At 41.6% G+C, this 72,089-nt stretch overlaps 1 protein-coding gene and 5 non-coding genes across 6 annotated transcripts; 2 read left to right on the top strand and 4 right to left on the bottom strand.

Moving 5' to 3' along the window:
• Positions 1-121: 121 nt before the first annotated feature.
• On the bottom strand, positions 122-228 carry LOC112085984. Its single transcript, XR_002899233.1, has one exon. It is a non-coding gene; the product is annotated as a small nucleolar RNA R71 (small nucleolar RNA).
• A 13,741-nt stretch (positions 229-13,969) lies between these two features.
• LOC112085979 lies at positions 13,970-14,076 on the top strand. Its single transcript, XR_002899228.1, has one exon. It is a non-coding gene; the product is annotated as a small nucleolar RNA R71 (small nucleolar RNA).
• Positions 14,077-24,495: 10,419 nt separating this feature from the next.
• On the bottom strand, positions 24,496-24,602 carry LOC112085976. Its single transcript, XR_002899225.1, has one exon. It is a non-coding gene; the product is annotated as a small nucleolar RNA R71 (small nucleolar RNA).
• Positions 24,603-39,052: 14,450 nt separating this feature from the next.
• Positions 39,053-39,532, top strand: LOC112085967. The gene has a single exon (XM_024154804.1). It carries the CDS (start codon positions 39,053-39,055, stop codon positions 39,530-39,532), a length of 480 nt encoding a protein of 159 aa, XP_024010572.1.
• A 7,793-nt stretch (positions 39,533-47,325) lies between these two features.
• On the bottom strand, positions 47,326-47,432 carry LOC112085973. The gene has a single exon (XR_002899222.1). It is a non-coding gene; the product is annotated as a small nucleolar RNA R71 (small nucleolar RNA).
• A 2,931-nt stretch (positions 47,433-50,363) lies between these two features.
• On the bottom strand, positions 50,364-50,468 carry LOC112085980. The gene has a single exon (XR_002899229.1). It is a non-coding gene; the product is annotated as a small nucleolar RNA R71 (small nucleolar RNA).
• Positions 50,469-72,089: the final 21,621 nt, after the last annotated feature.

Genomic DNA, 72,089 nt, shown 5'->3' with positions numbered 1-72,089 from the left:
CATTCAGCTTAGGAGATAATGCACGTCAGTGGTAAAAGAATCTACCTAGAGGCTCCATTCAACTTGGGAGCAGTGCAAGCTTGCATTCTTGTCTAAGTTCTTCTCTACCTCAAGAACTGCCAAGCTGAGGAACCAGATATCAAGCTTTACCCAGCACAACAGTGAAAGCTTTGGGAAAGCTTGGGAGAGGTTAAGGAGTTACACCAACCAGTGTCCACATCATGGGTTTTCAGAGGCTTCACTCCTGAGTACACTGTATAGAGGAGCACTCCCAAAGATCAGAAACCATTTAGACACAGCATCAAATATGAATTTTCTGGGTCGAGAGATCAATGCTGCACTGGAACTTGTGAAGAATCTAGTCATGAGTAATGATACTTATGGGGAAAACTCTGACAGGACAAACAGAAGTGAGGGTTCCAATAAAGAGCAGAGGATGGAAAAAGACATTAGAAAGCTTCAGAGCAAGCTTTAGAAAGTGTTAGTGGCAACTCAGAAGCCACTACACTTTGTGGGAGAATTGATGATCAATCCCCAAGCTTTGAAAATGTCAATGAAGAAGGCCTCACTCAGGACGAGATAAACTACATTGGAAATCAGAATAGGTATCAAAGGTTCAACAACTTCAACACAAACCAAAACCTCTCCTATAGAAATCCTAATGTAGCTAACCCTCAAGTATCCTCCTCCTTAGGGTCAGCAGAGTTTTGTTCCCAAAAACAAATATCAAGAGAATTTTCAACCTAAACAACAGTTTGTTCAGCAATAACAAGGCTATGGACAGCAACAGTAACCGATCCAGGGTAGCTACTTCACTAGCCAGCCTCCACAACAGAAATATCCACCAGGGTTCAGTCAGCAGCCATTGGATCAGCATAAGTTGGATCAGCAGCCGCCGGTTCAGAATCAGCAACAAATGGGGCCTGAGTTGTGTGAAGTGTTATAGCAGAGTCTGCAGGGTCAGCATAGGGTTGAGAGTGGTTTTTCAGACTTGGGTTCAAACTATGTTGCAATGCAACAAGAATTCATGGAGTTAAGGCAGAATCAAGCCTCTATCTCAGGAAACCAAGGCACTCTACCTTGTAAACCTGAGCCTAACCCAAAGGAGTATTGCAATGCTATAACTCTTAGAAGTGCAAAGGAGTTTCCAGAGAGAGAACCTAGACAAGTGCTCATTGAGGACAATGAGCAAGTTGGTGGGGAGGCAGCTCAAAAGAGTGAGCAAGAAGAGGATATTTTCAAGAGTGACAAAAGCAAAGAGGTGGAACAAGATATGGTGCCTGAAAAACCCTATGTTCCACCACCATCATACCAACCTAAACTTCTATTCCCTGGAAAGGTTTAAGAAGCAACTCTTAGACAAAGCTTGAGCAGTTTTTCAAAAGCAGCTTAATGAGACCCCATTCACCATGCCTCTCATAGAAGCTTTTCTCATGATGCCAAATCTTTTAAATTTTTTAAAAGATGGCATCCTCAACAAGACAAAGGAGCTAACATGGATGGTTGTGTTGAGTCATGAATGTAGTGCAATCATACAAAGGATGGCAATCCCTGCCATCCTAGAAAGCTATCAGATTCAGGGAGCTTCACACTTCCTTGTGCATCTGGTCTTTTGATGTTTGCTGGTTGTTTATATGACTTAGGAGCATCAGTCAGCTTGATGCTATTTTCAATAGCAAAGAAATTGGGGTACAGAGTGTTCAAGCCAGCAAGAATCTCTTTGGTCTTAGCTGATAGGTCTGTTAGACTACCAGTTGGAATGCTTGAAGATCTACCAGTCAAGATAGATGTCTTTGAAGTTCCAACAGAATTTTTGGTCTAGGAAATGGATGAGTAACCCATTGATCCTCATATCTTAGGCAGACCATTCCTTGCCACTGCTGGTGCAATCATAGATGTAAGGGATGGCATGATTGAACTTCAGTTTGATGTGAGAGAGATGACGAAGAAACCCACCATAGAAGGACAATTCTTCTACATGGAAACTCTGGATGAGCTAGCTGATGAGCTCTTAGAGGAGTTGAACATTGAAGATCACCTTCAAATAGCCTTGACTAAAGAACATGGTGATCATGGTTACTTGGCTGAAGATAGTGAAGCCTACATGATGGCTTTGGATCAACACAAAGAAGTGGGCTCAATATCAGGGTTCATTGAGCTGGGATCAAGTGGTTCAGATGTTCAGGAAATCAATGGGTCAAGCACAAACCAATGGTCAGTTCAAGAGTGCAAAGCCGTAGGGATAGAGGATGAGCAAGTCAAGAAGCTTATTGAGGAGATGAACACCAAACAAGGGCCAGCCAAGGAAGATTCATACAATGCGGATTGGGATGAGTCTAAGGCACCTCTATTGGAACACAAACCTCTTCCTAAGGGGCTCAGGTATGCATTATCAGGTCTCAATGAGTCTTACCCTGTCATCATAATTGATAGGTTGCTAGATGATCAAGAGCATGCATTATTCAATGAACTAAGATAGCATAGGAGAGCCATTGGTTATTCATTGGATGACATAAAAGGTATCTCACCCAACCTATGCACTCATAGGATTCATCTTGAAGAAGAATCTATTTCATCCATTGAACACCAAAGGAGGCTGAATCCTAACTTAAAAGAAGTAGTGAAAAGGAAATTCTAAAACTCCAAGAGGCTTGGATCATCTATCCTATCTCAGATTCTAGATGGGTTTCACCAGTACATGTGATGTCCAAGAAGGGTGGAATGACAGTGATCAAAAATGAAAGGGATGAGCTGATGGCAACCAGAACCATCACAGGCCATAGGATGTGTATAGATACAGAAAGTTGAATGCAGCCTCTAGGAAAGACCACTTTCCTCTTCCTTTTATTGACCAAATGTTAGAAAGGCTAGCTAATCATCCCTTTTTCTGTTTTCTATATGGTTACTCTGGGTTCTTTCAGATTCCAATAGACCAAAGAGACCAGGAGAAAACCACATTTACCTATCCATATGGGACCTTTGCCTATAGGCACATGCCATTTGGGCTGTGCAATGCTCATGCTACATTCCAATGCTGTATGATGTCCATATTTTCGGATCTGATTGAGGTGTTCATGGATGACTTCTCAGTCTATGGACAGTCTTTCTCCTCTTGTTTGTCTAACTTGTCTCAGGTTCTAAGGAGATGTTAGGAGCACAGCTTGGTTCTCTAATGGGAGAAGTGCCATTTCATGGTACAAGAAAAAATAGTGTTGGGGCACAAGATTTCTGAGGCAGGGATAGAAGTGGACAGGGCTAAAGTGGAAGTGATGGTGAACTTGCAAGCTTCAAGCTCTGTTAAGGGGATCATAAGCTTTCTGGGTCATGCAGGCTTTTATAGAAGGTTAATTAAAGACTTCTCCAAGATAGCAAGGCCATTGACAAGGTTGCTATGCAAGGATGTGGAGTTTGTCTTTGATACTGAATGTGAGGAGGCCTTTAAGAAGATCAAAGAAGTCTTGATCAGTGCACCAATTGTACAAGCCCCAGATTGGTCTTTACCCTTTGAAGTAATGACTGATGCCTTTGATTATGCTGTTGGAGCGGTTTTGGATCAGAAGAAAGACAAGAAGCTCCATGTGATATACTATGCACGTAGGACTCTAGACTCAGCTCAAGAAAAGTATGCCAGAACAGAGAAAGAGATGCTTGCTATAGTATTCGCTTTTGACAAGTTTAGGAGCTATCTGGTTGGTTCTAAAGTGGTGTTCTACACAAACCATGCTGCACTTAGAAATCTGATGACAAAGAAGGATGCAAAACCTAGGTTGTTGATATGGGTACTTCTTTTGCAAGAGTTTGATATTGAGGTTCAGGATAATAAAGGAATAGAGAATGTCGCAGCTGATCACCTCTCAAGACTAAGAGTAGATTCTGAGATCCCTCTTAATGACTCTCTACCTGAAGAACAACTTATGGTGCTCAAGGGTTACATGAAGATTGAGGAGGTTGATACCATTAGAGAAAACATGTTGCCATGGTTCGCTGATATAGTGAACTTCTTGTCATGTGGGGTTGATCCACCAGAGCTGAGTGGATATCAAAAGAAGAAGTTCTTTAGAGACATCAAGAAGTATTTTTGGGATGAGTCATTTCTCTATGTGCTCAACAAGGATCATCTAGACAGAAGATGTTTAGCTGAGGAAGAGGTCCAGCCAGTTCTACAAGAGTGTCACGGTTCAGCCTATGGTGGACACTTGGGAGCTTTTAAAATGGTGGCCAAGGTATTGCAATCAGGGTTTTGGTGGCCAACCATGTTCCAAGACGCCCAAGGTGTGGTTTCAAGTTGTGATTCATATCAAAGGCAGGGAAACATATCAAAAAGGAGTGAGATTCCTCAAAACCCAATCTTGGAGGTTGAGATCTTTGACTGCTGGAACATTTTAATGAGGCCATTCATCAGCTCTTATGGAAACAAATACATCTTGGTGGCTGCTGATTATGTCTCCAAGTGGGTGGAGGAAAATTCTTGACCAACCAAGGATTCAAAGGTGTTGTGCAAGCTCTTTAAGAGTGTTATCTTCCCCAGGTTTGGTGTCCCAAGAGTTGTGATCAGTGATGGTGGAACTTACTTTGTGAAAATACTCTAGAGGGTCTGCTAAGAAAGCATGAGATTAAGCACAAGGTGGCAAGTCCATATCACCCCCAAACCAGTGGACAAGTGGAGACTTCCAACAAAAAGAAAAAGGAAATCTTAGAATGGACAGTGTGTGCATCTAGAAAGGACTGGTCTAAGAAGCTTGATAATGCACTTTGGCTTACAGGACAACTTTTAAAACCTCCATTGGGACCTCACCTTTCAATCTGTTGTAAGGGAAAAGCTGCCATCTACCTGTGGAGCTGGAGTACAAGGCACTTTGGACTGTCAAGCTACTCAACATTGACTTCAAAACAGCTCAAGAGAAGAGGCTCTTACAAATCCATGAGCTGGAGGAGATCAGGCTGAATGCTTATGAAAGCTCAAAGATCTACAAAGAGAAGACCAAGACTTTGCATGACCAGAAGATCATGAAGAGAGAGTTCAAGGAAGGAGACCTTGTTCTCTTATTAAACTCAAGGTTAAAGTTGTTCCCAGGAAAGTTAAGGTCAAGGTGGTCTGGTCCTTTCAAGGTTTTGGAAGTAAGAAGCTATGGAGCTGTGGTGCTTGAGGGAAAGAATGGAAATAGCTTTGTGGTAAATGAACAAAGGCTTAAGCACTATTTGTCATGTGAAATCAAAGAGAGAGCTACCACAGTTGCTCTTGATGATCCCCCAACCCAGTAATGGGTATGAAAAGTCAAACTTAGTGACATTAAACAAAGTGCTCTTGGGAGATACCCAAAGCTTATCCTTGTACATACTTCTTTTAATCTTTTCTCTTCTTTATTTTATGTTTCAGGATGTTTTGATAGGTTTTGTGAAGTGTTCTCAGGTCCCAGGTGACTTTTGGAAGCTGTGGTTCAAGAACAAAGTGGAATGGAGTTTGTGAGAAGGCTGAGAAAGGACCTAAGGCATGAAAACTTGAGAGACGCCTAGTGTGCTACTTGGGTGTGCGATATGGTCAGGCCACGTACCAACTCGCACATGAACTCGGAGAAAAAAACTTGGTTGTGCGGGTTATTCATCTATCAGCAAAGGGATTTGAGCAAGAAAAATTCAAATTGCTGAGAGGTGCAATTTGGGTGTGTGGGACAGACCAAGAGGATCCCAGGCCACACAAAGACTCGAGAACAGACCTGCTTGGGCTTGCGAGATGGACCGAGGAAAGACCAACTCGCACAAACACACGCAAAAAGAACCGAGTTGGTCATGCGGTCAGTTCAAAAAAAGCTAGGTCGCACGATACGAAAGGATGCCAGGACGTTCAAGGAGTTGAGATGTGCGACTCAGGTGTGCGACATGGTCAAGACAAGATCCCAAGTCGCACAGATACTCGCAGAACAGACCGAGTTGGTCATGCGAGTTAGCTCGGGGGTCAGGCCAAGATGCACAACAGGAAGAAGCCGAGGGTTTCAAGGAATGGTTGTGTGCAACTTGAGTGTGCGTGATGGGAAGAACAAGGTCCCAAGTCGCACAAAAGCTCTCAGAACGGACCGTGTTGGGCGTGCGGGATGGCCAAGTCGTGTCTAAGTCGCACAAAGGAGTCTGGTCAACAAAAAAGGAGAAATTCAAGCCTTGACTGGTCAAACTGGATCTATTGATCAAAGGAAAAAAGCATGCACCTAGTCCCCACACTCCTTCTTCCTCAAGAGAAAACGAGTTTGCCTTCTAAACCCCATTCTCTCCATTGTTTCTTGCATATCTCTCTCATTTCATCACCAAGATCACTGATTCAAAGTGCCCTGAACTCGTTTTTGTGTTGGTAATCTCATTCTGTAAGCATTTCAAGCTCATTGCATCATAATCCCAAGGTATTCACTCTGTTAAAACTCATCTCTTTTGATGTCCTTAAATGGTGATTTTTTAGCTTCAATGTGTGGAATTGATTTTATTAGGTTGTTAGTTACCGTAAGATTATTTTCATAAATACTAGGGTGCTAGATTATCATGGAAAACAGAGTTATTGCTTGGTGATTTATTGTTCTTAATTTTTGAAAATTGTTGCAAATAGATTTCCAATACAAGTAAAATCAAAGCAATCCAATGGTTGGATCATAAGTTATTTCCAATTTACTGAAGACATGTTCTGCAGTCTCGCGAAAGAAGCAAGAGAAGGAATGAAGTTTGGAGATCATATACCAACCACCGCGGTCCAGGAGCTCGTGACCGCGGTGAACAACATACTAGCCACGCCTGAGAGCCTTCATCCACAGTGGACCATCATTCACAGGCCTGGAGAGACTTGTTTCTGCGACAAGCCCATTTTCGGCCCAATAGCCTGTTTTCAAGCACAACTCATTCTCTCTGCAAAAGAAGCCCTGAGGACGACCAGAAACAATTGGAGACCTATAAATAGGTATTTTAGAAGACCTAATTTCGTGTGTGCTCCTTTTCCCTTGATAGGGAGGCACCCAACTTTTGTTTCTTAGGTTTAGATTAGGGAGATAGGGATTCTTCTCTTGAACCTTTGCTCTTTCTTTTCATCTATCTATTAAGTTTATGCAATCTCTTTTACTTTACTGTTTTTCTATTTCAAAACCAATAATGATGTTGTCAAGCTCAGCCATGTCTGAGTAGTCTCCTTGCTGGGTGAAGAGGGCCATCAAAAGGGACCCCATGACCGATGACATCTAGGTTTTTTAGGTTAACGGATTTCGATTTTAAATGATTTTCTCATTCATCCAAATCTCAATGCGGTAACACTGGAGTAGCTAACCAGTGTCCGATCCTAGGTTAAATCCGAGCCACGAGAGTGTTGTATCTGGGTTGCCTGAACTGGATCTTTTGGACGTCACCGTCGTATGAGACGAAAGCTACCTACGGAGGATACGTAAGCCAAGATGGATTCCGAGCTAAAATGGATGATCTTATTCTGACATGAGAACGAGAGTTAATTGCCAAGGATAAGTGATTAGATGATTAGGGTGACGAGAGTTGGCTTATCTTACAAGTGTCTATCCTAGTTTCAGAATCATAGAAAATCTTTACCTAAATTCCTTGTGTCGTAGATCATGAACCCTATACATGAACCCTATTGCCCAGCACGTTTTTCATCTTTGTTTTGATCTATTTTTATTTCCTGTTTAGCTTAGCAAAATCGTGACACCAAAACCCCACAAAAAACCCCATTGGTCTTTGATTTCGATTACTAATCCAGTTTGAAGTTTCTTCAGAAAAGACAACTCTCCCTGTGGATCGACACCCTAAGTACTACAACGCACGGCTGTGCACTTGCAGACACTAGGGTTTATAAATTTAAAATGATTTTGCGACAGCAACCCTAGCTCGCATCACTTGGGCGTCTGTGAACAAGTCTTTCATCTCTTGGATTGACTCTTTGCTGTCACAAAAGACGTGGCCTACCATGTAGTCTCTACACGCTTTGGAAAACGAAATTTCCTCTGGCAGGTTCTGAACTACTTGGTTGAACTCTTCAATTGCTTCTTTGCTGATCTTGTTTGTGTAATCATTGGCTTCTAGGGGATCTTTAAGATGGATCCTGTAAACAGCTGCATCAGGCAATGATCTAGGAAAAGATAGATACCTGGCTCTTCTGAAATATGTAGAGATGTTCTCCTTAGTCTCCTTGTTGTATCAGAAGAAGACTTGAAGGCAGCCTTGCTTCCAGATGTCGTCGAATCTGAGATAGAGAGGAATGGACTTCACAAACTTGTTGAATTCGATCAGTCTCTCTCTAGATATGCTCTTGGTTATTGGTTCTGTGTTGTCATCAGATGAATCATCCCAGGGTTTAGATCTTTTACAAACAAACCATACTCTTCATCTTCTGAGAATTTCTCTTGAAGCTCATTGTCACAAGTGTAAACCATGTTGCAAGATGCATAAGTGTTGGATTATTCTTTCTCCTTTGATGCTTGTGCAGTGATTGAGAAGACAGCTTGATCAAACAACTTAGGTCTGGTCACATGAGGTCGGTTTTCTGATGAACAGGCTTCAGAAAGAGGTTGAAAGCTCTCCCAGTCTGAGAAGTCATGCTCCACCGCGGGTGAGGAGCTCGGAGCCGCGGTGGAAGTGACTCTGGTCGCGGGTGAGGAGCTCGCAGCCGCGATCAGCTTCCTCTGGCTCTCCATGCTTGCTTCTTCAATCTCTTTTTCTCCATTGATGTTCTCTTGCTTCCAGTGGTTGTGAGGCACGTCTTGGGTATCCAAATCATTGATTCCAGAGTTCAGATCATACTCCTTATGATCTTTAGAAAGTTTTTCAACCTTCTCTTCTACTTCATCTAAAGCATAGACAACTTTATCTAAAATAGCATCAAGCTCTTCTGTCTTGTTTTCAACCTTTGCTACGCCTTGCCACAGCTCCAATGTGTAGTCGTAGGTCTGGTTTTTGCTCTCATTCAGCTCCTTATCCAAGTCATCGATCTTGAAGGTTAGGGTTTGCAGCTCCATTTCGTTTTGCCGAATGCTGAACTTGTTTTTGTCTTGTTCTACCCTGACAGACTCTATTCTCTGATCTAACACGTCATTAGCTTTGCTTCTCTGATCCTCCAGTGTGTTCACATGCTCAGAGAGTTCATCAAACCTTTTGTTGAGGCCGATGGTCATGTCATCTATCTTCGTTCGCAGGGCAGCATCAATGAGGGCTTGGGAGGCAATAAACTGCTTTAGCTTGGCTTACAATCGATTAATCAGGATGTTAAGTCGATTGTTCTCATAGTTCTGGTACAAAATCTGATGAGGAAGAGGATGAGATGGTCGACGGTTCACCAGGTGTGGCAAATAGGGCTCATCTCGGTGGTGTGGAGGTCGCGAGTCTCCATGGTGGTGGTTCGGATTAGGGTTCCGAAGATGATGATCAAAATCTTGCCTGGAGGGTGATTCACATGCGTAGGGAGCTTCACACAGTCGCAGGACCTTCGCTCGGGGTTAAGTTTCTTCTTGGATGATCCATGCTTCAAAGGTTTCTGAAACTAGGGCAAACAGAAGAAAGAATGATCAGAAAAATAAAAAGTTAGGGTGTTTATGAATTTGGTTTACTTCCTATGTTGCTTTGTCAGAAACTCGACATATATATAGTCTTATGCAGGCTTCAACCTCCCACGTTTAGTCCTCCAGAGACTAAAAACCTCCCTGGCAACGGCGACAAAAACTTGATGGGGTTGCGGGCGTAGGGTTGTTTTTTAACAAGCCCGTTGGTCCTTCAAAATTTTTAAATTTATAAAACCCTAGTGTCTGCAAGTGCACAGATGTACGTTGTAGGACTTAGGGTATCGATCCACAGGGAGGATGTCTAATGTGCGAGAAACAACAGACTGGGAAGTAAGCAAACTCATAAACAAATAAAAGTTTTGGGGTTTTGGTTAAGATCCTAAACTAAACCTAATCTAGTATTCACAAGAAATGCAATGCATGATGAATTGTTAAAAGAACATCTAAAGCATATCGACTCTTAAACTCATAGGTGGCGATTTAGACTTCTACGGTTTACTCTAACTGATGTATGATGGCATTTCCAATTAGCTTCCGGGCGATTTATCTTCATCTGTTTTTGGAAATCTGCATTGAACTGGAATAGACATATGTATGATTAACCAACTGTCGTCACTTTAATCAACTAATCTCTTAGATTTAGCAATTAACTATCGCTCTGATGCTAAACTTTAGATCATGCATTAGACATTGAATTCTTCTGCTCCCATCTTCTAGACTCCTATAGCGACTATGTTCTTCTGAAGCTATGTACGGATGATCTGATACAACACTCTCGTGGCTCTGATCGATCCTAGGCTCAGAGAATACGTCATGAGTCTACTCTCATGATTTATGAACAACTTAGACGAGATGAGATCCAGAATATGGCTAAGAACAATAGAAATCCTAATCGATATATATGCTTGTCGATATCTTCAAACAACTTGACTCTCTGGGACTAATCTACATGATGCAATGAATGATGAAAGACATAGAAGAATGCAAAAGAATGAAAAAGAAAAGTTTATAAGATAAAAAGGAGAAAGAACAATGGATCTGGGGAAGAATCCCCATCTCCATCGCCTAACCCTAGAAAAACAGAGTTTGGTGGCTCAAAATCTCATTACAAAAGCACACACCCGTTTAGGACTGCTAAACAGTGTATTTATAGGTCCTAAGGTCTTACAGATCTCATTTAGGGCTTCTCTGCAGAGAAATGGCGAAGTGGGCTTTGATGTTAGGCCTTGTGGCTCATCCTAAGGTCCACCAGGGGTGAGAGTCTTCCAGGGCAGGTAAAACATGTGTTTCCCGCGGGTGAGAGTCTTCCGGGACTGGTGAACTGGGTCAACTTATTCTCCATGTATCTTTTGATTGCACCGTTGGATCTTTGTGATGTAAAGTGTTATGGAAAGGTGGTTGACTCCTCTTGATTGTCTCCAAATTTTAGCTAGATCAGTCGGTGAGAAAGTCTTATTTGAGGATGACGGTCTGACTCTGAGCTAAAAATGTGGATTTATTCTATTTTGCCATCATATTCCCTAAGTTTCCTGAAAAGAGCCTTGAAACTACAAATACATGGAAATCATAATAAAAGTTCCTAAAACTAATTAAAACCTTTGAAAAAGCATTTGAAATCAATGGTGAAAAGTGGTCAAAATCAGGTGTTATCACATTACAAAGGCCAAAGGGCATGCGTCTATATGTGTAAGTGCTATAAGGGCAGGTAAATGTAGTTTTCTCTTGGTCTTGGGGATATATGGGGATTTGAAAGAAATCCGAGTACCCATCAAGAAAACAAAAGTAAGGATGGTTAGCTAGCCTCTCAAGCATTTGGTCTATGAATGGCAATGGGAAATGGTCATTTCTTGATGCAGAATTCAGCTTTCTATAATCTATGCACATACGATGACCGGTTATGGTTCTTTAGGCTATCAGCTCATCTTTTTTATTTTTTACCACCGTGATACCATTTTTCTTGGACACCACGTGAACAGGAGATACCCATCTTAAGTCAGAAATTGGGTATATTATCCCTGCCTCAAGAAGCTTGAGTATCTCCTTCTTAATCACCTCCTTAAGGTTCGGGTTAAGACGTATTTGATGCTCAATAGAAGACATAGTCTGGTCTTCTAGGTGGATCCTGTGGGTACATATGTCAGGAGAGATGCCTTTAATATCGGCCAAAGAATACCCTATTTCTCTCCTGAACTTTCTAAGCTCGCTAAGCAATGCACTCTCTTCATGGTCTAACAGGTTATCATTGATGATCACGGGATATGAAGACTTTGAGCCTAAGAAAGCGTACCTCAGCCCTGTTGGGAGAGGCTTGAGCTCAACAGGGGATGCATCAGCCTCGTTTCAATCAGCATCAAAGCTGCATTGCCTCGGAACAGCTACCTCGACCTTTCCCTTCTCTCGCGGTTCACCACTGCCCTCAGCATAAGATGTCGCGACCATGATACCCCGAGGCGTCTCCCCAACAGTCTCTGACCCTCTGATGTCCAAGATACTGAGGCCACTCTTTCTGAGCTCCAAAAACCTCGTCTCAGCTTCAAATTCTCTCGGCTGATCCAAGAGACGCTTGTACACCTTGCTTTCTTCGTTCAAGAACCTGTGCTCGCTTTGTTCCCTTGTCAAGACCACATGTAACAGGTCTTCTGTGTTTAACTCTTCAAGGAGCTCATCAGCTAGCTCCTCCATGGTTTCAATATAGAAAACTTGACCTCCAATGGTCGGTTTCTTCATCATTTCCTTCACATCGAACTTAATGGTTTCAGAACCGATGTGCAGCTCGATCATTCCTCCTCTCACGTCAATGATCGCTCCTGCTGTTGCCAAGAAGGGTCTCCCCAAGATGATGGGATCAACAGGCTCCTCATCCATCTCTAGAACTATGAAATCTGTGGGGATCTCTATTTCACAAATTCTCAAAGGTAGATCCTCAAGTAAACCAATTTGGTAGCCTCACCGATCTGTCAGCCAAAACAAGGGAGATCTTTGCTGGTTTGTAGCTCTTAAACCCAATTCTTTTAGCCACTGAATAAGGCATTAAGCTCACAGAAGCTCCCAAGTTACACAAACAACTTGAAAACTTCAATGGACCGAGTGCACACGGAAAAGTAAAACTAGCCGGATCTGATAGCTTTCTTGGTATTGATCTCCTTTGAATGATGGCGCTGCACTCATCACTCAATATGACCATCCCTTGAAGCTCTTTTGTCTTGTTAAGTATTGCGTCCTTTAGAAACTTTCCAATCTGAGGTATAGCTAGGAAAGCATCTATGATCGGCAAAGTCATTTTAATATTCTCTGGGTGCTTTTCAAAGACTGCCTTGGCTCTGTCTAGGATCTGCTTCTTGAAACACCCTGGAAATAGTATCTTAGGCTGATAGGGAGGTGGTGAGACGTATGGCTTTTCAAGCTCAGGTGTCTTCTCCACCTCTTTAGCCTTGTCCTTAAACGGTTCTTTCTCCAAAATCTCATCCTCATGCTCATCCTTTGAGGCTGCCTCCCCACCAATTTGCTCATTGTCCTCAATGAGCGTTGACTAAGGTGCTGGAGCTTGTAACTCTTTTCTACTTCTCAAAGTGATGGCGTTCACATATTCCTTGGGGTTTGGTTCCGGCTTTCCAGGTAAAGCTGGTCCTCTTGATGATGTGGAAGCTTGATTTTGCTTAAGCTCTCGTATATCTTGCTGTATAGTCGTGTACTGACTCTCAACCCTTTGCTGACTCTGTAACACTGCTGTAAAAGCCCACACATGTCAGCTCTCATCTGATTCTGAACCGGTGCCTGTTGCTGCTGCTGCTGACCCATCGGCTGTGGACTGAACCCTGGTGGAAACTTGTGTTGCTGTGGTTGGCTGTTGTACTGTTTCTCTGAGCCGGCTGGTTCTGCTGTCCAAAGCTCTGTTGTTGCCCACTGAACTGTTGTGTGGGTTGAAAACTGTTCTGAAATGGAGCTTTAGGAGCATAGCTTTGTTGGTGTTGTTGAGCAGGGTACTCCTGATCTTGAGGATTTGCTACATTGGGGTTGCGGTAAGAGAGGTTTTGATTATTCCCAAAAGTTGTTAAAACGATGATACCTTTGTTGAATCCCAATATAGTTGATCTCTTCCTGTGTAAGACCATCCTCATTCACATTATCAAAGCTCGGCCCTTGCTCATCAAACTCTCCCACAAAGTGTATTGGCTTTTGTGTAGCCACAAGTACTTTGTCAAGCTTGTTCTATAGCTCCCTGATGTCTTTTTCCATTCGCAACTCCTTACTAGACCCATCAGACCGGTTAGCTCTGTTAAAATCCTCACCATAGGTATCATTTGACATCGCAAGATTCTCCACAAGCTCCATTACTGCGTTTATCTCCTTCCCAAGAAAGTTCCCATTTGATGCTGAATCAAGTTGGTTCCTTATTTTTGGAAGTGCTCCTCGGTATAAAGTGCTTAGAAGCCTCCAAGAAGCCGTGGTGTGGACATTGGTTGGTATAGCTTCGAAATCTCTCCCAAGCTTCACCAAAGCTTTCATTGGTGTGTTGTGCGAAGCTTGAGATCTGATTTCTCAGCTTAGCCTTCCTGAATGTGGACAAAAACTTGGACAGGAAGGCGAGCTTGCATTGTTCCCACGTTTGTTTAGTTCCCCTTGGAAGATTATTCTCCCACTGATGTGCTTTATCACCAAGACTAAATGGGAACAAGTGGAGCTTGAAGCTGTCTTCTGATACCCTGTTTATCTTCGTGAGGTTGCAGACACGTTCAATTGATCTAGGTCCTCTAAAGGATCCTCCATGAGCAAACCGTGAAACTTGGAGTTCTGCACCATATTTAGCAGGGAAGCTTTAACTTCAAAGTTGTTGTTTTACACAGGTGGTGCTTGGATCCTGGCTCTATATCCCGGCTTGGAGGTTGTCTTTGAGCTGGTGGTGGAGGTTGTCTTTGAGCTCGTGGCGGAGGCTGAGGAACGTGCTGTGCTTGCTGCTCATTTCGGTTAGCCTGTTGCAGGTTTTGTTGAACTTGCCTCTCATTACGCTGAGCCTGTTGCTGATTTACATAGGCCTGATGTTCGTTCTTCTCGTCCTGCACTTGGTTTAGATGAGCCTGGTGCTCGGCTTCTTGAGCTTGTTGCTCAATCCTTTGCTTTCTGCCATGCCTAACCGTTCAAGGTGTGCTGCTCTCTCTCGTGCCCTCCTTTCTAGCCGGTTGATGTTGTTGTCGTAAGGAATAGACGGTTCTGAGCTGCGAGATCTAGTTCTCATACACCTGAAAGCAAAGTTAGAACCTGAAAAGTAATCAGTAAAACAAAAAAGATAAAAACTTGATCTCAAGAACAAACAACAAACTAATGCTCCCACAAGTTGGCAACGGCGCCAATTGATAGCTAAGACTTTTCAGCCTTTATAGAGGTATAAATTCCCCTGTAGTTGTAGTACAAGGGTATCAATCCAAACTTGTGGAAGTCACTAGTCTATGATGCTTTTTAACTTAAGTCAAGTTGATCAAGAAAAGGTTTGTTGTTTAATCTACTTGAAATGCAAGAAAGAACAAAAAGAAAGCAAGACAATGGATTTTAACTAGACAAGATGCAAATAACAAACAAAGAGACTAGACAAATGATCGGATGATGATATGAAATGATAAAGCAGAGGCTTTAGACCGGATAAAGGACTCGGGTGCTTCCAAGCTAAACTAGCGAGTTAATGAATCAAGATTATCAAGCAACTTCATTTAACATGAACTCAAAGACAAGGTAATCCTCTCATGAAGGTATTAAGCTTCTAAACTGATCCTCTTTCATACCAAAATTTTTTTTGAGAAGCATGAATCAGTCAGCTTTAAGATCCGGTTCAATAAGTCATTTAACAAGAACAAACTATCACTCTCATGATGAAAGACTCTTAAACCTCTAACCGATTGGTTCAGACATTTCTACAAACACTTTTGGTGCGAGAACATGTCTTGGATCTGGACCGCATGTGATGTTCATGGATCCAGCTTAGAGATCTGATCGGTTAGAGAATGAAATATACAAGACTAGACCCCTAAACTCGCTAATCTATCATGAAAGCACCCTAATCTACCTATCTAAAACCTCTTAAGCGGACTACTCACTAATCATGAAGGGCTCACTAAATCCTATGCAAGATGTGAAGCTAGTCATGATTAGAAGCTTTTATGCTGATGATGAAAAGAAATGGAAGAGAACAAGATATTTAAGTGAAAACGAGATATCCGAATAAAATAAGCATGTTTCACAAAAGAGGCAAGTTCTCAAAACTAAAAACAGATAAGAGATAAGATGATTAGGTTTTTGGTCCTAAAAACTATTTATAGTGACTGCTAAGTGTTGCGGGTCAGCCTGGAACAAACCGGGTACTGAACGCTCTTCTTGGGTCGTCGGGTGAACACCTCGATGTGTGAGAGAGTGAAGTCGAGGTCTTGATGCCGAGGGGTGCACGTGATCAAAGATCAGGATGGAGATCTCATGAAGAACACGTCAAGAACATGCATGAACCCTAATCTTCAATCCATTCTCTGAGTCAACTTGTTCTTGAATCTGGGTTTGTGACAAGGGACCTCGGCATGCAATGTCGAGGGACTTGGTAGTCGAGAGATCAAGGCAGATGAAGTCCGACATGAAATGCCGGGGTCTTGAAGCCGAGGTTCACGTTCAACACTTAGTCATTTCCAGCTTCGCTTCTTCAGCACGCATGCCTTGGTCTTGATATACCAAGGAGTTAGCACGAGGTCTGCTCCAAACAGATTAAGGGGACGAGCCTCGGCTTAAGCAATGTCGAGGTAACAATGCCAAGGCTCGCAGAAACACTTGGCGCGTATCGCAACTCTTAAGGCTTGTACTGACATGCTTGTCTCCATGTTGCAATAACTTTCAGCACACAACTCCAAACGATTTTAAACCAACTCCACGATCAAGATCACTTATTCAGCTCAAACGTTGGTGAAGAAACCGTCAGAGCTTGTGATATGATCGTGACCAGCTCAGAGGAGGAGGAACCAGAGGTAGCTGGCAGGATCACTCGTTCCAGAGCTAGAGAGATGGCTAAGGAGGCTCACGCACTCATGGCCGCTGAGGACATCGATCAACTGGAGGCTGGAGCTCACATCATAAACATCTCTATCTTGAAGAATGAAGAACCCAGTAACAATGACTAGGTAACTTAGGTGATGATTCTGTACTTTTTTCCTTGGTGAGGATTTTGGAAGGCAAGGAGGTTCTTCTCCAAGGTTTTTAACGAGACAGAAATCATTGCTACGTTGAGTTACTTAGAAGTTGTTACTAATGGGTAATAACGTGCAAAGTCACAATGACTTGTGGACTAGTTGTTTTAGGCGCACCACTTAGGATTTAGAAGGGACGCCTCGCTGTTTTATTTTTAATTCAAACTTCGTGTTGTTTTTATTTCAAACTTCATGTAGTTTTGTATTAGGGCTGCGATTTTCTCTCTTAGTCTATAAATTAGAGAAAATCGCCTAAGTGTTATTCAGTGAAGAATTTTGATCAAACTTTTAACGTGTTCTTCTCTCTTTGATTTCTGAGAATTAAGAACTCTGAAATTCGAATCTCTTAAAAACTAATCTGTTTACAAGAGATTCTTCTATATCTCCATCATCACCTAATCGATCATCACACCACGTCCACCCTCTCATCTCACTCGATCCGCCGCATCACACCACGTCCACCCTCTCATCTCACTCGATCCGCCGCATCACACTACCCTCTCCCTTCATCGATCCGATCACCATAGTTCTATCACGACATCATCAAACCATCATCGCACCTGTAGCCTTTATTCTTCAGAGTAGATCACCTTGGATCATATCACGTGGTATCAGAGCCAACTCTGAACCAAAGGCTGAGAAATCTCTAACCCTAAATCGCGATATTTGATCTGATTTACTGTTCTGAATTTGTTGCTTAGGGTTTGGCGAATTCTTTTGATTGTGTGCATCGATCTATTTCCTTTGTTCGCTGTATTATTGTTGCTTCGTGTGGTGTCGAGTTTCTTTTGTTAGTTTGAGTTTTAATTTTTTTTTCGTATCTAGCTTAGGTTGCTAACAGTCGCCGTGTTTCGTCTTCGTGTAGGTTAAGGTTTATTGTTTCGCACGTATCGCTGTTTATCTGCTTCATATCGAATTTGGTAGATAGAGTTTAGGGCTTTGATTGTCTCGTTTTCGTTGAACTTGATATTTAGTTGCTTCGTTTTCGTTTAGGTTGTTAAGATAGTCTTCGTGTTTAGTTTTCGCTTAGGTCGATCTCGTTTTCGTTAGGATTTGTTAAGAGTTTGTGTATTTTCGTTTTTTTTAGGTTGATTAAAAAAAAAAAAAAAAAATTTCGTTAAAATTCTTTAATTTTGTTAAGTTTGTTTTTAGATTTCGTGGGGATCGTTTAATTTTGTTTTTATGATGAGTTTAGTTCTGCTTTTTTGTGATTCCTTCTAGAACAAGTTACTGCGAGTTTTTTTTTAAAAAAAATTTTCAGGTACCATGGAGCTTTCGGCTGAGGCGATGGAAGCTCTGAACCGAGCAATGTCTCAACAAATTTAAGAAGCGAATCAAGCCATAGCAACTCAGCTCACACAACAAATCGAACAACTCAATGACAAGTTCGAGACGAAGATGAATGATCTGCTCAAAGACCTCAGTGCAAGTGGAGAAGAGTCGTCTCAAACTCCAACTCCTTCGGAAGCAATGCGCTTAGCAAAGGGTAAAGGGCACATAGGATCTTCCCGGAAACTTCCACGCCACCCAACACCTTCCGAAGCCAGGACTAAAGCTAAGTCCAGTCGAAGCCAGATTGGGGGCAGAGAGACTACGTTTAATCCGAGAAGGAACCCTACTGGTGCCGAACGAGATGGCCCCAGAGTAGATCGTCAGCACCGCAGAGAGGAATATATTGCTGGGCATCGAGTTACCCTGGAATCAGACCCAAAATACTATGAGGAGGACGAAGCTTCTGATCATAGCCAAGAAACTGTGAGACGAGATCGAGGCCGAGGACATGGTCGAGATTATGATCCTCTACGTCAGCAGCTGCGTCACATCAAAATCCAGTATCCTCCTTTCCATGGAACTAATGATCCCGAAGCTTATCTAGATTGGGAAAGAAAGATGGAGTCTAATTTTCTGGTCCAAGGAACTTACAAGCTCAACAAGGTGAAGATTGCAGTTTCGGAATTTCATGGGTATGCGCTTCTATGGTGGGAGGAATTGGGAGTCACCAGAAATCGCCTGAGGGAACTTCCGATTACTACTTGGGATCAGCTTGTTATACAGATGAGGAAGCGGTTCGTTCCAGCCCATCATCAGCGCGAAATAGTCAACAAGCTTAGGCGCCACGTCCAAGGTACGAAGTCTGTTCGAGATTATTATCAGGAATTGGAAGCTTTCCTCATTCTAGCAGATTTACGAGAAGGCGAAGAGATGGTAATGTCGAGATTTCTTGGAGGACTTAACCGAGAAATTCAAGACAAGGTGGAACTTCAGGATTTGGTGGAATCTCAAGTCAAGAGGCGAATCATCAAGTCCACGTTGAATCTCAAGTCAAGAGGCGAATCATCAAGTCCACGTTCACGCCTAGTGTACCTAAGCCTAAGGAGATCAGCAAGCCTGCTTACTCCAGAGACATCAAACCACCCTCTACTGGACTTAAAGATGAATCTAAAGCTGAGTTCAAACCTAGGAGTGGTACCTCTATCAGCAATGTGAGGTGTTTCAAATGTCAAGGAATGGGACATTACTCTCGAGATTGTCCAACCAAGAAGGTTTTCTTGTTACAAGAAGCTGCTTGCCAGAAGGACTTTGAGTGTTCAGAGTCAACCTGAAGAGACTTGTCAGCGAGAGAACCTGTTTCATACGAGATGTTTCATTAAAGAAAAAGTTTGTAGCCTGATCATAGATGGAGGAAGTTGTACTAATGCTGCAAGTGAAGAGATGGTTAAGAAGCTCCAGCTCAAGACTATTCCTCATCCAAGACCGTATAAGCTTCAGTGGTTGAATGACAGTGGAGCCTTGACCGTATCTCAGCAAGTTATGGTTTCTCTATCTATTGGGAAGTATGAAGATGAGATTCTATGTGACGTCATTCCCATGGGTTCGAGTCATGTGTTGCTAGGCAGGCCGTGGCAATCAGATCGTAGGGTGATACACGACGGTTATACCAACAAGCACTCATTCGAGTTCAAAGGTCGCAAAATTACCCTCCTACCTCTCACGCCTACCGAGAATTACCAAGATCAGATTCAGATGAAGCTCAAGGAGAAGGAGAAAGTCGCCAACAGCCTCTACATAAACCACAGTGAATTTTCTAAACTCTTTGATCCTGAAATGACTACTTTTATGTTTGTGTACAAGGAATCCCTTGTTAGTACTAACCCTTCACAGGAGCTTCCTAGTGCTATGTTTGAGATTTTGCAGGAATACAAGGACGTTTTTTCAGTAGAAATTCCACCAGGGCTACCTCCAATTCGCGGGATAGAGCATCAGATTGACTTGGTACCAGGATCAGCCTTACCTAACAGGCCAGCATACCGAACCAATCCTGTAGAGACTAAGGAGCTGCAGAAGCAAGTGAAAGAGCTGATGAGCAAGGGACATATCCGAGAAAGCTTGAGTCCATGTGCGGTTCCAGTTCTGTTGGTACCAAAGAAAGATGGTTCCTAGAGGATGTGTGTAGACTGCCGAGCTATCAACAACATCACTGTGAAGTATCGGCATCCGATTCCAAGACTAGATGATATGTTGGATGAGCTCTGTGGATCAACAATCTTCTCTAAGATAGACTTGAAGAGTGGATATCATCAGATCAGAATGAAGGAAGGGGATGAGTGGAAGACGGCATTCAAGACAAAGCAAGGACTCTACGAGTGGCTAGTTATGCCGTTTGGTCTCACCAATGCTCCCAGCACCTTCATGACATTAATGAACCATGCCCTGAGACCATTCATTGGCGTGTTCGTAGTGGTTTATTTCGACGATATTCTCATCTACAATAAAGGTTTGGAAGAACATCTAGATCACATCAGATCGGTTCTTGATGTTCTTCGCTCTCAATCTCTCTTTGCTAATTTATCTAAATGTTCATTCTACACTAACGAAATTGTTTTCTTAGGCTTTGTAGTAAGTGCAGGAGGAGTTAAAGTAGATGAAGAGAAGATAAAAGCTATCAAGGAGTGGCCAACCCCCAAGAATATTGGAGAAGTCCGAAGTTTCCATGGCTTAGCAGGATTCTACAGGCGTTTTGTTCGTGATTTCAGCACCATAGCCGCGCCCTTAACAGAAGTAATCAAGAAAAACGTGGGGTTCAAGTGGGGAGGCGTGCAAGAACAGGCTTTTACAGCCCTTAAAGAGAAGCTTATCAATTCGCCCTTACTAGTACTTCCTGATTTTACTAAGACTTTTATGATTGAATGCGATGCTTCTGGTGTAGGTATTGGAGCAGTTCTTATGCAGGATAAGAAGCCCGTCGCTTACTTCAGCAAAAAGTTAGGAGGATCAACGCTGAATTATCACTTGAATTCTCTTAGTTGTCACTTTTCTCTTTCAAAGGAAATATGAACTCCCAATGCATTCAAAGGAATTCGTCATTCATACCGATCACGAGTCTCTAAAGCACCTCAAGGGTCAGCAGTGATATATTCATAAATTGCATCATTTAATGTACATATTCTAGTCCAAATCATGTCTCATTTGCATGCATTTTAGGTGTTTAAGCATTGTTTTAGGACTTAGGAGATTGCATTAGGTCCAAGAGAGTTTTGCATGTTTTGGAGTGTTAAACAGGTGCTTTTGGAGTTTATTTGGAGTGGAGGATGTGATTCAGATGAAGAAATGGAGTTGAAATGATCAAAAATGGTGAAAAGGAGCAATTTTGGGTTTCTCGGCAAAATGATATACTGATGGCCGAAGTTTCTCGGCCAAAATCCTTCCCGCGGGTAGCTTTCTCGGCCAAAAACACGTACCGCGGTCAAGTCTCTCGGCCAAAATCTCCGGGTGCAGACACGTTTCCGAAATCGCCCGTCCGGGGAACCTTCCGGTCAGATTCAGCTATCGGAGTCTTCATAAAGGTTGGAGATAATTGAGTCAAGAGTTCATAACAGTTGGAATCAAGGCATTTGGACCACGGAACTGAAAGATATGGTAATCGGAAGACGAACAGGTCTCGCACTCATTCCGGAGCAATCCGATACCCCTGAATGATCTCCTGTCCGGGGAGCCTTCCGGTCCGATTCAGACGGCGGGTGCTTCATAGAAGTTGGAGAGCATTGCATCACGGTCTCTTAGCAAGTGGAATCGTGGAATTCGGACGCGTGAGCAGAGAGATAAGCTTGTCGGAAGGAACCCCAGTCTCGCAGGTATTCCGGACCGAGCAGATCAGTTCTAAAGGATGCGAAGGACGGTGCACTTCCAGGCCGATTTAGTTTCCGGGTCCTTCATGAGAACCATAGCCATTTGAGTCTTCTTTCCAGAACGTCCAAGAGCATTCAATTCGGATCTATGAGCAGAAAGATACAGTCTCCGGAATGGACACATGTCTAGACGCCTCTCTCTGGTCGTGTACATGCACTGCAAAGATGTGCCCTCCAGGAAGCCTTACACTTCCCAAGCACCGAAGCTTTCTTCACCAAAGTTGGAGATAAATGAGTCCTCTGTCTTCTGCAACCGAAATCATTCAATTCGGACAAGTCTCATAGGAGTTACACTCTCCGGAATGCGAAGTGGTCTAAGCTGCTCTGGATGCTGCGAGTTGGAGAGGAAGGAGACCAAGCCGCAGCAACACTCGCAAATCACTCCGACTTGAGCCTGCGACCTAGGTGCAATAGAGACCAACCCGCACAGTTTGTACATTCCCCAGAAACCGCCTTAGCCCTGCGAGTTGGAGAGGAAGGAGACCAAGCCGCAGCAACACTCGCAAAACACTCCTACTTAGGCGTGCGGCTTCACAAGACAAGTCTTCATCTACTGCGACTTAGGTGTGCGACCTGGGACATACTGGACTGACCCGCAGGATTTCCACTTGACCCAACTGAGCCGGGTCAGTACCCAGTTTGTCCTGGGCTGACCCGGTCCATTAGCACTTAGTATATATAGTTTTTTGGGAGAAAAACCCTAGGATCATCTTCTCTCTTAGTTTCTCTCTAGTTTTCTTTCCTTTTTAGTGTAAAAAAACGTTTTTGATTAAGAGATATCTGAAGGGATTTGATCATTCCAAGTCTGTTTCTTATCATCTCATCATCTCATTTCTGCTTCTAATCATGATTAACATCATCTCTTGCAAAAGATTAGATGTGTTCTTCATGATTAGTGAGTAGTCATCTTTTAAACTTCTAGGTGTGTAGATTAGGGTGCTTAGATGTTTGATTGGTGATGTTTAGGGTTTAGATTCTCATTTCATTTCCTTAGTTAGCTGCTCCTAATGCCAGATTTCCTTGGGAAAGTGAAATCTGGGTTCATAGGCATTTCATGCACCAAAAGTGTTTGATGAAATGCCTGAAAGAGCTAACTTAAGGGTTTATGCCTTTTTCATCATGGGAATGATTTGTTAAATGCATGAATGACATATTAGAACTGTTTCTTAATGCTCATTGATTCATATTTCACAAATGATGATTTGGTTTGAAAGTGGATTAGTGTAGAGATTAATGCCTTCATGAGAGGATTAGTCTAGATTAGAGTTCTAAGTTGAAATGTTTGAGATCATGTGATTGCTTGTTATGTCTTTCTGTATAAGATTCAGTCTTCTTGGTTGAGAGATTGTTTGGTCACTTATTAGGCTTGATGCATTATGCTTGCTGATTGCTTGATTATATCTAATGGTTGTTAGACTTGATTAAGTGATTTGCAAAGGGATTATTGTCATGGGAATGAATTAATCTGAATAAGAAGCCTGGACTAAAGAGTAGCAAGTGTTGCATTATGTTCTTAGCATCATGATTCAATATCTAAAGCACCCTAATCAATGATCACATCTAGAGGTTTAGCTTTTATCATTTGCTTAATCACCATCATCTTGTTTTGTTTGCTTGCTTAGTTCATTAATCATAGCTTGTTTGTTTCTTGTTTTATGCTTTCTTGTTGCTGGTTTCACAAAACTCATCTTTGATTACTTGACTTAAGAACCTATCACATAAACTAGTGCCTAACTACCACACATATGGATTGACACCCCTTATACTACTTTGACAAGGGGATTGATAACCCATCTAAGGCTTTAAAAACCTTAGTTATCAATTGGCGCCGTTGCCATATTGTGTGGGGATTGTTAGCATTAGTTTCTGATATAGTTTTTGAGATCAAGTTTATTTTGTTTTACTGATCACCTTTCAAGCTCTGTCTTTGTTTTCAGGTTTATGATCACAAGAAGCCAAGCCAGAAGACAAAGAGAAAGAGCTGTTCACTTGGAGAGGTTAGGAATGAATCAGCAAGTTGGGAATGAGCATCAGGCTCAAGAAGCTGATCAAGGTCAAAGAGCTGGTAATGGGATTGGAATTCAGGCTCAACAGGCTCAGGTCCATCAGGGACACGCTCAGGGTAACCAGAACCAAGACCGACCTCAGGTTAATCCACCACAGCCCCACCCAAACCCACCCATACGTCATCAGCCCCAACCAGTCTTTGTTGGTGAGAATGACCGAGCTTATGCACACCAGTATGGAGCAGGAATCAGGCCACCTCCTGTCCAAAACAACAACTTTGAGGTGAAGGCCTCTTTGATCAATATGGTTCAGAATCAGAAGTTCCATGGCTTACCTATGGAGGATCCCTTGGAGCATCTGGATCAGTTTGACAGAGTTTGTGATCTCACTAAGATCAATGGGGTATCTGAAGACAGTTTCAAACTGAGATTGTTCCCATTCAGCCTTGGAGATAAGGCACATCAGTGGGAAAAGAACCTCCCAAGAGGATCCATCCACACATGGGAGCAATGCAAGATTGCCTTTCTATCCAAGTTCTTCTCAAGCTCAAGGACTGCAAAGCTAAGGAACCAGATTTCCAGCTTCACTCAACATTCTAATGAGACCTTTGGAGAAGCTTTGGACAGGTTTAGAAGCTACACAAATAAGTGTCCACATCATGGATTTTCAGAAGCCTCTCTCCTTAGCACTTTGTATAGAGGAGCTGTTCCTAAGATCAGGATTCAGTTGGACACAGCATCAAATGGAAATTTCTTGGCAAAAGAAATCAATGCAGCTATGGAACTTGTTGAGAACTTAGCCATGAGCCAAGACACTTATGGGGAAGATTATGATAGAAGCTATAGAGGAGAAGATTCTGGTAGACACCAAGAGCTGGAAGAGAAGTTTAAAGTGTTAAATATAAAGCTTGACAAAGCCCTAGCTGCCACTCAAAAGCCTATACACTATGTGAGTGAGGAGAAGAGATGCTTCACAAATATCAATGAAGAGGGTCTCACTCAAGAGGAGTTGCACTTCATTGGAAATCAAAACAAGTTCAATGGTTACAACAACTTCAACAACCACCAGAACTTGTCCTATAGGAGCAACAATGTGGCCAACCCCCAAGACCAAATATACCCTCCTCAAAGCTTTGTTCAACAGAATCAGTACCAAGGTAACTCCCAAGGTCAACAGGGTTTTCAGCAACCAGCGGTTCAGAATCAAGGGAATAGCTTCACAAATCAAGTCAGCCTACAGCCAAAGGCTCCACCTCCTGGTTTTGGCCCACCAACTGTTCAACAAAGTCCTGATTTCAATGTTCTTCTCCAACAGCTCTTACTAGGACAACAAAAGATGGTATCTGACCTGGAGACACTAGGTACTGAACTAAAGTCTATTAAAAAGAACAAGGGCATCTGCACTTCTGAACCACAAGTCTCTCTTCCTGGTAAAGCTCTTCAAAACTCAAAAGATTATTGCAATGCCATCTACTCCAATGAGGACTATTCAGCTGCTGTGCAAGAGATTGAAGACCTCCTTTATGGTCAAGTTTTTACTGAGAATGCACACACTCAAGTAGATGAGGACACCATTATAGATGATTTCATTGGCTTCTTACATGAACTCAATGAGGACATTGAGAGCAAAAGTGTGGGGGCAGCCGGTTCAGTTTTTTCTGTTCAGCAAGGAAATGATTCAGTGTCTATTGAAACAAAGGAGCATCCAACTGGTCAAGCAAAGCTAACAGATTGTGCCTCCACCTCTGAATCAACTCAGATGAAGCCCACCTCCCTCCCAAAGCTAGGCAACCCAGGGAAGTTCACCATCTCTTGCACTCTTGGAAACTTTAGAGTTGAGAATGCTTTGTGTGATTCAGGCTCAAGTGTGAGTATAATGTCTAAAGATATGATGGAGAAGCTAAAGGTCAAGTCTATAACGTCCTACCCCTCTTCTATCACCTTTGGTGATTCCTACTCCAAGAAACCATATGGATTTTTAGAAGACTATCCACTTCAAGTTGGTGAATGCATAATTCCCACTGATTTTGTGATCATGAAGATGAAGAAGACCAAAGAGCTCCCCCTATTGCTTGGAACTGCATTTCTCAACACCACTGGTGCAATGATTGACTTTGATACTCAAAGAGTGGTGCTTACAAAGGTGGATAAGGATGCCTTTTACCCTGTTCAACCACCTTTAGCTGAATTTTGTGGATCAGTTGTTCAAGAGATAGAACCCCCTAAGGTACTTGAGATGAAGTATGTAGGAAGTACTGGGATTTTAGGTGGATCCCAATCTCTCTCAGCTGTGGAAATGGAAAAAGAACCTCACACCAACTCTGTTTACAAGGATGGGACTGAACAGCCATTGATCAGAGAAGAAGACATCTTGCTCTCATGGTCTCCTACACTTAGTGATCTAAGGATGATTAACACCAAAAGTGATGGCTCAGCATCAGAAGACAAGAGTATTAAACCTGATCTTTCTTCTCAAGACTTTGATCTCACTCCTTGGGTTGATGATGATGGTTCTCTGAAGTATAAGCTGGATTGCAATGGGAAGCCAGGTCTGTTTGCTGAAGTGAGGGCATGTCTCACAAGGGCCATCTTTGATAAAGACCCAGATGGTATTCAAGAGCTGGTGGACAAAGGTCTCAAGGTGGGATCTCAAGGACAAGGGTCTAATGGTTCCCAAAGGCAGCAAACCAACTCAGCTTTCTTGCTCAGGACCATTGAAGTGCTGAAGAGCATCAGTGCTCAACCTCACCCCAGCTGAAAACAGGTTTTTGAAAGTCAAACTTAGTGACTTTAAACAAAGTGCTCTTGGGAGACACCCCAAGCTTATCCTTGTATATAATCTTTTAATTCTTTTCTCTCATTTCTTTTTCTGTTTTAGGATCTTTTGATGGGTTTTGTGAGTTGGTCTCAGGTACTAGGTGATCTTTGGAGTACATAGCTCAGTGATGAATGGAAAAAAAAGCATGTGAGAGAGAGCTGAGAGAAGTGTTTAAGGCCAGAAAAACGTTTAAATCCCAAAAGCTGCGGCCTAGGAGTGCGGGTCAGAAGAGAAGAGCCCAGGCCGCAGCAAGACTCGGAATTTACTCCGGCCTGGGCGTGCTACCTGGTGTGAAGGAATCCTGGCCGCACAAAACCTGGGGAAGCCCGAAATGTTTAAGTCCCATTTACTGCAGGATGGGTGTGCGGGTCAGAAGAAAGGGAGCCAGGCCGCAGCAAGGTTCGGAATTTACTCCGGGATGGTCGTGCGACCTGGAAAGAGGAAGGTCAGGTCGCAGCATGAAGAGAACGGCCAGAATGCCTAAGTAACAAAAGCTGCGGGATGGTTGTGCGGGTCAGAACAGAACAAGACCAGGCCGCAGCAAGAAAGTTCAGGCCAAGCCAAATCCATCTCCAGTGGTGTCTGGCCTCATCTGGTGCAGATACTCACTCCCCTTTTGCACAAGAACCACACCAGGTATCACTCCAAACACTTGTAAATGAGCATTTAGCATTTTTCTTTATCTTTTGCATTTCATGTTTGACTTTTTTCTCTTTCTCATGCTTTTATAACACAAGGGACTGTGTTATTTAAGTGTGGGGGAGGGGTTTTGTGTTTACTAATCATGTTTATTCTGCTCTTATTTTCCTTTTCACTTTGAGTCTCATTTTGCATTCATCTAAGTGCATTTAAAAACCAAAAAATGGAAAAATCTGAAAAATTTTCACAAAAAATGTTCATGTAGTTGCATTCACATTTTAGGTTGAGTCTAGTTTGCATTTTCATATAGGTTGCATCTTGCTGGGAGTAATGATAGGTTCTTTCCTTGAGATTACATCACCTTGAGAATTTGGATTAAATATGCTTGTGAAATGACTTAGGTGCTTGCAAGGCTTGAAATGATTTGAATCTGAGAAGCAAGTTTGAATTGAACTCAACTCTAATAAGTGAAAACCTTGAACTTGACTTGAAATTATCTTGTGATGCATTGTTTGAATAAGCTTGTGGATACCTATATACATATTTGAGCTAGAATCCTGTTTTTACCACCCTCTTCCTTAGCTCAAATAGCTGAGTCCACATCTGGATCAGTTTTCCTCACCTTGAACCCATCCTTCCTTCAAGCCAAATGTTTGTGTGTGATTGAAAGGCCACCTTGGATCAAACTTAGCAGAAAGTGTTAGGTTTAGAGCGACAAGGGCAAGTCTCATTGAGTGTTAAGTTCCATCATCAAGGAGCTGAGAGATTTGGTGAGAACTAAGTGTGGGGGAATACTTGTTGGTGAGTGGAAAAAGGAGAGATGAGTGGAAATAAAAGAAGAATGGTGGGAACTAGGGGATAGAAAAAGAAAAGAAATCAGTCTTGGAGTTTTGAGTCAAAGAAAGTGAGCTCTAGTGTTTTGAAAAGAAAAAGTCTAAGAAGCCCAAGAGCTCAAATGTTTTAGAAAGAAAGAAAAAGAGGCTAGAAGTTACAAAAGAAAGTGCAAAAGAGCTATGTAAAGTTTGAACTCCAAGACTTGAGTGTGAAAATTAAAAGTGAGTCCCCTAGTGAGAGGAAAATGAGTGTGGAAAGTGAGGTTCTTGAGAGGTTGAACAAGTGAGAAAGCTTTGAGTAGAGTGTGGGGTGGGATGAGTCCTTGCCCTTGTATGCATAGGTTGCTTTTTACCTTTAGCATTCTGCCAAAGTTTGATCATTCATAGAGAGATCCCCTTGCTGCATTGAACCCACTCAGGCGCTGATGAGATCATTTTAGTCTCATTACCTCACCCTAGCCAAACTTTGCTTGTTTGAACATTGCATCATTTGATCCACTTGGTAAAGAGCTTAATGAATGTCAAAGAGTTGAGGAATAAGAGAACTTGTGGAGATTACTGTTGAGTTGTTACATCAGAGTATGGTCTTGCATTGCATATTGAGCATGAACTTGAATTCTCTTAGTTGTCACTTTTCTCTTTCAAAGGAAATATGAACTCCCAATGCATTCAACCTCTCTCTCTCATTTGTTCTTTTTGCTTGAGGACAAGCAAAGGATAAGTGTGGGGGAGTTGATATATTCATAAATTGCATCATTTAGGTTGCATAAATCATTCCAAATTATGTTTTATTTCATGCATTTTAGGTCCTTAGGGTTTGTTTTAGAACTTAGGAGATGCATTAGGTCCCAATGAGTATATTGCATGTTTTGAGTGTCTATCAGGTGAATATGGAGCTGAAAAGATGAATCCAGGAGGTGGAATGGTGAGCAAAGCTTGAAAAAAGTGGAAAATTGGGTCCTGGGAGATTACCGGCCATTCTCGCTGGCCAGGAAGGTTTTACCGGCCACTTCCATGTACCGCGGGAAGCTTTACCGGCCATTTTCATGTACCGCGAATCAAGTCTCTCGGCCAAAATCTCCGGGTGCAGACACGTTTCCGAAATCGCCCGTCCGGGGAACCTTCCGGTCAGATTCAGCTATCGGAGTCTTCATAAAAGTTGGAGATAATTGAGTCAAGAGTTCATAACAGTTGGAATCAAGGCATTTGGACCACGGAACTGAAAGATATGGTAATCGGAAGACGAACAGGTCTCGCACTCATTCCGGAGCAATCCGATACCCCTGAATGATCTCCTGTCCGGGGAGCCTTCCGGTCCGATTCAGACGGCGGGTGCTTCATAGAAGTTGGAGAGCATTGCATCACGGTCTCTTAGCAAGTGGAATCGTGGAATTCGGACGCGTGAGCAGAGAGATAAGCTTGTCGGAAGGAACCCCAGTCTCGCAGGTATTCCGGACCGAGCAGATCAGTTCTAAAGGATGCGAAGGACGGTGCACTTCCAGGCCGATTTAGTTTCCGGGTCCTTCATGAGAACCATAGCCATTTGAGTCTTCTTTCCAGAACGTCCAAGAGCATTCAATTCGGATCTATGAGCAGAAAGATACAGTCTCCGGAATGGACACATGTCTAGACGCCTCTCTCTGGTCGTGTACATGCACTGCAAAGATGTGCCCTCCAGGAAGCCTTACACTTCCCAAGCACCGAAGCTTTCTTCACCAAAGTTGGAGATAAATGAGTCCTCTGTCTTCTGCAACCGAAATCATTCAATTCGGACAAGTCTCATAGGAGTTACACTCTCCGGAATGCGAAGTGGTCTAAGCTGCTCTGGATGCTGCGAGATGGTCTTGCGACTTGGTTAACCCGCACGATCACTCGCAAATCACTCCGACTTGAGCCTGCGACCTAGGTGCAATAGAGACCAACCCGCACAGTTTGTACATTCCCCAGAAACCGCCTTAGCCCTGCGAGTTGGAGAGGAAGGAGACCAAGCCGCAGCAACACTCGCAAAACACTCCTACTTAGGCGTGCGGCTTCACAAGACAAGTCTTCATCTACTGCGACTTAGGTGTGCGACCTGGGACATACTGGACTGACCCGCAGGATTTCCACTTGACCCAACTGAGCCGGGTCAGTACCCAGTTTGTCCTGGGCTGACCCGGTCCATTAGCACTTAGTATATATAGTTTTTTGGGAGAAAAACCCTAGGATCATCTTCTCTCTTAGTTTCTCTCTAGTTTTCTTTCCTTTTTAGTGTAAAAAAACGTTTTTGATTAAGAGATATCTGAAGGGATTTGATCATTCCAAGTCTGTTTCTTATCATCTCATCATCTCATTTCTGCTTCTAATCATGATTAACATCATCTCTTGCAAAAGATTAGATGTGTTCTTCATGATTAGTGAGTAGTCATCTTTTAAACTTCTAGGTGTGTAGATTAGGGTGCTTAGATGTTTGATTGGTGATGTTTAGGGTTTAGATTCTCATTTCATTTCCTTAGTTAGCTGCTCCTAATGCCAGATTTCCTTGGGAAAGTGAAATCTGGGTTCATAGGCATTTCATGCACCAAAAGTGTTTGATGAAATGCCTGAAAGAGCTAACTTAAGGGTTTATGCCTTTTTCATCATGGGAATGATTTGTTAAATGCATGAATGACATATTAGAACTGTTTCTTAATGCTCATTGATTCATATTTCACAAATGATGATTTGGTTTGAAAGTGGATTAGTGTAGAGATTAATGCCTTCATGAGAGGATTAGTCTAGATTAGAGTTCTAAGTTGAAATGTTTGAGATCATGTGATTGCTTGTTATGTCTTTCTGTATAAGATTCAGTCTTCTTGGTTGAGAGATTGTTTGGTCACTTATTAGGCTTGATGCATTATGCTTGCTGATTGCTTGATTATATCTAATGGTTGTTAGACTTGATTAAGTGATTTGCAAAGGGATTATTGTCATGGGAATGAATTAATCTGAATAAGAAGCCTGGACTAAAGAGTAGCAAGTGTTGCATTATGTTCTTAGCATCATGATTCAATATCTAAAGCACCCTAATCAATGATCACATCTAGAGGTTTAGCTTTTATCATTTGCTTAATCACCATCATCTTGTTTTGTTTGCTTGCTTAGTTCATTAATCATAGCTTGTTTGTTTCTTGTTTTATGCTTTCTTGTTACTTTGTTCACACCAAAACTCATCTTTGATCACTTGACTTAAGAACCTATCACATAAACTAGTGCCTAACTACCACACATATGGATTGATACCCCTTATACTACTTTGACAAGGGGATTGATAACCCCCATCTAAGAGCCTCAAAACTCTTAGTTATCAAGCAGAAGCTTAACAAAAGACATGGGCGATGGATGGAGTTCATTGAGACATTCCCCTACATTGTTAAGTACATAAAAGGTAAAGATAATGTGGTCGCAGACGCATTATCCCGGAGGTACACTCTTATTTCGACTTTAACATCAAAGTTGATTGGATTTGAGCACATTATAGATCTCTATGAATCTGATACTGACTTTTCTGAGAGCTATGCCAAGTGTCATAAGTTTGCCTGTGAGAAATTTTATAGACAGGATGGATACTTGTTCTTCAGTAACCGATTGGGCATACCACGAGGATCCATCCGAGAGCTACTGGTACGAGAAGCTCATGGAGGTGGATTAGCTGGACATTTTGGTGTTACAAAGACACTTCTTGGACTACAAGAGCACTTCTACTGGCTGAACATGAAGAAAGACGTTGAGAAAATCTGTTCTAGATGTGTCGTATGTAAGATGGCTAAGAGTAAAGTTCAACCTCACGGTTTGTATACTCCTTTGCCTATTCCTTCTCAACCTTGGACTAATATCGCTATGGATTTTGTAGTTGGCTTACCTCGAACCAGAAATGGTAGAGATTCTATTTTTGTAGTTGTTGACAGGTTTAGCAAGATGGCTCACCTCATCGCTAGCCACAAGACCGATGATTTTGTGAATGTAGCTAACTTGTTTTTCAGGGAAGTAGTAAGACTGCATGGAATGCCACAGGTTATCATTTCAGATCGAGAAACGAAGTTGCAGAAAAGGGGGTTCTAGAGTCGATTTACTAACCTTTCTCGGGGTTTTGCAGAAAAGAAAACGCGTGCCTTCCCCGGCAACGGCGCCAAAAACTTGATGGTGATCTTGTGGTGTGTGTTGTGGGTTTTCAAGTTTTACCCTAATTGAAATCAATAGCCGCAAGTGCACAGCTGATCGATTGTAGTACTTAGGGATCGAATCCACAGGGAAGGAGGATCTTTTGCTGCAAAAAGCCTTTGAAATAAGTTAAAGTAAGGAAGTCTAGAACAAAAACGGTTTTGTGGGGGTTTGGTGGTGTGTTTAAAATGTAAAAACGAAATATTAAAAGAGAGTGCGGAAATTAAATGGCGTAATAACCAAACTTAACGAAAGTAACTAAAAATGATAAAAACGGATATTCTAATGCTTAAATGAAAATGAATTAAAAAGGAAAGACAATATTGAACTAAAGCTTAAAGAAAAATCGCAGGAAATCAATGGAGAAAAAAGCGTTGGGGTTCAGGGAAGTTTTCTCAGGGGTACGAACGATTCAAAACATTGCTAGAGAGTAAATTGATAAGATCTTAGCTTAAACTTTTCGAACTGGAGTCACGGACGTATTAATACACCCTGTCGTGATCATAGACAACTATCTCTCTCAACCCTGACCAGTAGGTTTCCACTCTGGCCCTGGAAGAGAAGAGATGCATTATGTTTAAGACTCGTCCTAATTCACAAATCGCCCAAAGGTAGGTTTCCACTCCTATGTTTGTTTTGCTCTCCTAAACTAGATCTGATACCTGATGAACACTTTCGTGTCACCAAGCATCTGGATCAGATTGTAGTTCATGACGCTACCCTCATGCAGTAAAAACGAATTCAGAAGAAAAAAGTTCTAAGATTCAGCTCAATAGCCAATGGAATCCTCACCGAACATATAAATCCCCATCGAAAATCCCTTAATCCCAACAATAAAACTACTCAGACATAATGAACAAAATTAAAGACATAATATTAAGAAGTAGAATAGAAACCGAAATTGATAAAGAAAGAACAAGGATTCAAGAGAACAAACTTCTCTCTCCCTAAAAGCTAAAGCAAAAACAATAAGAATATGAAGTAAATATTTCGGTGGTGATAGGTTACACGATTTATAGAGCTCCTAAGACATGTATTTATAGTGCTCAAGACCTCTCTGGACGTCACTTAGGGTTTCTCCAAATGTGGGGCTTCAGAAATGGGCTTTTTGGGCTTGGAGGTTGAAAGGCCGCGGTCGGGACAAGTGTGACCGCGGTGGATGAGTGATTTTCCGTGGTCGGGATACTCCTGACCCCGGGAAAATGCTTGTTGGCCGCGGGTGGAAGTGCTGGCCAGCAGGTTTATGGGACATCTTGCTCTTCGCGTATCTTTTGATTGAACCGTTGGATTGCCAAGCTGTAAAGTGCACTGGAAAGCTGATACTTCCATCTTTAAGGTCTCCAAATTTGAGCCGGATCAGACGGTGATAAGGCCTTCAATCAGGGGTGAACTTCTGACGGTTTGACTCTGAGCTGAAATCTGGTTTTCTATCCATTTTTTTAAGCTTTTCCCTAAGTTACCTGAAAAGAGTCTTGAAACTACAAATACTAGAAAAACGTAACAAAAGTACTTAAAAGCAATTAAAAACATAGAAAAAGTATTTCAAAACGATCCATAAAAGTGGTCAAAATACGGTGTTATCAGACATTTTTGGCGAATGCTTTGGGCTAAGCTGGGAACAAAGCTCTCATTCTCGACTACGTGTCATCCTCAGACCGATGGACAGACCAAGGTGGTGAATAGAACGTTGTCCACACTTCTAAGGACTTTGGTGAAAAGTAACCTCAAGACATGGGAAGAGTGCCTGCCTCATGTCGAGTTTGCTTACAATCACGCTAAGCAATCCGCTACTCTCTTTTCTCCTTTTGAAATTGTATATGGGTTTAATCCACAATCACCTCTAGACTTGATCCCTTTTCCTTTAAGTGGAAAATGCAGTTTGAATGGCAAGGAGAAAGCTGAACAGGTCGAAGAATACATGCTAAGGCTAAGGAGAACATCGAGAAGAAGACAAAGCAGTATGAGAAGCATGCCAACAAAGGACGAAAGGAGCTGATTTTCGAAGAAGGAGATCTGGTGTGGATCCATCTGAGGAAGGAGCGATTTCCAGCTGAGCGAAAGAACAAACTAATGCCCAGAGTTGATGGACCATTCGCAGTCATCAAAAGAATCAACAACAACGCCTATCAGATTGATCTTCAAGGTAAGTATGATGTTTCTGATGCTTTCAATGTTTCTGACTTGCTTCCTTATGTTGCAGATTCAGATTTGAGGACAAATCCTTTTCAAGAGGGAGAGGATGATATGATCGTGACCAGCTCAGAGGAGGAGGAACCAGAGGTAGCTGGCAGGATCACTCGTTCCAAAGCTAGAGAGATGGCTAAGGAGGCTCACGCACTCATGGCCGCTGAGGACATCGATCAACTGGAGGCTGGAGCTCACATCATCAACATCTCTATCTTGAAGAATGAAGAACCCAGTAACAATGACTAGGTAACTTAGGTTATAATTCTGTACTCTATTCCTTGGTGAGGATTTTGGAAGGCAAGGAGGTTCTTCTCCAAGGTTTTTAACGAGGCAGAAATCATTGCTACGTCGAGTTACTTAGAAGTTGTTACTAATGGGTAATAACGTGCAAAGTCACAATGACTTGTGGACTAGTTGTTTTAGGCGCACCACTTAGGATTTAGAAGGGACGCCTCGCTGTTTTATTTTTAAATCAAACTTCGTGTTGTTTTTATTTCAAACTTCATGTAGTTTTGTATTAGGGCTGCGATTTTCTCTCTTAGTCTATAAATTAGAGAAAATCGCCTAAGTGTTATTCAGTGAAGAATTTTGATCAAACTTTTAACGTGTTCTTCTCTCTTTGATTTCTGAGAACTAAGAACTCTGAAATTCGAATCTCTTAAAAACTAATCTGTTTACAAGAGATTCTTCTATCTCTCCATCATCACCTAATCGATCATCACACCACGTCCACCCTCTCATCTCACTCGATCCGCCGCATCACACCACGTCCACCCTCTCATCTCACTCGATCCGCCGCATCACACTACCCTCTCCCTTCATCGATCCGATCTCCATAGTTCTATCACGACATCATCAAACCATCATCGCACCTGTAGCCTTTATTCTTCAGAGTAGATCACCTTGGATCATATCAGCTTGGAAAGTGGAAGGCTTCCCGAATTGCTCATCTTCGCATCACATCGGAACGGCAGGAAAAATAGCTTCTAGACCGACGTCTCTTCCGGAGACGCTATCTTTCAGAACACAGCTCCAAATTGGGTGACCTCAGGTGTTCTGGAAATAGCACTCAAAGCTCTCAAACATGTATGTAGGCCCTGTAAACTGATTCGAGCTGGAAAGGCATTGTCCCATGTAATCTTTGAAACTTATTGGATCGGCTCTTGAATGCATGCGAGACCATGCAAAAATCTTTGGGACCTAATAAATACTTCAAACCATGCAAAACTCTTTGGGACCTAATGCAAACCATAAAGCCTAATTTGATGCATAAAGACCTAAAATGAATGAGAAAACACATGATTTGAACTCTAAAATGCAGCCTAAATGATGCAAATTTTAGACATATCACCACTCAAGCATTAACGAGATCATTTTAGTTTCATAACCTCACCCTTAGCCAAACTTTGCTTGTTTGAACATGCATCACTTGATTCACATGGTAAAGAGCTTAATGGATGTTAAAGAGCTAAGGAATAAGAAAGCTTGTGGAGATCATTGTTCAGTTTGATTCATCAAAGTAAAGTCTTGCACTGCATGTTAGAATTAGCAACTTGGACCCTGAATTTGAATTCTCTTTGTGGTTACTTCTCTCTTCCCTTAGGAAATATGAACTCCCAAGCATTCAACCTCTCTCTCTTATTTGTTCTTTTTGCTTGAGGACAAGCAAATGGCAAGTGTGGAGGAGTTGATATATCCACAAAATGCATCATTTAGCCTGTATATTTCATCCTAAATCATGTCTTATTTTATGCATTCTAGGTCTTTAGGCATTATTTTAGGACTTAGGAGTTTGCATTAGATCCAAGTGAGTCTTTGCATGCTTTGGAGTCTTAAACAGGTACTTTGGAGTCTGTTTGGAGCAGAAGAGTTGAGACCAGGTGTTTAAATGGAGTTTGGAGGTTCAAAAATGGTGAAATCAGCATTCTGGAGGTTATCGGCTATGTCATGTACCAGAGGATGCTTTTTACCGGCTAAAACGCTTCTCGTGAAGTTTCCCATCGACCAAAACGTGTACCGGGTGGAGAAGGTTTTATCGGGTGCTGTTTGTGCCTGGTTCGTGCAACTATCGGCCAAATTGCTTACTGGGTGGAGTTTTCATTGGATAAAGGCTGTACCGGATCAAGCTTTGCGAAAGCTGAGTTTTATGCCGAGACGGATTAGATTTCATCGGCCAAAATGCTTACCGCGGAAACAGTTCTCGGCCATTTTCCTTACTGTGGTACATGAAGGCCCGACCAAAATCTCCGGTTCCCAACGCACACCAAAGATCAGCCATCCGGGGAGTCTTAACTTCCGATTTGGCTTCCAGGGTCTTCATGAAAGTTTGAGAAGTTTTAGTTGTGGTTCCATAAGAGTTAGAATCAGTGGATTCGGATCAGTGAACCGTGAGTTATAGCCATCAGAAGACATGCCTGTCTCGCTTCCTTTCCAGATCGATCCGATGTGCTTCAAAGGTTACGCATGACGATGCTCTTCCTCTCTGATTCAGTTTCCAGAGCCTTCATCAAGATTCAAGAACTTTGAGTATTCTCTACATAACACTTGAGATCACACGATTTGGACCTCTGAGATGAGAGATAACGTTTCCAGAATTAAGACGGGTACAGAAGCCTTTCTTCGGTTCTTTCCGATACACTGCAATATCAGAGATTTGAGAGACCTTCCACTCCCCAGATGCCATTGTGTTCTTCAAAAAAGTTGGAGATGTTGAGTGCTCTTTCCAATGCAATTTTAATCAAGCCATTTGGATCCATATCCTGGAAGTTATGCTGCCCCGAATACGAAGTAGTCCGAAAAGACAAAAGATGCTGCGAGATGGTTATGCGGCTTGCTTAACTCGCAGCATTTAGAGATTGAATTCTGGAAATAGGCTGCAACTGGAGATGTGCGAGTAAGGCAACCCTGAGCAAGGAAAAAGACCTCCGAGCTGAAAATATTCTAAGTCCACAAGTTGTGCGACTTAGACATGCGGGTAGGCCGAGCAATGAACTAAGTCGCACATGTGTTTGCAGATCATGTCTCACACATGATTAAAGACCTGTGCTACATGAGTGTGCGAGTTAGAGAGCAAGAAATCCTGAACCGCACATATGTTCGCAGTTTAGACCGAGAAGGGAATGCGGCTTATGCTACAAGGTTCAAACTCGCAAGAACATGTTTCCAGACTTGTGCGAGTTGGGCCTGCGACTTGGACCTGAACAAGACTAACTTGCACACATATCTTCTCTAGAATACGTCTTGGTTGTGCAAGTTGAAGAGCAGAAGACCTGAACAGCACATGTATTCACAGAACAAACCCAGATAGGCATGCGGTTGAGGCTGAAGAGTTTTAGGCGCACAAGACAAGTTCCAAGGCTGTGCGACTCAGGCTTGCGGAATGGGAAACACTTGACCAACTCGCACACTTAACACATTGCCCATTTGAAGCTGGGTCAGTACCCAGTTTGTCCTGGGCTGACCCGGTCCGAGCTAGTTAGTATAAATATGTTTTAGGGTTTTTTCCATGACATATCTCATTTTCCCTTAGGATTTTTGCCTCTTTTGTGAAAGAACACCTTTTTGAGAGAGAGATCTCCCATTTCTTGTTTAATCAAAAGAGTTTTGAGGCTTTAATCATATTTTCTTCACCATCTATCATCCATCTATCTATTTCCATTCACTAATCATGTTTAACAACACATCTTGCAAAGGATTTAGTGTGTTAATCATGATTAGTGAGTAGTCCCCTAATTAGAGTTCTAGATATGTAGGTTAGGGTGCTCTAAGGGTTTGACTAAGCTAGCTTAGGACTAGATTCATGCATCTTTGTTCTTGTTTAACTGATCTTAATGCTGGGTTTCTGAATATCACTTAAACCCAGACTCAAGACATTTCATGCACCAAAAGTGTTTGATGAAATATGTCCGAACTAGTTAATACAAGAGTCTAATGTTTGATTCACATGGGAGTGTTTAGATCACATATCATGATTGGTTTCTAATGCATCTCTTTCCTTTGTTTCTCTAATGATGATTGGGTATGAAAGAATGTTTGAGATTGTGTTTGATGCTTGAGAAAGATTGAAACTTGTTATGAATCATCAGCTGCTTAGATCATTTATCATCATTGTTCATTAGCTACTTAGTTAAATCCTGAAAGCACCCTAGCCATTTATCGTATCTGGATCTCTAATCCTTATCATATCATATTCATCATCTTGTTTAGTGTTCTTTGTTTGCTTAGTTTGCATCTTAATCTTGTTTTAGACTTGTTTTAGTTTACTTTGTTGTTCTTGTTACTTGTTTGAACCATTAACTGTTTAATTTGCTTGACTTAAGTAAAAACTTACATGAACGAGTGTCTGAACACACCTGATATGGATTGATACTCTTTGTGCTACTTTGACAAGCGGATTGATAACCTCTAAGAGCTAAAAAACCTTACTTATCAAAGCCATGATGGCTCGGTTGGAGTAACAAATGAAAACACAAGCAGAAGAACTTCATCAGCGAATAGATCAACTACAAGGAGAGCCTAATCCGGGGGGAGATCAAGAAAGAAATGCCAATGGAGTTCGTGTTCAGCAGAGACAGCCTAGAACTGATGTTGGTGATGATAATTCTTCACAAGGCAGTTTACTACATGGAAGGGAACGTGTTGATGATGACATGAGAAGCATGAAGCTGAAATTTCCTCCTTTTCATGGCAAAAATGATCCAGATGCTTACCTGGAATGGGAAAAAAAGATCGAGATGATCTATGAGTGTCAAGAGTATTCAAATCTCATGATGGTGAAGCTAGCTGCTACAGAGTTTAATGGCTATGCTATAAACTGGTGGGATCAGATCACAACAAGCCGCAAACGCAATAGAGAGCCGCCTGTTGATACTTGGAATGAGTTGAAAGCACTTATGAGGAAGAGCTTTGTCCGTAGTCACTATCACAGAGAGTTACACTAGAGACTTAGGCGTTTGACTCAAGGAAATAGTAGTGTAGAAGATTATTTTCAAGAAATGGAATCTTTGATGATCAAGGCTGGTATTGAAGAAGATCAAGAAGCAACCATAGCTATGTTTTTGAGTGGGTTAAACCGAGAATTTCAAGACAGAATGGAGATGCAAAGCTATGCTGACATAGAGGAGATATATCACAAAGCCATTCTGGTCGAACAACAGCTCAAGAGGAGAGGATCTCGATCAAATTTTGGAGTTGGTTCATCTACGGCTAGACCAAGCTTTGCCAAAGACGAAAAACCAAGTGCTGAGCCTGTGGTGTCTTCTAAATCATTCTCTACTAAACCAGACTTCAAGGTCAAAACTGAAGCATCAACTACTAGAGCTCGTGAGATAGTATGCTTCAAGTGTCAGGGAAGAGGACACATTGCTAGTGAATGTCCTAACAAGAGAGTTCTGATTCTCTTAGACAATGGTGAGTATGAATCAGAGGATAAAAAAGAGATCTCGGATTCCATGGAAGAACAAGAAGAGTATGCTGCTACAGGGGATCTTTTGATGATGAAAAAGATTCTAAACGTGCAAGCTAAGGCAGAGGAGGAAGCACAAAGACAGAACCTGTTTCACACAAGATGTCGTGTGCAAGGCAAGGTTTTCAATCTCATCATCGATGGAGGAAGCTGCACCAATGTAGCAAGTGAATACATGGTTAATAAGCTTCACTTGACCATGAAGAAGCATCCCAACCATACAATCTGCATTGGCTCAATGATAAATGTGAAATGCGAGTGAACAGCCAAGTAACGGTTTTTCTAACCCTTGGAAAGTATAAAGACGAAATTCTGTGTGATGTTCTACCTGTGGAGGTAAGTCACATTCTGTTGGGAAGGCCATGGCAGAATAATAGACAAGTGAATCATGATGGCTCCACCAACAAGTATTTTTTTTAGTTCAAAGGCAGGAAGCACACTCTTGTTTCAATGACACATACAAGCAATCAAACTTTCTTTCCAAATCTGGTAATATCCAAAGAACTTTATTCTCTCCATAATCTAATCATAAGCCTGCTTATAAAGAAACTCTTTTCAGTTTATCTAATGTTGCACCGAAGCTGTCGAGTGGAAGATCTTTTATTATGCAGGGCTATAAGGATGATTTCTTAGGCCAATTGTACCTTTAGAAGATAATATTTGGAACAGAATTCAGTTTGGACAAATAGAATGCATCTTTCCTATGAAGAACCCATCTGAGCGCCTTATCTTCACCAAAAGAGCCTTAAGCTAAAGGAAACTCAAACAATCAAATTGCCCCTGAAAAAGGAGCTCAAAACGGACAAGGAAAATGGATGAGGATTGGAGGACGTGTGGAACTTGAACACTCTGACTTCAAGGATGCTAGGAAGCATGGAACACCTCAAACTCCAACACAGATCACTGCCGAAACATACTTGCAAGGTACGCATAATCTAAATTCAAGTTGTAATGGTTTTAGCTTTTTTCTTGGCAGATGGTCTTGATTTGAGGAAAAATCCTTTTCAACTGGGGGAGGATGATGCGATACTGAGCAGCATCAAGAAAAGGGAGCTTGAACCAGAGCATGGAGGTATGGAGCAGCTTGTAGCCGAGGGGGATTGGTCTATAAACAATGGAGCTAAGGCTAATAAGTCCAAGAAAGACATTGGCGTGATACCTACTCATCTATTGAACAAAGTAGATCGCTTGAGCCAGGCTGGAGAAGATGGATTACAAACCACACTGGTTTTGATTCAAGCTCAAGTAGATCAACAATAGGGTAAGTGGCTCAGTTGTACTCTTTTTTCCTTACCTTTAGTTTTGTCCCAATGTGTTTTCCAAAGGAAGGTTTTTAAGGAAGCAATGGTGTCTACTTCTCTTAAAGCCCAATTGTTGATTCAAGGATAATCCCAAGACAAATTTCGTCCAAGGGAAGTTCAAGAGGCTATGAGAAGGTGACTTGACTAAATTTTACTTATCTTTCTCTTTAAATAAGCTTGTAATCTCTTATGAGAACTCATCCTGGATCGGATCATCAAACTTTTATCAACTAAAACTCTCTCTTTCTCTTATCAAATCTAGACGACTTTCTCTTGTTTCTTAAGAGTGATTCGCTGCTTGTGCAGCATCTTTATCATCTCTAATCTCTTTGTTTTCTCTTGTTTCTTAAGAGTGAATCGCTGCTTCTGCAGAATCTTTTTCATTTATCTCCTATCTCTTGGGATCAAATTAAACTCTGAACACCAACCTTATCTTATCAATTCTTCAAACAGAAGTTTATTCCGTAAACTTCTGTCTCTAATCTATCTCTTACCAAAAATTATGAGTGTCTATCATTGGGAGGATCACATCATGTGCGGACAAGCGTCGAAAAGATTTTGATTTCGCGGTGGGCGATCAAGTCTATCTAAAGATGATCACGTTTAAAGGAAGAGCTAGAACTTCCAAGACGGGAAAGCTTGATCCAAGGTACATAGGACCATTCTGGATTGTGGAAAGGGTTGGGGCAGTCGCATACAAGTTGGACTTACCACAGGAGATGGAAGTTTTCCACAATGTTTTCCATGTATCACAACTAAGGAAGTGCTTAATGGATTGATAACACCGTATTTGTACCGATTTTCACCATTTATTTCAAATGGTTTTTCAAAGGTTTTAATCATTTTTAGGAATTTTTATTATGATTTCTCTATGTTTGTAGTTTCAATGCTATTTTCAGGAAACTTAGATAAAAATATGGCAAAATAGAAAAAATCCATATTTTTAGCCCAGAGTCAGACCGTCAGAAGTTCAGCATCAAATGAAGACTTTCTCACCGTCTGATCCAGCTCAAATTTTGGAGGCATTCAAGAGGAGACAACAAGCTTTCCATAGCACTTTACATAAGGACAAACCAACGGTGCAATCAAAAGTTATTCGAAGAGCAAGTTGACCAAATTCACCAGTCTCAGAAGACTCTTACCCGCGACAAACAAGTGTTTTGCCTGCCCCGGAAGACTCTCACCCCCGGTGGACGTATGCCGAGCCACAAGGCCCAACATCAAAGCCCATTTCACCATTCCTTTTCAGAGAAGCCCTAATAAGACTTGGAAGACCTTAAGACCTATAAATACATTTCTTGGCAGTCCTAATCGGGTGTGTGCTCCTGTATTTAGATTTTGAGCCACCAAACTTTGTATTTTTAGGGTTAGGCGATGGAGAAGGGGGTTCTTCCCTGGATCCATTGTTCTTTCTATTTTTTATCCAATTAGCTTTTATAATTCTTTCTTCTGCATATTTCATGTCTTTTATCATTCCCTGCATCACGTAGACCAGAGAGTCAAGTTTCTAAAGAGTCATCGATAGGATATATGTTCGATTAGGATTTCTAAGTTTCTAAACCATATTCTTGATCTCATCTCTTATAAGTTATTCATATTTCATGAGAGTGGATTCATGACCTATTCTCTGAACCTAAGATCGATCAGAGCCACAATAGTACTGTATCAGATCATCCGTACCTAGCTTCACAAGAACATAGTCGCTACAAGAGTCAAGAGCTACCTGTAGAGAAAATGTGAGCAAACATATTCAATGATGAATGCATGATCTTATCCCTGGCATGAGAGCGAGAGTTAATTGTCAGATTTAAGTGATTAGTTGGTTAAAAAAACGAGAGTTGGTTAATCATACACATGCCTATTCCAGTTCCATGCAGATCCCATAAATAGATAAGGATAAATCGCCCTGAAGCTAATTGGAAATGCTTTGACATCTGTTAGAGTAAACCGGAGAAGTCTAAATCGCCCACTATGAGTCTAGAGTCCTTAGTTTGAGTCGAACACCCTTGAGATATTCTTTTAGCAACTCATTTTCATTGCATTTAATTTCTCGTAAATATTAGAATAGGTTTAGTTTAGGATCCCGTAACCAAAAATCCCAAACCCCCATATGTTTATGACTTCGCTTACTCTCCCAGTTTGGTGTTTCCTTGCAGATTAGACATCATCCCTGTGGATCGACACCCTAAGTCCTACAACGTACATCTGTGCACTTTCAGACATTTGGGTTTTATAAATTTAAAACTCCGGACCAACGGGCTTGCAAAAGACGAGCAACCCTGATGCCCATCAAAGTTTTTGGCACCGTTTCCGGGTAAGTCTGTAGCCGCTGGAGGTTTAACCCAAGAAGGTTCAACCGCAGAAGGCTATATATATGTCGAGTTTCTGCCTAAACGCCATAGGAAGTAAACCGAACTCATAAACACCCTAAATTTTTAATTTCTGCTTATTCTTTCTTCTGCTTGCCCTAGTTTCAGATTCTTTGAAGCATGAATCATCCAAGAAGAAACCCTAATCTTGATTGAAAGTTTTGCAACCTGTGTGAAGCTCCCCGCACATGTGAATCACCATTCAGGCATGATTCCAACAACCTGGATTGGATCCCTGATATATTCATAAATTGCATCATTTAATGTACATATTCTAGTCTAAATCATGTCTCATTTGCATGCATTTTAGGTCTCTAGGCATTGTTTTAGGACTTAGCAGATTGCATTAGGTCCAAAAGAGTTTTGCATGCTTTGGAGTGTTAAACAGGTGCTTTTGGAGTTTATTTGGAGTGGAGGATGTGATTCAGATGAAGAAATTGACTTGAAATTATCAAAAATGGTGAAAAGGAGCAATTTTGGGTTTCTCGGCAAAATGATGTACTGATGGCCGAAGATTCTCGGCCAAAATCCTTCCCGCGGGTAGCTCTCTCGGCCAAAAACACGTACCGCGGTCAAGTCTCTCGGCCAAAAATCCCGGCTGCAGATACATTTCCAAAATCGCGTCACTGGAAGATCTTTCCGGCCGATTCAGCTTACAGGGTCTTCAAAAAAGTTGGAGATAATTGAGTCACGAACCCAGGAAAGGTTGAATCAGGGTATTTGGAGCACTGATCTGAAAGATATGGTCTCCGGAAGACAGACCTCTCTCGCATCCATTCCGGAGCAATCTGATACTACTGAATGATCGCTTGTCCGGGGAACCTTCCGGTCCGATTCAGTTGTCGGGTGCTTCGTCAAATGTGGAGAAGATTGGATCATGTTTCCATACCAGATGGAATCATAGAATTTGGAGGCGTGAGTAGAGAGTTAAGCTCACCGGAAGGCACGCCTATCTCGCTACCGTTTTGGACTGACCCGATGAGCTCCAAAGATTGCGAAGGACGATGCACTTCCAGACCGATTCAGTCTACAGGTCCTTCATCAAGATTTTAGATATTTGAGTCTTCTTTCCAGAGCGTTTAAGATCATTCAATTTGAAGCCATGAACAAGAAGATAACATTTCCGGAATAGACACATGTCTAGAAGCCTCTTTCTGAGCGTGTCAATGTACTGCAAAGATGAGCCCTCCGGGGAACCTTCCACTTCCCAAGCGCTGAGGGTTTCTTCATCAAGATTCGAGATAATTGAGTCCTCTTTCCAGAACAGTTGAGATCGTTCCATTTGGAGTTGTGAGGCGTGAGTTCCGGAAGAATAGAGACACACCTATCCTTCGAGCACCAAGAGCGTGGAAATTGTAGTGTAAGGATGGCACGGTGGAATGCCACGGTCCACATCTGACCGTGGAACTTGATGCGATCCTTTGGGGTTTGACACGGTTTCCACACCATGGTCTACACTTGACCGTGGCAAGACAACACTTGGGATCATTCAGAGCTTCGGGACTTGACACGGCCATGCATCACGACCAAAGGGAATCCGTGGCACCAAGATTCATCCAAGAACAGAAGCTTCGGGACTTGACACAGTCACTTGCCACGGCTTGACCAAGAGCTGCTAGACCGTGGCAAACCTCATCTTTACCCACCAAATCCGGGTCAGTACCCGGTTTGTTCCGGGCTGACCCGGTCCATAACACTTAGTATAAATACTTTTTTTGGAAAAAACCCTATGAGCATCTTATCTTCTACTTAGTTTCTCTCTTGTTTTCTTTCCTTTTCAGTGTAAAAACGAGTTTGATCAAGAGATATCTAGCAGATTTAATCATCTTAACGCTGTTTCTTATCATCTGATCATCTCATTTCTGCTTCTAATCATGGTTAACATCATCTCTTGCAAAAGATTAGATGTGTTCTTCATGATTAGTGAGTAGTCATCTTTTAAGCTTCTAGGTGTGTAGATTAGGGTGCTTAGATGTTTGATTTATGATGCTTAGGGACTAGATTCTCATTTCATTTCCTTAGTTAGCTGTTCCTAATGCTAGATCTTTGCACATCACTCTGGTCTAGAGCTTAGGCAAATCTCCACCCATAAGGTGTTTGATGAAATGCCTGAATGAAAGCTAACTAAGGGTTTATGCATTAATGCCATGGGAATGTTTGTTAATTGCATAAATGACATATTAGAACTGTTTCTTAATGCTCATTAGTTCATATTTCACAAATGGGAATTTGGTTTGAAAGTGGATTAGTGTAGAGATTAATGCCTTCATGAGAGGATTAGTCTAGATTAGAGTTCTAAGTTGAAATGTTTGAGATCATGTGATTGCTTGCTATGTCTTTCTGTGTAAGATTCAGTCTTCTTGGTTGAGAGATTGTTTGGTCACTTACTAGGCTTGATGCATTATGCTTGTTGATTGCTTGATTATATCTAATGGTTGTTAGACTTGATTAAGTGATTAGCAAAGGGATTATTGTCATGGGAATGAATTAATCTGCTTTTGAAGTCTAGACTAAGAGTAACTTGCATTGCATTATTGTTCTTAGCATCATGAATTAATTTCTACAGCACCCTAATCAATGATCACATCTAGAGGTTTAGCTTTTATCATTTGCTTAATCATCATCACTTTGTTTTGTTTGCTTGCTTTGTTTAGTTCATTCATCATAGCTTGCTTGTTTCTTGCTTTATGCTTTCTTGTTACTTTGTTCACACCAAAACTCATATTTGATCACTTGACTTAAGAGCTTATCACATAAACTAGTGCCTAACTACCACACATATGGATTGACACGCCTTATACAACTTTGACAAGGGGATTGATAACCCATCTAAGACCTGAAAAATCTTAGTTATCAATTGGCGCTGTTGCCATATTGTGTGCGGATTGTTAGCATTGGTTTCTGATATAGTTTTTGAGATCAAGTTTCTTTTGTTTTACTGATCACCTTTCAAGCTCTGTCTTTGTTTTCAGGTTTATGATCACAAGAAGCCAAGCCAGAAGACAAAGAGAAAGAGCTGTTCACTTGGAGAGGTTAGGAATGAATCAGAAAGTTAGGAATGAGCATCAGGCTCAAAAACCTGATCACGGTCAAAGAGCTGGTAATGGTATTGGAATTCAAGCTCAACAGGCTCAGATCCATCAGGCACACGCTCATGGTAACCAGAACCAAGACCTACCTCAAGTTAACCAGCCCCAACCTTTACCCAACCCACCCATACGTCATCAGCCTCAACCAGTCTTTGTTGGTGAGAATGACCGAGCTTATGCACACCAGTATGGAGCAGGAAACAGGCCACCTCCTGTCCAAAACAACAACTTTGAGGTGAAGGCCTCTTTGATCAATATGGTTCAGAATCAGAAGTTCCATGGCTTACCTATAGAGGATCCCTTGGAGCATCTGGATCAGTTTGACAGAGTTTGTGATCTCACTAAGATCAATGGAGTATCTGAAGACGCTTCAAACTGATATTGTTCCCGTTCAGCCTTGGAGATAAAGCACATCATTGGGAAAAGAACATCCCAAGAGGATCTATCCACACATGGGAGCAATGCAAGATTGCCTTTCTATCCAAGTTTTTCTCAAGCTCAAGGACTGCAAAGCTAAGGAACCAGATTTCCAGCTTCACTCAACATTCTAATGAGACCTTTGGAGAAGCTTTGGACAGGTTTAGAAGCTACACAAATAAGTGTCCACATCATGGCTTTTCAGAAGCCTCACTCCTTTGCACTTTGTATAGAGGAGTTGTTCCTAAGATCATGATTCAGTTGGACACAGCATCAAATGGAAATTTCTTGGCAAAAGAAATCAATGCAGCTATGGAACTTGTTGAGAACTTAGCCATGAGCCAAGACACTTATGGGGAAGATTATGATAGAAGCTATAGAGGAGAAGATTCTGGTAGACACCAAGGACTGGAAGAGAAGTTTAAAGTGCTGAATATAAAGCTTGACAAAGCCCTAGCTGCCACTCAAAAGCCTATACACTATGTGAGTGAGGAGAAGAGATGCTTCACAAATATCAATGAAGAGGGTCTCACTCAAGAGGAGTTGCACTTCATTGGGAATCAAAACAAGTTCAATGGTTACAACAACTTCAACAAACACCAGAACTTGTCCTATAGGAGCAACAATGTGGCCAACCCCCAAGACCAAATATACACTCCTCAAAGCTTTGTCCAACAGAATCAGTACCAAGGTAACTCCCAAGGTCAACAGGGTTTTCAGCAACCAGCGGTTCATAATCAAGGGAATAGCTTCAATAACCAACTCAGCTTCCACCAACAAAGGCCACCACCACCTGGTTTTGCCCCACCACCTGTTCAACAAAGTCCTGATTTCAATGTTGTTCTCCAACAGCTCTTAATAGGACAACAAAAGATGGTATCCGACCTGGAGACACTAGGAGCTGAAATAAAGCCTATTAAAAAGAACAAAGGCATCTGCACTTTTGAACCACAAGTATATCTTCCTTGTAAAGCTCTTCAAAACTCAAAAGATTACTGCAACGCCATCTACTGCAATGATGACCATTCAGCTGCTGTGCAAGAAATATAAGACCTTCTCTATGGTCAAGTCTCTAGTGAACCTGCACAAACTCATGCACCTTGCAACATGGTTTACACTTGTGACAATGAGCTTCAAGAGCAATTCTCAGAAGATGAAGAGTACGGTTTGTTTGTAGAAGATGCAAACCCTGGAGACAATTCATCTAGTAGCTGAAACAGTTCAAATCCTCTTACCCAACCCCTCTCACCACAGTCCAAGAGAAGCGCAATATCCACTTCTATGTGTTCAAGGAACAACTTCACAATGTTCAAACTGACCAACCAGTTGTTAAGTAAAAAAGGCTTGCAAAGAAGAGATTTCCAAAGGAAAGAAGGCAGCTGCTGAGGCTGGTGAAGCTAGTGCTGTTGGTGCTGATGATGATGGTATGCCTCCACCTCAAAAACGCTATGGAGGAAACAGATACCGCTTTGACGATCACAATTGGGAAGAGCCAGGCACCTCAGGATTTAGAGCTCAGCAAAAGATTGGTGTCCTTCAGTAATGGTGCAAGTATCAGGATAAAACAATACACAAGATGGCTAAGTGTATCAAGAAGATGAAAAAGAGATTCAATAAGCTTGAGAACCCATGCAAGGAAGGATCTCCACCACCAGTTTCACCAAGACGCCAAGAAGAGGTTGGAGAAAGTTCCACCACCTGAATAGCATTGGTACCATACGACAAACAGTTGGTTATGATCACGACAGTGACGTAGTCATACCGCCGTACTCTAGCTCTAGAACCTTATATTTTGATATCCGTCAATCCCAATCTATCATCCCTAGTGTTAAAACCGATTATGATCCCTATGGAGTTCCCGAAAGCTCAGCGTTTTTAGTCATAGTTTACAAACCAATCAGTTTTTACTTGCTTATTTAGATCTACATTTCAATTGCTTTAGTTCGATATTTTGTTGCTTTATTTGCTTTCTATTCGATTTTTCTACTTGTTTTTTAGGATAGATTTATTTGGTTTCTTTAGTTTTAGTTTAATCCGTGACAAACAACCAACCTCTAAAACCAATCTAGTCTAGACATAAAGTTAGAAATCGTAGAAGAATAGCAGGCACACAAATCTCTGTGGATTCGATCCCGAAATACTACAACTGATTAGCTGTGCACTTGCGGCTTTCATTTGTTTTTGTTAGGGGTAAAACTTGTTCCCTCAAGCAGTTGACACGCATCAAGTTTTGTGGCGCCGTTGCCGGGGATTTGTTTCGCTGCCTTTTGTTATTTTTCTGGTTCTAATTTCAGTTTTAGACACCTGATCTCTAGTTCTTTCTTAAAGTTTGCTGAATTTTCTTTCCCTTCTTTTTTTTCTCTTAATTTCATGAATACCAGGCGCAGACCTGTAGGAAACATTCCACTTCTTGACGAGATAGACAGACACGAAAGAGAATTTCGAAGACTTAGACCAACGCAAGGAATGGCCAACAAGGACCAGCCTGGAGATCCTATTAACCGAGCTTTAAATATGGATCAAGATGGGTCCGAACATGGAGAAAATGAAGAGAACGATCACAAAGGAGGTGATCATGCTCGACAAGATGGAGAAGAGGATGAGGTTCCTCCAAGAAACCATCAAAACCGCGAGAGAGGAGAACGTGAAGACCTTGATGCACCTATCAATGCAGCTGATGGTGACCACCAGGGAATGCAGCCGAATGGACGCGTTAACCGCCCTGTTTAGCCAGCAAATCAACACCGAAGACAAGCCAGGAACCATAGCATAGCTGATTTCGATGCACCTACTCAAAATTTTCAGAACCGATCCGCAATTCAAGTACCATTTCCAAACCGGAATAAGTTTCAAGTCAAGCCTCAAATCATCTCATTGTTGAAACAAAACCAACTCCATGGAGTTCCTTCTGAACATCCAATGGATCATATCGAGCTCTTTGAAGAAATCTGCAGCATGATGAGATCAAACCAAGTTCCAGCAGACTATTTAAAGTGTAAGTTGTTCCCTTTTCCATTAGCAGACAAAGCTCACTGTTGGTTGAAATCTTTGCCTGCAGGATTGATTACTAATTGGGAAGAATGTAAAACTGTTTTCCTGAATCACTTCTATACTAAGTCAAGGTCGAACTTGTTGAGAACAAAGATCTCAAGCTTTCAGTAAGGACCGACTGAACGTTTCTATGAAGCCTGGGAACATTTTAAGGAGTATGAACGTGATTGCCCTCCCCATGGATTTCCCGGATCAAGCCTGCTGAGCACATTTTACCGAGGTTCGCAACCAAAATAGAGACTTTCGCTTGATACAGTTAGCAATGGAGATTTTGGACAAAAGACGATAACACAAGGAAGAGCCCTCATCGAGAATTTGGCTCAAGCCAATAGCAATGATTGTCCTGAATACGATCGCTCGACAAAGCAAATCGGAACAGACAACAAGGAGATAACCGAGTTGAAGAACATGATGAGCCAGCTTTTGAAGAGCAACAATCGCCCAATCCATGTTTGTGAGACCAACAATGGCACAGAAGACGGAGGACCTAGTATTATCGATCACATTAATCAAGCCTTTCAAGAAGAAGAGGTGAACTATGTAGGAGCACAAGCACCATATCCAAATCGCTTCAACAATGGCTTCAATTACAACTTCCGGAATGCAAGTTACAACAATCTCTCTTACCGCAATCCAAATGTGGAGAATCCTCAAGATCAGTACTACCCACCACAGCAAAAATCCTTCCAAAACAAATTCCAAGGTGGAAATTTCGGAGGGACAGGAGCTTATCAACCACGACAGCCCTATAACTATCAAGGTACGGGTTTTAACAATCAATTTGTACAACAGCAAGGAGTCACGACGAACCAGCTAGCTTCACAAATCGGAAGACTTGAACAGTACATCCAACAGCTTGTTATGACAAATGAGAAAGCATCTAAAGACATGAACGTGAAGGTTGACTGCATGTACAATGACCTGAACGGGAAGTTTGAAACTTTATCTTCGCACGTCAAAAAGCTAGACGTACAAGTTGTCCAAACAGCCGACTCTATGAAGAGGCAAAGTGGAGCTCTTCGCGGAAGAGTGGAGGATAACCCTAAGAGGTTTTGCAATACCATAACCACACTGTCCGAAGAAGAAGCCAGAACCGATGGAAAGGATGAAGAAACCCCAATCTTTGTACCACTTTACAAGGATGTCGATGCAAAGCAACCACCATTCAAGCTACCTCAACGTTCACCGTTTCAAAGGCTTACAGAAGCCGACGATCCGGGATGTTTTGTTTTCTAATGTTTCATTTCAGGAATCTGTGCGATTCTGGAGCCAATGTCAACATCATGTCAAAGACATTTGCCAAAAAATTGGGCATAAAAACTTTAAAAACATCGATGGTCAAGGTTATCTTTGGAGATTCATATCAAAAAGATACTGAAAGGGCGATTCATGATCTACAAGTTCTAGTAGGGTACAAGATTGTTCCAGCAGATTTCCAAGTCCTGGTAATGGATCAAGACAAGGAGAGACCACTCATTTTCGGGAGACCATTCCTGGCCACTGTAGGAGCAGTAATGGATCACGCAAACCGACATGCTGTCTTTCTCAATATAGATCGCAGAAGATTTTACCCGACTGTCCTAGATGATTTTCCGAGCAAAGGAAACCGGCCGAAAGAGAAAGAAAAGGAGAAGCCGAGAGCTTTTGCAATGATCAAGATCATCATTCCACCAGATGCGACAACACTAGTGAGAACCAAATCCAGGAGCTGATCGAAAACACAAAAAGGGTTTTAAACAATGTTAAAGTCCGAAAGAAGAGTAAAGGAAAGAAGACGGCTCCTCAAGGAGAAGAAGTAAAACCTCCAGCGACCGGAAGTGATAAAGGCACATCAAGTGGAGTGCCATTCAAATCAGCTTGACTTTTCATGCCTACGTCGAGCTAAACGACTTAAAACAAAAGCGCTTAATGGGAGGCAACCCATTTAGGTACTCTTTCTTTTAGTTTTCTTTTCCTTTTTACAATTTATGTTTTCCTTTTCTTTTAAGTTTCAGGTATTTTTAATAAAAAAAAAACACAAAAAAAAATCAGAAAATTAGAAAAACCGAGAAAAAAGGAGAGGTCTTTAGCTGCTCGGCCCGGCAGAAAACCGGAAAGTTAAACAAAGGCCACAGGAAGAAGGGCCGCGGTCGCGACCAACCGACACGCGGCCAACGCATCATCTACCGCGGCACCGTGAATGTGACCACGGCCGAGCCTATAACCACCGCGGTCGCGCGTCTCCTGACCACAGCCGTTGGTCGTTGAGATGGGAACTCGGACCGCCGCTTTTCAAAAGTTACCTGGTGATTCCCGGTGTTTCCCGGTGTTACCCGGTGATTCCCGGTGATTCCTGGTGATTTCCCGGTGTTACCCGGTGATTCCCGGTGTTTTCCCGGTGTTTCCTGGTGTTACCCGGTGATTCCCGGTGATTTTCCGGTGATTCCCGAAGCATTCCTGGTAAAGCCCGATAAGATTTCCCGTAAGTTTAAACCCCCGTTGCGTACAAGACAAGAAAGGTAAGTTCCCGTAAACTTTTGATTTCCCGAAAATTTCCCGCTTTCGCTACAAAAACGCTTTTTAAAGAAAGGAAATGCACTTTTTGGATCAAAAACTCTTTTTTCTCTTCTGTTCCAAAAGACTCGGAGATTTAGGAGATAGAACATCTTTTTCAATTCTTAAGCTTTTTAAGAGATTCTTGACCCAAACCTCACTCTTTTTCAAAGCTGATTTCAAATATATCATCAAATCTCTCTTTCCAGCAAGGTATGAAGCTCAAACTCGCCATTTTTAATTGATTTTGGAATTTAGGGTTTTCTTAAAAAGCCCAAATCTTGGTTTATTAATGGTGAAAATAGCTTAAGAACATTAGATAATCCTTCTAGGTTATCTGAAAATTGATTTTAACACATAGCTTAAGAGGAATTGAGATTCTTGAAATTTGGATTCTATATGCTTTATAAAAATCGAATTTCGAACAGCAAAATTGGTAAATTTGATTAAGTCTTGTGTGATTAGTGGTTAGTACTAGGTAACCTATAGATTTTACATGGAAATTGCTCATTAAAACCGATTTTTAAAAGATTTCTATGTTGAGAACATCAAAAATCCGAATCTGGTCATGAACTACTCGATTTCTTCGATTCAATGCTAATTTTGCTTGCTTGTGGTTTTAACTAATCTCTTGATACTAGGATTAGTATAACTGATCGTTAATGTATTAAAATGAGCATCCATATTCACTCTTTTTCCAAGAATCATCTCGTCTTGTAGGAAAAATGGAACAAAACAGATCCCGAAGAAGCCGTCACACTGGTGACAGCTCTGAGGACATTCCCGATGATGTTACTCTTGGAGAGTATATGCTGAACCAAGCCAGACCGAGAAGAAGAAACTACGTGATGAGACTGCTCCAGCACTCAAGAGAAACACGAGCAACTCTCGAGCCACCACAGATCCGATACATTGGGAAAGAGATCAACCCAAGAGTGGACTACGCAAGATGTTTCAAGATGCTGAATATCAAACCTACTCCTTGCATTGATTATCATACACTTGAGATGCTTGGAATTAGAGAAGATGTAATCTGGTATATCGATGCACTTAAGCTGAGACCCTACATGGAGCTGAACCTTCCAACTTATCCTGAGCTAATCCACGAGTTCTTAGCAACTTTCACCCTCCACCACACGAAGAGGAGGAACCCCAGAGCGTCTGACGGCATCTTGTCATTCTCTATCCGCGGACAGACTTACTCACTCACCATTTCTGCACTTTGTTAAGCTCTTAAGCTTCCATACATTGATGGCATTCACCTTGAAGATGAACCTGATTTTGACCTATGGAGAGAGATGGGTCATGGCGTCTATGATAGCGGGAGATCCAAGTCAGCCCTTTTTACTCATCCTGCAGTGAGAGTTGTGCACAAACTCTTAGCACACACGATTTTCTCTAGAGCCAACATGGGATGTGTTTTGAAGACCGAGCTCATTACACTTCAGATGCCATTTATGGACGACCCACGACTTGCCTGCTTTGCCTGGATCATAGCACAGAACATGGTGAAGGTGAAGCATGATTTACATGGTTGCGAGGACGCTACTCCAGCTTACGGGAGCGCTATTACAGCGATACTAGAGGCTGTAGGATTCGACTTCTCATATGATGATCCACTTCCTGATGTCTGGTATGATCTACTCTATCTCTCTCGCGATCACACTATCTCTCGTGCCGCTTTCGATCCAGACAAGTTTGGTTACAAGTATTGCACTGGCACCGAGGAGCACCGAGTCTGCTTACCTTCAGCATCAGTCCCGAGATTGTGTAACGGAGGACGTACGCGGTGGACTCCGGAACACGATGAGTTTCTGCCATCTGTGCCTCGTCTACCATTCACCAACGGCCAATACATAGTGGCCAAGGCAAAGCGCGATGCAGCTGCGGCCCGTGCTCACTTTCAGCCATCTGTTTCGACTGGCCACACCTCATCATCGACATCATCACACACACATTCTGATCTGGAGCATAGAGTTGAGAGACAAGGATGACGCTTTGAGCGCGTTGTCACTTTCCTACAGGAGCAGCACCAGTTCGAAGCAGACACATCGGAGGATGAGTGATTGATCAGCACTTCACTGTCATTTGACAGCCATCACGGTTCTATCATCATTTTCTTTTCTTATTTTATTTTTCCTTTTATTCACCGTCTTCTCATCAACTTTTTCACACTGAGGACAGTGTGATTTAAGTCTGGGGGAGGATGTTTATCCGTACTAATCATTTTCTTACTTTTGCTTTCAAAATTTCAAGTACTTTTTAAATTTTAATACGTAACCCATTCGCCCTTAAGTATTTTTCAGGAATGCTTGACACAAAACTATGATGATTTAGACCTGCACGCTTCTACACTATGAATGATAGCTCATTTGTGGTTAGCACTAGACTAGGCGGTAGCTAGAATACTTGCACTACGAACTCCCACCAGAGGACTTCTATTCATGGAGATTCTTTCTGACAAGATATACTAGCTCATTTTATTTGACCTTAATATTGATATCTAACTTTCTCATCATTGATTTTAGGCAGGCATCAAGATATACATCTAGGACGTCTTTTACCCTCATTTTTAACACTCTTTGTCGTCCTAGATGGCCAGTTCATCTTTATCTGGTACCATACCCTAAACCCAAAACCCTTGTTTTCAACCCTCATGCATTCTCTCTTTAGTTTATATCAGCAGATATGTGCAAAAACGTTGGAGAGAAGAGGAGCGACGCAGTTTTCAATCACTCACAAGGAAGACTGAATGGAGTTGGGAAGGAAGAGTATCAAAAACCTCATTAAGCAAAACAAGTCCGATTTTAATTGGTAATTCCGTGCTCCCTCTTTCATCTCTTTCAAAAAAAAAAAAATGAAAAGAGAGAAGGAAACAAAAAGCCTAATGAGTCTTAGATTGTCAAAATTTTTGGAGTAAGAAGCAACCACTATCCGTTTCAAGAACAATGGTTTTGAAAGATTTACAAAAATGTAAGTCTGGGGGAGTTAGGAGAGAACCTGAGGAAGAAAACCAGGAATCTATGGCAAGAAGAAAGTGACTGAAAACTGTGGATACCAACTGCTTCACTCTCTCTTGCAGTTTTGCATACTATCTTGCATCCTCCAGATCCTCAGATAACCCATAAACACTTTAAGCCTTACCCCTAGAATAACCCTTTTGACACCTAGCATAGATTGCCTTGCTTATATTTTCTTTGATGAGAACCACCGAGATTTTAATGAATGTTAAGAGCTAGTTGACTGGAAGTTAGATCTTAGTGCAATAGATTTCCGCATGACGGATTAACGGACTAGTTATGCCCGTATTGCTAGTGAGAATTTTCTAGGTTATTCCCGATTGATGCATAATGATTGATATTTTGTTTAGTTCCTGCGTTTTCAAACCTCTCACCGAGATTTGGCCTTTGTTTTGTTTGAGGACAAACAAAAGACTAAGTCTTTTGGATCATTTTTATGGATCACTTTAACGTCTTTTATAGGTGTTTTTACTCCATTTTCAAAGGTTTTCAAAGGATTTCTATGTTTTCAGATTTTAAAAGATGTTTCAGGTGATTTGGGATAAAGAGGCTCAAATTAGAACAAAAAAGACTCTTTTGGATAAATGCAGACCGTCAGAACTCTCATGGACAGACGAAAACCTTCTCACCGTCTGATGACCCTCAAAATTGGACAACATATAGAAGAATCAACCAGCTTTCAAATGCACTTGGTTTGGAGATATTCCAACGGTTGGATCTCAAGATATTCTATTAGCCCCGGAGACACTTGAAGAAGGCCAGCAAGTCACGCAATCGCGGCCACAAGCCTATTTCCCGCGGTCACAAGCTTCCCGACCGCGGCCAACCACCTATTTCCTGCGGTCACGTTACTCCTAACTGCGGCCGGCCAACTCCGATTAAAAGCCCATATTTCTGAAGCCCAAAGTCATTCTCAGCCTCAATTCCGGAACCCTAGAGACCATGGAGTATTGAAGACTATAAATACTTGTCATTTAGGTCGTTTTTAGAGAGAACCTTCATACTTTTACAGAAACCCTTTTTTTTAGCCGTTTTATGCGATTTTTATAGAAGATTGTTCAAGTTTGAGTTCTTCAATAGAGAAGCTTTCTTTCATCTCTTTTCTTTACTGTTTTTGATTACTTTTATTAAAACCAATGATGATGTCGACCTCAGCTATGTCTGAGTAGATTACGAGTTGGGCTTAAGGTTCCCGAAAAGGGCTCTCATAATCGATTAAGACATCTAGGTTTATAGATCTGGGATTTTAACTTTGTTCTCTGTTTATTCTCGTTCTTATTGCATGTATGCTTGATTGATCACCTAGTATCTGATCTAGATAGTTAGTGTTGCGAAAGTTTTCATTAAGTATCAGACCTAGAATGAAACAGGCGATATTTCTGTAGGAGTGAAAACCTACCTGCGGCGAGATCGTGAGTATTGACGAGTCTAGTGCAGCTTTTGCGTTCTCTCCCTTCCAGGGCCAGAGTGGAAACCTACTGGTCAGGGTTGCGAGAAACAGTTGGTTATGATCACGACAGTGACGTAGTCATACCGCCGTAGTCTAGCTCTAGAACCTTATATTTTGATATCCGTCAATCCCAATCTATCATCCCTAGTGTTAAAACCGATTATGATCCCTGTAGAGTTCCCGAAAGCTCAGCGTTTTTAGCCATAGTTTACAAACTAATCGATTTTTACTTGCTTATTTAGATCTGCATTTCAATTGCTTTAGTTCGATATTTTGCTTGCTTTTTTTGCTTTCTATTCGATTTTTCTACTTGCTTTTTAGGATAGATTTATTTGCTTTCTTTAGTTTTAGTTTAATCTGTGACAAACAACCAACCTCTAAAACCAATCTAGTCTAGACATAAAGTTAGAAATCGTAGAAGAATACGAGGCACACAAATCTTTGTGGATTCGATCCCTAAATACTACAACTGATTAGCTGTGCACTTGCGGCTTTCATTTGTTTTTGTTAAGGGTAAAACTTGTTCCCTCACGCAATTGACACGCATCAAGTGGTTCATTCACCAAGTGAATGCTTCCACCCTTTTGTTGAGCTTTGTCTCATAAATCCCAACATGGTATCAGAGACATTCTTTCTTGGTTCCATCTAAAACTCGTTTCTCATTTCTGATTCTTTTATTTTCTTTGTGTTCTTCATCTTGTCCAATGACTTCTCACGAGGATAAGAGTGGAGTTCTCTTTCTAATTTATTTCTCTCATTTGTGAAAGCTTGAATCTGGTATTGATTTGTTACCACAAGAACAAGCTTGACAAAAAGGGAAATAGATCTTTAAAACTCTGGTGGAAAAATTGTTTTTATCCATTAGTGTCTGTTTTGTTTTGAACCATGAAAATCACTAATTATTGTGTTATTTTTCGTGGTCATTGTTTGTTAAATCTCATGGGAAGCTCTTGTTAATGGGTTATTCTATGAGTTCTTGTGTTAAAATTGATGGAGAAATTAATTTTTCAATCAGTTTATTTTGTTCCACCTCTTGAACTCCATAGTCTTGGGATTCTTGGTGTTCTTGGATGGCATCTGCTTCCGCATAACTCAAGAAAACAGAGCAAAACTCTGTCCATTTGAACTCTTGAGCAAATTTTTCTTTTCCCATTCTTCTTTTGCTTCCGCTTATTATCTATTCCCCATTCTCTTATTCTCTTTATTCTCCCCAATATAATTATCCATTATTCTCCTGATTCTCTAAATTCTCTTTTAAATTTTCTGCTTATTCTCTATACTCTAACAAATATCATCTCTTGTCTTAGAATCTGTCCTCAAATCTAAACAGGTTCGGTTTTCTTTTTAAAGATGGTATTTGGCTTGTTGCAATCTCATGAAGATGTGGCGAGTTTGAGAGGTCTGAATGGGTCATGCAAGCTGGAAGTCAGTTGGTGGCTATATTCAGATCCGTTGAAGCTTCAAAGAAACTAAAAGAAGGCGTAGCAAAAAGCTTGGAAATGACCAAAAGGACCATCAAGTTTCAGAGACCACAAGACAAATCCAACCTAGTTTAACCGGCTGACTTGAAGAGGGTAGACCGAAGAGGCTGACCTGAAGCTAGCAGAACCTAAGGTGGCTATGGTGGAAGTTCAAGTGTAGAGGCAAGATGGTAGTCCAAAGCATGTGTGCTTGTGTAAAGTTTAAGGAGCTGAAGATCGGATGTGCACAAGATGTAAAGATCTATTTTGGACAAGGTTTCAAAGCTCAAGAGGATGCTAAGTGTGCGGGGGAGATAAATCTCAAGATGACAAAACCGCATTTCAAATTGCATCTCAAAATTCCTCTTCATCTAAAACATGCTAAGCTCTAAACTCTATCCCATTTTTTATTTGTGTTAATTTCATTCCCTTAAGTTCATTTGCGGATTCTCTCTATGAATTGCTTAGTCTATGTGCATCTTTAATCCTTGATATTCCTCATAGGATTTGAAATTCCTCATTTGGTTATTTGTTTCTTTGATATTCCTTATGGCAATACTTAATCTTTTCTTCATTATCTCTTGTTTAAGGGAAATAGGAGACCATAAGAGCTTCAAAGAGACCAATGAGAGCCTTAAATGCTGGAGAGCCTCAAAGGAGATGACAAAGAACGGATTCATGCGAAGAGAGTTCAAAACAAGAAGAGCTAAAAGGGAATGGAATCACTTGGAAGATGGTGCCAGTTCTAAATTTTCAAAACCAAGGCCATAGCTACATCAAGCAACCGTTAAACTATACTCTTTTTCCCTTCATAAAGTTTTATCCCAAGAGGTTTTCTTTATGAAGGTTTTCAATGAGGTAGTTTGGTGTGTTGCAAGCTTGGCTTCTGGTCCTCTTTGGCGCCGCGACAACCAAGCTTGTGGGGGAGTATTAGAGTGAAAGAAGGAAAGGAAATGTGAGGCCAAATTCAACAAGACAAGGCCGATCATTTCCAAGTTAAAGAAGAGGAAGAAGAGGAGTGTCAAAGAAGATAAACAAGAAGACAAGACAAGGCTGAAGAAGCTATTGATCAAGTCTAGCCTCGGCCTAAAGAAGAAGAAGAACTATACGGCCAAGTGATTCCAAGAGATGTCCGTACAAGTCCAAGATCGTGTAAGGCCTAGGCCCATCAAGACAAGAAGATGAAGAGAGTGGAAATAAGGCCCAAAGGAATGAAGAAACAAAGCCCACAAAGAAGGAGTCTGTGGAGGGAAAACGATTTTGAATTAAGAGGGAAAGTCACATGTGACTAAAGGCACATGTGATCTCTAGGTGCTGTCGCTTTCGCCCTTGGACCACAGACTCTCTCTCTCTCTCACTTTGGGGGCGTGGAATATGCTAGGGCTTCCAAAGACTTGTGATTCTCTATATATATGATGTATTCTGTAACCAAAGAGACTAATGAAATGAATACATTATTTTCTATCTTGTTCTCTCATTTTGTTCTTGCAATGTAGAGCTGCCCTTAAGGCAGCCTTATCACTTCATAAACACATACTAAACTCTTCTTTATTCGATTCTCTCATCTAGATTACTGAGTCTTAAAGAAGATAAAAAGAAGACAAGACAAGGCTGAAGAAGCTATTGATCAAGTCTAGCCTCGGCCTAAAGAAGAAGAAGAACTGTACGGCCAAGTGATTCCAAGAGATATCCGTACAAGTCCAAGATCGTGTAAGGCCGAGGCCCATGAAGACAAAAATATGAAGAGCGTGGAAATAAGGCCCAAAGGAATGAAGAAACAAAGCCCACAAAGTATGAGTCTGTGGAGGGAAAACGATTTTGAATTAAGAGGGAAAGTCACATGTGACTAAAGGCACATGTGATCTCTAGGTGTTGTCGCTTTCACCTTGGACCACAGACTCTCTCTCTCTCTTTGGGGGCGTGGAATATGCTAGGGCTTCCAAAGACTTGTGATTCTCTATATATATGATGTATTCTGTAACCAAAGAGACTAATGAAATGAATACATTATTTTCTATCTTGTTCTCTCATTTTGTTCTTGAAATGTAGAGCTTAGGGCGTTCTTGTTGTAGTGGCTGCCCTTAAGGCAGCCTTATCACTTCATAAACACATACGAAACTCTTCTTTATTCGATTCTCTCATCTATATTACTGAGTCTTAAATCTGCTGCATCTCAAGAACACAAACTCTCTATGTGTTGTGTTCATTCCTCAGATTATTCTCACACTAGATTCTTTCCCTTGTTAAGATCGATTCTCTCCATAGAGATCTCGGTTTTACTTGGTTTATTGTGTGGATTCCATCACAAGTTGATGGTCTCTTCTCTCTCTTCAGATTGAGTTCTTAATGTGGGTTAAGTGGTTCATTCACCAAGTGAATGCTTCCACCCTTTTGTTGAGCTTTGTCTCATAAATCCCAACAACACCATCTGGTTTCACATCAAACCCCTCATACTCTTTGGGATCAGACTTCTAAAGCTACTAGGTACCACTCCAACCCTTGTATATATGCATGTAGTTCTTACTTTTTCATTTTGCATTTTGCTTGTTTGGTTTTGCACTCCTTTCTCATGCTTTTATAACACAAGGGACTGTGTTATTTAAGTGTGGGGGAGGATTTTTATGTTTGCTAATCATGTTTTCTTTGATCTTATTTTCTATTTTGAGTCTTGAGTCTCATTCATTCGTAAAGTTGCATCTAAGTGCATATAAGAAACCAAAAAAATCGTGAAAATCAGAAAAAATTTCAGAAAAAAATATTCATTATAGTTGCATTCACATTATTAGGATTGAGACTAGTTGCATAATCATATAGGTTGCATCAGTGAATGGGAGTAATGATAGATTTTTTCCTTGAGAGAATATCACTTTGAGAATTTAGTTCATGGCCCAAGTTGTTAGTTCTCTTATGCTTGCAAGACTTGAAAAGATTTGGATCTGTCATACAAGCTTAAATTGAACTCAGCTCTAGAAAGTGACAACTTTAAACTTGATTTGAATTATCTTGTGATGCATTGTTTGAATGAGCATTGTGGGTACTATACATATTTGAGCTAGAACCCCACTTTTACCACTCTTTTCCTTAACTCAAATAGCTGAATCCACACTTTGGATCAGTTTCCACTCCCTGAACCCAACCTTCCTTCCAGCCAAATGTTTGTGAGTGATTGAGAGGCCAGCTTGGATCAAACTTAGCAGAAAGTGTTAGGTTTAGAGTGACAAGGACAAGCCTCATTGTGTTTAGTTCCATCATCAAGGAACTGAGAGGTCTTGGCGAGAATTAAGTGTGGGGGAATGGTCTGTTGGTAAGAGCTTAAAGGAGAGATCACTACAACAAATTTGGGCATTAATAACACACGAAAAGCGCTATTATATGGGTTTAATAGCGTTTTCATAAACGCTATCACAGCGGGAGCTATAATAGGTCCCCCTCCTATACAATAGCATTTTTCCGTACGCTATGATAAGTTGTTATTTCATAGCGTATTGTAAACGCTGTTTAAAAATCTGTAAGAGCGTTATTATGTGCTGCAATATATTATATTATATCATTTATAAATGCTGTAGTTACTAATACTATAGCAAGTAGTTATTGCTGTATTAGAATTTTAGATAACACATTTTGTGAGCTACGATGTATATTATCGTAGCAGGAGAAAATATCCTTTTATGACTCTTTTTTTATGTCATCGTTTATGTGACCAAATTAACAGTTGTAAGATAGAAATTATTCAACCAAGTATCACATTACTGAAAAACGTCATCATCCATACACACCAATTCAACTCAACTCATACAAACTTTAACATAACATACAATCCAGTATCAATACTACACATACATTCCTTCTCCGGCCAAGCAATAGAAGATAACATCTCTTACCTCATCCTAATACACGACCACTTTGTCCTCCGGCCAAGCAATAGAAGATCCAATTGCATCAGTCATACACTCTATTTCTGAAGATGGCCTCCAAACAGCAGTGTCTTTGACCTTGACAACATCAACCCATACACGAACTGCTTTAGGTCCTAAAGGAACAAAGTGCACGACTTGTTCTGGGTCGTTTGAAGCCCATCGTCCTTCAGCGACAACCCTTTTTTCCGGTGACATCTATCAACTTGCACTTCTGATTTTCAGCTCCAACTTGGTTGAGAATGTTACGCTGTCATGTGAACAATAGAGCAATGCATCTATAAGTAACTTATGTAAGATAAATTAAAACACAAAAAACAATGACTACAAACTTACCTGAGATCGCCGAGGAGATCTCCAAGGAGGTGACAGTGAAGGCGTCACAGACTGAGGATTTGATGCAGACTTCTCAGGAGGGGTTTTCGAACTTGTTTCACTTGAGGTTGGCAGAAAGAAAATCTTATTTGCTGGCCAGGCGACGAATGACTTCAAGGCGTCCCCAAGATTTGTCATTTCTGTTGTAGGCCTCCACAGAAATGTGTCAAGCTCCAATATGACATCCAAAAACACCTTAGCTGCACCTGGTCCAAGAGGAAGTCCGTTAACCAAAGATTTGGGTTCTCGTAATTGCCAACAGCCTTCAGCAACTAAAACTCCCTCATTCCCAGCCCAATTCAGAATCTTGCATTTGTTTGTAGAATATGCAGTAGGACTCTGCGAAACAAAAAAACCTATATAAAAATTTAGGTAGATGGTAGAACTAAATTAATGAATCTACTAAGATTAAAAGTTAAGAAAAATTACCTGTAAAGCTATATCTTCTGATATGATGAACTCGTTTTCTATTACAACACAACTATTGGCAGGCCATGCAATCACTTCTCCCACCGCTTGCTCAACCGTAAACATATTTGATGCAGGTCTCCAAAGAAAAGCCTCTGGTTTGGCAGCGATTTCAACCAATACTTTAACACAGTTGGGTCCTAAGGGAATACCATTCAGAAAATCTTCAGGATCAGAGGAAAGAACTCGGCCCTCGCCAACATTGTCATCACTGCCAGACCAATCTACCAAGACACACTTAGGGTGCGATCGTTTGTTCACACTCTGCAGAATACTCATTGTCGATGAAAGTCAAATTACAGGACAAAGTCTAAACCCTGTTCCTTTAACCAAGACGCGAATTTCTGAGTGTGTGTACTCCATAACAATGTTGCATCGCATCTACATCTTGCATTACTATCTTGCAGATGTTCAAGGTGCATACTTTTATGAAGAAGTAGAAACGAATCAGTAAACTTTCAATTTAAAAGAATGCAGAAAAGACTTAGGTATTTGTTGATACTTACTCGACAAATGGATCCACGAGAGCAGTGTTCTGAATGACAGCAAGATGGGCTATTTTTTTCTCGGATTCAGTAAGCTCAATAGTAGTGGCTGCGGATATAGGACGGCCTTCGAGTATAGAGTGGCTCTCGTAATCTGTATTTCTCTCTTGTTTTTCCTCTACACTTGTTGTTTTCTTCAGAAATTGACTACAGAATTGCATGAACTCTTCTGCGAGATAAGACTCTGCAATGCAACCCTCTGGTCTTGTAGGATTTCGAACAAATTCTTTAAGTACTTTCATATACCTACACATACTCTCACTGATGAGTAACGATAAAATGTAATTTGGTAATATAAAGTGCAAGACAATAACATACCTTTCAAATGGGTACATCCATCGAAAATGGACTGGTCCACCTAGTCTCGCTTCTTTTCCAAGATGAACAATCAAGTGCACCATGATGTCAAAGAAGCCTGGAGGAAAGAACCGTTCAAACATGCAAAGTGTTTCCACAACTTCAGTTTCCATCACTGTAATTTGCTCTCTATCAATAACCCTCTGACACAGCAGGTTGAAGAATGCACAAAGTCTCGTAATTGCAAACCTAAGACCCTTTGGAAGTAGTCCTTGCAGTGCAACCGGAAGAAGCTGTTGCATCAGGACATGGTAATCATGAGATTTTAGTCTTGATACCTTGCAATCCTCCAATGACACTCCCCTGGATATGTTTGAGCAGTACCCATCTGGACCTCTGAAGTCAAAAAGTCGCTTGCAAAATGTTTTTTTCTCAGTTTTGGACAAATACCAAGGTGCAGGTGGAAGGTATGTTCTTTTACCCTGTATTTTAGGATGCAAGTCATTTCTAATACCAAGAACTTGCAAGTCCTTTCTAGTATGAAGGCCATCTTTTGATTTTCCACAATGCAACAATGTAGCGACGATGCTTGCTGCAAAATTTTTCTCCACATGCATCACGTCTAAGTTGTGCCTTACCGGTAGTTCCTAGGCATTAAAAGTGTATTAGTTAACAACAATAACTAGGAAAAAACAGAAAATAATTGATCAACTATATAAAACGTTATTCAGACATACCTCCCAATAAGGTAACCTGAAGAAGATTGATTTTTTTTTTCCATCTAGATAACTCGTCCTCATCTACTTCTTCTTCTTCTTCGTCCTCTGACTCACTGGACACACCATTGCTGTCAGAGTCCGATGCAACAGATACAACCCTTTTTCTTTTATTTCCTTTGTCTTTACCATTTCCGAAATCATTTTTGTAATTTCTCAGTATTTGAGAGATATTTTGACCCGTTAAAATCCTAGCCTTGTTCCCATGCTCAGCTTTTCCATCAAACCATGCCTTTTTAACCCTATATCTATGTGTTGGTTCTAGACCTTTTCTGTGGCACATGTAAACATGCTTTCTACTGTTTTTTAGCCACATACTGTCTGTGTTTTTTCCACATAACGGACAACCCATTTTCCCCTTTACTTTGCAGCCTACAAGATTCTCATACGCAGGAAAATCACAGATAATCCAAAGGAGGATTGCTTTGAGTTGGAATGTGCTTTTACTAAAGGAATCATATGTAACCACTCCCTTGTTCCACAGAAGCAGAAGATCCTCGATCAGAGGCTCTAAGTATACATCAATGCTATTCCCAGGCTGATGCGGACCAGGTATCAACAAGGATAGCATGATGTTTTCCTTCTTCATACATAGGTGAGGAGGCATGTTGTAGTTGACAAGCAGAACGGGCCAGCTACTATATCTAATGTTTTTCATGTCGAAAGGATGAAAACCATCTGTGGACAGCCCAAGCCGAATGTTCATCTCCTCAGCTGCAAAAGCAGGATAGTTGTCGTTTACTTGATCCCATGTCACAGAATCTACCGGATGACGTATTCTTTCATTACTGCTCTTGTTTGTAAAGTGCCACCGTAAGTCCTTCGCTGTTTCTTCAGACCGGAACATTCTTTTGAGACGGGGATAATTGGAAAATATCTTAATGGCACACCTTTGTTTACTTCACATGTGTGCATGTTTATCTTCCATCGTGAAGTGTTGCATTTAGGACAATTATCAAGCTTCTTGTACTTCTTTCGGAATAGACAGCAATTGTTTAAACAAGTATGAATCTTCTCATAACCCATGTCAAAAGACTTGAGAAATTTCTTGACATCGTACAGTGAAGTGTGAAACACATTATTCGCAGGCAGCATCTCCGGCAAAGTCTCCAGCAGACTATTGAAACTTTTGTTCAACCATCCATTCGGTGTCTTAATCCTAAACAGTGACATTATTGCAGATAGCTTGCTATGATTTGAACAGGTTGGATATAGTGGTGTTTCCACATCAGCTAGCTTTGAGAGAAACTCATCTTCTAATCTGTCTTTAACCTCAGCTTCTTCTCCCTTTCTAGCCAGCTCGTCATCTAAATATTCAACAGCTTGGAATAACCCAACTATCTCATCATTCCATTTACTTAAATTGCTTCCACCCCTTAACAACTGTGTTCACTTCTCCATGATGATACCAGTCAGCCCGCAACTTGTAAGCCTCATCCATGCCCATTGTTACTAGGTGATCAACTACATCACTTGGTACATGACGAGCTACATTCATACAGTCTTTGCATAGGCATACCAGCGTTTCAGTTTCTCCTAAAGCAGCAAACGCTGCTTCTACAAATTTCCAAACACCTTGCTCATACGCAGGATCAACCCTTCGGTTGATCAGTATGAACAGAAAATATAAAGACAGAAAACTCTTAAATTGTCTAAAGAGAAATATATGAAACCAAAACCTGCAAAGATGTTACTATCAATACCTGCAAAGATGAACCCATCCCTTCTCTAGCATTATATGTTCTAACCTTAATCACAATCGCAACATTTCAAACACACCAGCATAACTCAAACAATTAACACCACTAACCGATAACCTAAACCACATTCAACTAATAACCAAATTCTAATACTAACAGTTATGCTTTCTTAGGTCTCAATGAATCTTATCTTGTCATTATCAATGATATGCTTTTAGAGGACCAAGAGCGTAGGTTGTTAGAAGAGTTGAGGAAACATAGGGGAGCCATTGGCTACTCTCTGGATGACATAAAGGGTATATCACCCTCCCTATGCACTCATAGGATTCACTTAGAAGAAGAGTCTATGTCATCCATAGAGCACCAAACGCGCCTCAATCCCAACTTAAAAGAGGTAGTGAAGAAAGAGATTCTCAAACTCCTAGAGGCTAGGATAATATATCCAATCTCAGACTCTAGATGGATTTCACCAGTCCATGTGGTGCCCAAAAAGGGGGGAATGACAGTAATAAGAAATGAGAAGGATGAGCTGATTGCTACTAGAACTATAACTGGACACAGGATGTGTATAGATTATAGGAAGCTCAATGCAGCCTCTAGGAAAGATCATTTTCCTTTGCCTTTTATTGATCAAATGTTAGAGAGGCTTGCAAACCATCCCTTCTTTTTTTTTCTAGATGGTTACTCTGGATTCTTTCAAATCCCCATAGATCCAAGAGACCAAGAGAAGACCACATTTACTTGCCCTTATGGGACATTTGCATACAGGCGCATGCCTTTTGGTCTTTGTAACACCCCAGCCACATTCCAGCGTTGCATGATGCATATATTCTCTGACATCATTGAAGAGAAGGTGGAGGTGTTCATGGACGATTTTTCTGTCTATGGCTCCTCCTTCTCCGATTGTCTTTCTAATTTGTCACAGGTCCTGGAAAGATGTGAGCAGCATAACCTGGTGTTAAATTGGGAGAAATGCCACTTTATGGTGCAGGAAGGGATTGTACTTGGGCATAAGATCTCTGAGAAGGGCATAGAGGTTGACAGAGCAAAGGTGGAAGTGATGGTGAATCTGCAAGCTCCCACTTCAGTCAAAGGGATAAGGAGCTTCCTTGGGCATGCAGGGTTTTACAGAAGATTCATCAAAGATTTCTCAAGAATAGCCAGACCTTTGACAAGGCTGTTGTGTAAAGAGGTTGACTTTGTCTTTGATGCTGAGTGTGAAGAGGCCTTCAAGAAGATCAAGGAGGCATTAGTCAGTGCACCCATTGTCCAGGCTCCAGATTGGTTCCTTCCTTTTGAGGTTATGACTGATGCATCAGATTATGCAGTTGGAGCTGTGCTTGGCCAGAGGAAGGACATGAAGCTTCATGCCATCTACTATGCCAGCAGAACCCTTGATTCTGCCCAGGAGAAGTATGCTACCACAGAGAAGGAAATGTTGGCAATAGTCTTTGCTTTTGATAAATTCAGAAGCTACCTGGTGGGATCAAAAGTCATTGTATATACTGATCATGCAGCCCTCAGGTATCTAATGACCAAGAAAGATGCCAAACCTAGGCTTTTGAGATGGGTTCTCTTACTTCAAGAGTTTGATATGGAGGTACAAGACAAGAAGGGTATAGAGAATGGAGCTGGAGACCATCTCTCTAGGTTAAGAGTGGACTCTGAAGTCCCTTTTAATGACAGTCTCCCTGAGGAATCATTGATGGTGCTTAGCTCTTACTTGAAGTTTGAGGAAGTGGATAGCATCCAAGAGAAGAGAATGCCGTGGTTTGCTGATATTGTAAAATTTCTTGATTGTGGAGTTGAACCACTATAACTTGATGCTTACCACAGAATGAAGTTCTTCAGAGATGTCCAAAGATACCATTGGGATGAACCCTACCTGTATATCCTGAACAAAGATCAGCTGTATAGAAGGTGTCTTGCTGAGGAGGAGATGCAACCTGTGTTGCAAGAGTGCCATGGATCAGCTTTTGGGGGTCACATGGGAGCATTCAAGACTGTGGCCAAGGTTCTTCAGAGTGGGTTTTGGTGGCCCACAATGTTCAAGGATGCTCAGAGGGTTGTTTCAGCATGTGATTCCTGTCAGAGGCATGGGAACATTTCAAAGAGGAGTGAGATGCCTCAAAATCAATTACTAGAGGTTGAAGTCTTTGATTGTTTGGGAGTGGACTTTATGGGGCCTTTCATCTCATCTTATGGGAATCAATACATATTAGTGGCTGTGGACTATGTGTTCAAATGGGTTGAGGCTATTGTTTCCCCTACCAATGATTCCAAGGTAGTGGTCAGGTTGTTCAAGAACATAATCTTCCCAAGATTCGGAGTACCCAGGGTTGTTATTTCTGATGGAGGTTCTCACTTTGTGAACAAAAACTTGGAATGTTTGCTGAAGAAGCATGGAGTGAAACATAAGGTAGCTACTCCTTATCATCCTCAAACTAGTGACCAGGTTGAAGTGTCTAATAGACAAATTAAGGCCATTCTTGAGAGGACTGTTAGCTCAAGCATAAAAGATTGGAGAAAAAGGCTGGATGATGCATTGTGGGCTTATAGAACAGCCTTTAAGACTCCAATTGGGACATCTCCTTTCAATCTGCTATATGGGAAGAGCTGCCACCTTCCTGTTGAGCTGGAGTATAAAGCATTATGGGCTGTGAAGTTGCTGAACTTTGATATCAAAACAGCTCAAGAGAAAAAAATCATTCAACTCCATGAGCTTGAAGAGATCAGGTTGGGGGATTTTGAGAGCTCCAAGATCTATAAAGAAAACACCAAGGCTCTACATGATCAAAAGATTTTGAAAAGGGAATTCAAGGAAGGTGACTTGGTGTTGCTGTTCAACTCTAGGCTTAAGTTATTTCCTGGAAAACTTAAGTCTAGATGGTCTGGTCCCTTTAAGATTCTTGAGGTCAGGCAATATGGAGCTGTTGTGTTAGAGGGCAAGGATGGTCAAGAGTTTGTGGTCAATGGCCAAAGGATCAAGCACTACCTAGTTTCCCAAAGGAAGGAGGAAGCTACATCAGTTCCCCTTCTTGATCCACCACCAGCCTGTTAAACAGGTTTTCAAAGTCAAACTTAGAGACTTTAAACAAAGTGCTCTTGCGAGACACCCCAAGCTTATCCTTGTACATAGTTCTTTTGATTTCTTTTTTTTTTTTATGTTTTAGGATCTTTTGATGGGTTTTGTGAGTTGATCTCAGGTTCCAGGTGATTTTAAGAGGTTATGGCTCTGGAACAAAGTGAAATGGAGCATGAGAGAAAGCTGAGAATAAGGTCTAAGGCATGGAAACAGGTGAACGCTGGTGTGCTACTTGGGTGTGCGGCTCGGTCAAGCCAAAGACTAGGACGCAGCAGAACTCGCCGTTAACACCTATTTAGGCCTGCGAGTTATTCACCTAGCAGAAAGAGATCTGAGCACAAAAAAATGCTAAGTGTAAGGACTGCGACTTGGGTCTGCGACGTGGACGCACATGAAACCAGGCCGCAGCAGAACTCGCAATTTGCACCGAGTTGGGCGTGCGAGAAGAACCAAGAGAACACCAGGCCGCACACCAGGTGAAAAGATTCCAAGGCGTTCAAGGGCAAATCCTGCGAGATGGTCATGCGGCTTAACACAAGAAGAGACCAGGCCGCACTCATACTCGCAATTTACACCGAGGTGGTCCAAAAGAAGGACCCAAAAACGCCTAAGTATCAAAACCTGCGGGTTAGGCGTGCGGTTCGGCAGAAGAGAAGACCAGGCCGCATGGATACTCGCGTTTTACACCGGCTTAGGCGTGCGGCTCAGCAGAAGAGGAGACCAGGCCGCACACCAGGAAACAGAAGCTGTAGCATCTAAGTGTTAAAAGGGTGTGAGATGGGCTTGCGGGTAAGACTAACGCATTCCCAGGTCGCACGAACGTTCGCATTTCACACCGACCTGGGAATGCAAGTTGGTTCAAAGAGGGAGCCAGGTCGCAGCATGAGAGAAGGTTTCAGGTCGTGCAAAGGAGGTTTTTCTGCGACCAGGGCGTGCGAGACAGTCACCACCAGGCACCAGGTCGCAGAAACATTCGCTGAATACACCGACTGGGTCATCCGAGACAGCTGGAGGTTGGGCCAGGTCGCAGAATGAGAGAAGAGACAAGACCGTGCAGAAGAGCTTTGTGTGCGACTTGGTCATGCGGGACGGTCTGAGCACTTCCCAAGTCGCACACATATTCGCAATATACACCGAGTCGGTCATGCGAGATTAGAAAGATCGGGTCCAAGGCGCAAAAAAGAAGAAAATGGAGTCTGGTCAACAAAAGGACAGGTCAAAGTCTTGACTGGTCAAAGTGGATCTATTGACCACCAGTCCAAAGGCTGTGCCAAGTCCCACACTCCCTCTTCCTCACCAAAAACACGAGTTTGCTCTCTTACCCCATTTCTCTCCATTGTTTTCATCATAACTCTCTCATTTCTTCACCAAATTCGTTGATTCAAAGTGCTCTGAGCTTGTTTTTGAGTTGTTAACCTCATCCTGATAGCATTTCGAACTCGTTTGCTTCATAATCCCAAGGTATTCACTCTGTTAAAATTCATATTTTTCCATGTTCTTAAATGGTGATTTTTGAACTACAAATATAGAATCGATTTTAATAGGTCGTTTTAGACCTGAGAATTATTTTTATAAATGCTAGGGTGCTAGATAGTCAAAGAAAACAGAGCAATTTCTTGGTGATTCATTGTTCTTGTGAGTTTTGAAAATTGTTGCAAATTAATTCATGAAAAATCGATTTTTCTTGGAAAAGAAATGAACTTGTTTCCTGCTGAGTCCTTGCTTGGCACTCTTGTTTTTGCATTGCTGTGAATCTAATGGGCCGATGCTTGGCTTGAGAAACTAGTTCATGTTCTTAAAAACTTGACTTTTGCAACAATTCTTCAAAAGTTTAGATAAATTTTGTGGAATTTATTCTTGTGCTCATCTTGTTTTTGAGAAATTTATTGGCAGATGACTGAGAGAACCAATTCTCTAGCCAAGAGGAAAGGTACTGCATCCAAGGACAAGGATTTGGTCTCAGGATCTTCACAGCCAAAAGGAAAAGGCCAAAGCACCAAGAAAAGCACAAAGCAAGGGAAAGGTGAACAAGCACCAAAAAGGACAAGGAATGAAGAGAAAGCATTGGTGGTTGCTTCTGGTTCCAAGAAGAATGGAAAACAACTGGCTGTTTGTATCTTATGATGAACAGACTGAGAGTGGCTCTAGCAGCTCAGCTGGAGGTTCCCAAGGCACCATTGAAGA

The sequence above is a fragment of the Eutrema salsugineum genome, unplaced genomic scaffold (assembly GCF_000478725.1).
Source record: "Eutrema salsugineum unplaced genomic scaffold, Eutsalg1_0 scaffold_26, whole genome shotgun sequence".
NCBI classification, from domain to species: domain Eukaryota; kingdom Viridiplantae; phylum Streptophyta; class Magnoliopsida; order Brassicales; family Brassicaceae; genus Eutrema; species Eutrema salsugineum.
Note: the sequence above shows the minus strand (reverse complement) of the source record. Positions and strands in the feature narration are given on the sequence as shown.

What these genes read in the sequence shown, in the direction of transcription:
- LOC112085967 (XM_024154804.1), top strand. Translation starts at nt 39,053, where the DNA reads ATGAAAACACAAGCAGAAGAACTTCATCAGCGAATAGATCAACTACAA.